Source organism: Manduca sexta, chromosome 28 (genome assembly GCF_014839805.1).
Source record: "Manduca sexta isolate Smith_Timp_Sample1 chromosome 28, JHU_Msex_v1.0, whole genome shotgun sequence".
NCBI classification, from domain to species: domain Eukaryota; kingdom Metazoa; phylum Arthropoda; class Insecta; order Lepidoptera; family Sphingidae; genus Manduca; species Manduca sexta.
In genome coordinates, this window is record NC_051142.1 from 1,930,030 (window position 1) to 1,995,479 (window position 65,450).

At 39.6% G+C, this 65,450-nt stretch overlaps 2 protein-coding genes across 2 annotated transcripts; one reads left to right on the plus strand and one right to left on the minus strand.

The window, feature by feature from the left end:
* Window positions 1-11,171: 11,171 nt before the first annotated feature.
* LOC115453450 (FMRFamide receptor) lies at window positions 11,172-60,336 on the plus strand. Its single transcript, XM_037444757.1, is given in 5 exon segments — window positions 11,172-11,432; window positions 36,844-36,925; window positions 56,605-56,659; window positions 58,555-59,793; window positions 59,796-60,336. Coding segments are annotated over 2 exon segments (1,272 nt in total). The 5' UTR covers window positions 11,172-11,432; window positions 36,844-36,925; window positions 56,605-56,659; window positions 58,555-58,619; the 3' UTR covers window positions 59,894-60,336.
* On the minus strand, window positions 56,880-58,554 carry LOC115453447 (chymotrypsin-1-like). The gene is made up of 3 exons (XM_030182139.2): window positions 57,679-58,554; window positions 57,432-57,606; window positions 56,880-57,357 (listed from the first exon to the last, which is right to left on the minus strand). Exons 1-3 carry the CDS (start codon window positions 58,038-58,040, stop codon window positions 56,899-56,901), a joined length of 996 nt encoding a protein of 331 aa, XP_030037999.2. The 5' UTR covers window positions 58,041-58,554; the 3' UTR covers window positions 56,880-56,898.
* Window positions 60,337-65,450: the final 5,114 nt, after the last annotated feature.

The following is a 65,450-nucleotide window of genomic DNA, read 5'->3' on the forward strand; positions in this document are numbered from 1 at the left end:
TAATAAGTACACGCAATACTCATGCGTACATTAATTGACTTCACATTTAGGCACAAAGTTTAGAAAATGTTAAAAAAGAACAACACTCGAATTTACTGCCTCTAGCTCTAGTTATACTGCATACGCGGTACGGCAGCGCTCTGAGGTCCTGGGTTCGAATCCCGGGTCAGACAAAGTAATATTTGCGTTTTTCTAATCAGTATTAGTTCGGAATCTGGAATTTTTGTCTGATATCGCGACAGGCTCACCACCCTATCACATGATGGGTAGGAATGCACTCGACGCAAAGTGGGTGCCCTGGTTGCGCCTCTGCATACCCCTTTGGGTATAAATGCGTCATGTGTATTTGGTTTGTTAAGAAATTCGAAGTTTGGATCAAAACCAAGACCTTCGTTTCACAACTCAAACCTCATCAATGCGTCACTCTACTTAAATATTAGCATAATATTTTGTTATAATGATAATAATTTGGCACGTACGGTTATTGGAGCCATTATGGGCGGCTAGTGGCGCGGAACGACGCGCCGTCATTGTTCTGCATGGCTCTATACCCCGTGCACTGCGGGTAATGAGTGTATCCGACACCAGCGATCCTTTTGTTGTGCTCCCAATTGTCACACTGTGGTCAACCGATTGACCTCACCGCGAACACTTATAATTAAAGATAGATCAGCAGGATAGGGACCGATTGCCAAAAATTAAGTTTTGTGTTCAACCATGGCTCCCCGCGCTCCTACTTCACAAATTAACTTTTATAGAATGTAATCATCGCTAAATTGAATAATTTAACAGTGAAGGAAAACGTCTAATAAAGGTCCATAAATAATAAAAACTTGCTGCGTGTAAATTTACTCTTAGACCAATGTAGGGAAAGCTCTAACCGTATCCTGAAGTGCGAAATTTTAATACATTATTATTATTATAAATGTTCCAATGCAGAACAACGATAGCCTTAAAAGTCCTATCTAGTTGTAAGCTACATTATAAATAATCCACGTATTGAGTTATTAAATCAAATCGTAATATGTATAACGAACGACCTTGCACCGCTGCGTACTACTACTCTGATAACACAAAATAAATTGATACATTAACTAGTTTTAAAAATACTTCAGCGTGTTGCGCCTCTCCAGCATATAATCTTGAACGCGCTGTAATATTGACCTTTCTATATATATCTGGGCGTGCAGGCCGCGTCACTCGGCTTTTAAACGGTGCAATCTGGCTTAATTGCGAATCACCTGGCACGCTCCCAACGCAGACGCTGCAATGAACGTGACGAAAAACTATTACACATTGTTAATGACACTGACAGGTATGTGGTCGCGACACTGGCGCGATCTCAGCTGTCAGTGTAGCACTCTACTGGAGCAGTCAGCTGTGTGCTTGCGGGAGCAACACACGCACACTTCTGCTCTGTTCAAATAATAATCCACAGTCAGACGCTGTGACGTTACACTATTTAAATCTGTCGTCGCGAGAGTCCACTAGCAAAGATAATATACCGATACCCGGTCCCGAAACAAATGCGTATCAAATCACTTGTTTAGTGACGCAGTCTAGTTTCACACCTCGGCAAACTCGTCCAATAGCGCGCACGCCACGCCTGCGTCTTGTATGTATTCTGGCGAGAGACACAGCGCAGGAGTGCGGAGCACCAGCGATGTGTCTATTTTCAAGTGTGAGTTAACCGTTCTAATAACTGTCACCTCTGTGGCATTACCTCGCTAATGTATTTGGAACTAATGCGCCAAAAAGAGCTACTACGTAATTTTAATTATAATTTTAGAGAGCAGACTTCTTACACTATTATAAATAGTATGGAAAATCATTGCGGTGATACTGTATGACAAACCACGCATTTTCGATATAGAATATCGATAATAAATAGTAAGTCACTACCGATAGGTTGCTACGCCATTATATAGCTATTTAATTTCTCAAATTAACATTATTACACAGTAAAATGATATAGTACTTAGAAGTTAGGTACTATAGTGTTTTAAACCCATTTTTGTATGATAAACCATACCGTTTCTCATTTGACTGATCGCTTGTTCTTATGAACATCGTCCGCAGGTTTCGCTAGTGGAAAAAAAACATTCTATTAAGACAGTAAAATTCTTAGGTATTTGATAACATTTGGGATATCTGCTTATGTAGATGAAAATAAACGAGATTTTGATTATCTTTTTATAATATAAATAATAAGAATTTTTATTTAATTTAATTTTATTTTATAAAGAAACCTTACATCGTTGCACATTTCAAATACTCCGCGTATAATCTCAATAGTGGTAGAGAATACAAGCGCCAAATGGACCGAGGTGCACGGCAGCGAAACTGCGGTTTTCCTGCTGACCTTTACCCGTGCGAGGGTCATCGTTCGTTACCGCGACTATTTCGAGAGCCGCGTCTGATAGCAGAGGACTTAGCCCCAACACCACTGAGAAATGGTTTACTCCGCACAGAAACATTACATACCTCGGAAGAACTGGTTTACTTTAATGGCACATGATTAAGGTCGTCGGTTTGATCCCCAGCACCAATAACTATTATAGTTTGTGTACAATGTACATATAATTTTCTGCAAAATGAACATAAATGTGGGTTGTTCAAGAAGTATTGGACAAAAAAATCATAGTACCAAGTGCATGAGACTGGCTATAGAGCTTCGTAATTTAGACTTTTGATTCATGTTCCATGTTACTGCAGTCTTTGGACAACACGAAGAGCTCATAATAAAAGTGTCATCATTTAATTTATTTAATTTAATAAAGTAATAAAATTATAATTAAATCTCAATGATAAATTACTGCCTTGGTGGCATAGATGTATTACGGTACGACTGCAATGCTGCGGTCTCCGTTTTGATCCCCGGATCGAAAAAATTGGTATTGGGTTTTTCTACGCGGTATCGTCACGGAGCCTGGAATTTGTGCCCGATATGGCGACAGGATATCTCGTCATGGGACGAAAACGCACAGCGAAAAGTAGATACACGAGTTACGCCTCTGCCTACCCCTTCGAAGATAAAAGGAGTGGGTGTGTGTGTAATGATAAATGTAAATAAACTGTGCTTTATATAATACTAGCTTCCGCCCGCAGCTTCGCCCGCGTGGATTTCGGGTTTCAAAAATGGAGAAGGTGCTCAATTTGTCGGGAATTTTTTTTAATTTATGGTGGTATGCAGGTGGTCCGATTGTCCGGTCAGGGTCTGATGATGGGATCCTGGTGAAATCGAAGGAACTTTTAACCATTAAGGTTGCACACGAAATGACGGAAGCTTAAAAAATGGAGTAACTTCTCCCGTTTTCCCAACATTTTCCATCACTGCTATGCTCCTATTAATTGTAGCGTGATGAAAAGTATACTATAACCAGCTCAGGAGTATGAAAAATAATTGTATCAAGTTAAGTTAAAATCCGTCGAGTAGTTTTTGTTTCTATAACGGTTATACAGACAGACAGACAAAAATTTTACTAATTGCATTTTTGGCATCAGTATCGATCCCTAATCACCCCCAGTTATTTTGGAAATATATTTCATGTACAGAATTGACCTCTCTACAGATTTATTATAAGTGTAGATAGATTAACTAAGAGAAGGAGATTTTCAATTTCAATTCTAATGTCTGTTTCTCCATTTATTATGTCTTTGCACTTTGCACTCGCACTATCATTCCAAATCTCCATCCAAAAAAAACAAAAGAAATAATATCGTGAAGCCAACCAAATAACTAATGATATATTAAATTTTGTGACTGTTCAATTTAGTCGGGTCCGCGATATCACTTTTGTTGAGTTTCAGAACGCGACATTACATTATTATATTCTGTGCTCCAACGCACACTGCTTTGATGTTAGGAACACACCTACATTGCTTAGACAACAGTGAACTTTATACAATAGCAATAAAGCTCAAATTGACTCTACGTATTAGTTAGAAAACGTTTGTATGGGAAATAGAAAAATGCTGTTTTGAGGATTTTCCCGGCAATTATTCGAATTTTTCTCACCTTTTAAACCTTCCCTAGACCTCCACGAATAATTCAAGACCAAGATAAGATAAATCCGTTCAGCCGTTCTCGAGTTTTAGCGAGACTAACGAACAGCAATTGATTTTTATATATATAGATTATGATGACATAGTACTCTGGTTTCCCTTCAAAACGCTAATTTAAAAGTCCCTTCATTGTCATAATTTTTGCTTTGACTTGATTTTTTTTATTGTACTCACAATGTACAATTGTCGGTTTGTGCGAAGTTGACGCAAACCACTTACACATATTAATAGGATTATAAATGGATTCTGCGGACCCTCTATCATATAGATATGGAGCTACAAACATAGACATGTTTCTCGTTCACTGGTCAACAGACGAAGCAATGAAACATTTCCTGCGACTTACACCTCCACATAATAATAACTACACAAATAAAAGGAAGACAATATGTTTTAATATAAAGCGCACGCAGGCATGAACCATTGTAATGTAGATATTGACGAGTTTAGGCAGCTCCCACAGTACCGAACAAGTGGAAGGTGAATCAAAGCAGATGCGAGGGATGTGGGGGTTTCTATTACCATAGATAATAAAAAAAAATATATATTATATATGTGTTTTAAACAAAAGTTGGGCTTAACTTAAAGTTGAGGCATCTGATCGAAAATAATCATCATTGGCCCATACACTCTTACATCGTCGTAGAAATTGTGAATGCTTGCTGATAGTCATTTTTTCAAAACTAGTTATAACGTGACAAATGTTAATATCTACCGTAAAAAGATCTCGAAACGATTAACATTCTCCATATGTATTAGCGAGCGGCCTAATGTCGCGGTGGATGCGGGGCGGAGTGGGACAGATCGGGCCGGGCGGTGCGGAACCCCAATTGTTTAATGGTGCGTGTGATGCGTCGCGTGTGTCGCAACATGTCGCCGTTGTCCGCAACACGCGTCACATCACACGCATCACTCAGTACATCGGCTTCTATTAGCCTGACCGGTACGATATTATTTTTGTAACGTATTATGTTCTTCAGTCTGAGGCCGATTGCAATAGTCGAATAATTTCGGTTAATTATGATTTGTGTAATATTAAAAGCCCCAGGATACATTTTCAAGTATTATTCTGGTGATTGGTAATATAAATTACGATAACAGAAGTTAAAGCTATTTGCATCCAGTATGTAGAGCGATCGTAGATAGTCTATCAAACGGACGAGTAGAATGTAAACTTTACGATGTTTTTATAGTTTAGTTAATAGTGCCGTCCAATGCAAGCGCTGTATAGTGGTCTGAACTTTCATTGCGCAGTAAAAACATCGGTCGATACCGCATTTTATAGGCAAATATGCGTAGTGACATCATTGCACATGCCGTAAGTGGCAGGAGTTAGTTGCGTATACAGTACCGATAAGCTTCCTAACTATCCTTCTTGACCACGGTGCACGGTGCTGGATGATGCAATAAACTCTCAAACATTCCTTGCCTATATTTTAATGGTTAGCAACGCACAGTTTATCTACTATTTTCAATGTTCATCAACTGCAGTAATGACCGGAGTCAGTCAGCTAGTGGTCCAATTTTACGCGATGTTTATTGAGCCTAGCGTCATAACGATCATCAGCATCAGCAGGTATGCTAATGCATGCAGTGGTATTGGGTTTCTGCTTAATTGCAGAAACCCAATACCACTATATCCGACGTTGAGATCGAAAAAATGTGCAGTCAGAAGTTTGTTTATATGCAAATAACAAGGCTATGATAAGTTAAAATTTTCAGATGATGTCACATTGACGTTCATTAATAAATAATGAATGTCCGTAAGAGGTGATTATTTCTTTCTAAAATTTGCTAAGTAAAAACTCTCAAGTTGTATGAATTGAATAATTGACACTATAAAACCAAGATTAGGAATTATTGTAATATTTTACCAATATATTCATTTTTATTTTCGTCTCAAATATTTGGTAAGGGCAGGTAACTTGGTTTTCCCCACGCCATTGTCAAAATACTTGATCAATTATAATTATTAGTTTCGTGCAAATCTTTTTTGATATTATAGTTTTTTTGAATTGATCACTATTGCCCCGAATAGTAACTTTCTCAGAAACTATATATTTTAGAGATAGTGGCGGGCAACCTAGTAACGTGATGTGAACATCAGATATTAATTTTGTCAATTATTAGCCACGTGAAATGTATGAGCCGCGGCTTTCACACCGTAGCGATGTCACTTCATTTACTGCTCGTAAACACGGCGTCCGCTCCATAAACACATTTATTTTAGAATAAAACGAGTTCGTAACACGATTTTTATTTTAAAATTATTTCACCAATTAATACAGTTCTCTTGAGTTTTATTTACCGAATTATAAGTTCCTCACACTCGTACATTTACTGTACATCCCAGGTGACAGGTCGAGGTGCAACTGTTGTGCCCTCAGTTCGTAGTGCTCGCTATCTTCTCTTGGTACACAGATCTAGCTGAGGTCAGTTAAAGTATTTTTCGATAAGTTTATTTCTACGATGTGCACACCCCAAACATATTATCTAAATTAAGCAAGATCACCAAAGAGATACTCGCAGAAACAAACGTCAAATTATATCCTTGTGCCGCTTCTCGAGAGTAGAGACTCGTACGCAATATACAAAAAAATGTTCTACACTGGCTACAATGTCCTTCAAACTGGATCACCACAGTGACTACACACTGCTGCTTGGCGGCCGAAATAGACATTGCTTCACAGACCGAAGCTGTTGGTCATTAATATGTCGTATATGTCATTTGGTTTGTGAAACATTAGTGAAAGTATTTCCGTAGTCAATGGTAGTTCATTTTCATTTATTTTAATCAAAATCCATTCAGTTCTTAACAATATATTATTAAAACAATTAAATTTTTACATTTACAAGTAATTATTACGTATACATTTCCGCCAGACCTTGAAAAAATCTTATGTAATTGTGAAAAATTAGAATTGTTTTCTTTTATAAAAATGGGTGTAGTTATCAGTTGAATATATCAAGCAGGTGCAATTGCTTTGTTTGTGTTGAACTGTCCAAGTAGGTATAACGTCTGGTTTTGTTCTTACAATAATTAAATAATCTTTCTTGCATTTCATTCTAAATAGAGTTAAATCTTTTGCATGCTGTTTACAATTCTATTTCAATATCATAAGATTGTTTCTTGTACCAATAGCATTTCCGCAAGTCTACGCTGACCTTACCGTTCCACGTGCGGTAATCAGTAAGAAGTTTTAATAAGTACAAACAAGTTAATAGTTATAGTGGTATAAAGTGAGCGCGAGATCTCACAAACCGCTCGTAAATTATAATATTGTGTCGAACAGTTATCGCGAGCGTACGCTGCGAGTGCGCGGGACAAATCATGATGGTACTTCATAAATTGTAAGTGGTTATTTGTGCCGTCCGCTTCAAATCGACGAATAAGCTTCACACTCACAATAAACAACACAAATATTACGTATTCAATGTGATACTGTCCCCGATATTACGCATTAAAGATGCTTTTGTAGCGTGTAGGTATCCTCAGCGATTAATACATATTATTATTATTAGAGTATGATTGTTGGTACACAACAAGTCTGATGGATTTGATCGTCTACCGGCCACCGGCGCGGAGCCTGTCGGAATACCTTCGACAATTCTAGAATCATTAGACTTTTTTTTTCTTTGTTTAGGTACAGTAAAGTGATTCCACTGATGGGATGATGAGAATTGGAATAGTGTTCAGATAGAGCAACACCTGCTGAGATATAATTATAATCCACGCCAGCCTGTCCGGAGCTAAATAAACATGGAAAATATTATACATTATACATTCTGATGAAAGTCTTCATACTTATGTGGGCGATTATGATAATTTTTGCATATTATGTGCGGTGGACGGTGTCGCGGCGAATACGAATATTTAGCTATGTTATGTTTTAAGCGCAAGTCCGCGACTTTGTTTACTCGGTGATGGATCGCATGAAAAACTGTATAAAAGAACCCTTCATCTTATTTGTGGAGAAAGCACAAACATTTTTATAAATCCGGACTATGGACCCTGGTAACATATTCCTCGCGTAACAATTATGGACGTTACAGAGAGAAAACAAAAATATTATGGATACTAGGTTTAGATCACGACTTCGTGAATTCGACCATTAAAATGAATAAAAGTCCCTCAGTAAAAGTTTCCAAGATAAATAACAGCTTGTTAGGCCAGGATATGTGTGTCACATTTAACACAAATAAAAAGTTATAAGAAGAACTTTTTACGTTTACTTTTAAGAAACACCATAAATACTTCATAAACTTTTGTATTTAATATATACTTGTCTGTATAACAATGCTTTGGTACTATAACTCATAGGGTGTTGTATTTATGTATAAATAATAAATAAAAATTAACCGTAAGGTTAGTAGGAAGCGTGCAAAAATTGTTACTGATGATTAGTCGATGCGATATTATTGTACGGTTATGTAAGTAATTAAAGAAGCTCTATCTTTAATGACTTACATCACTTGTTTTTGATGCTATGACTTGTATTTATATATATAAGAATTAATTTTATATTTTTTATCGAAGAAAGGAAATTTAAATAATGTAATTCTATTTATACGCTTAAGTGTCAAATAAAAACTATTACACGTATTTAGGGTAAAAACGAAGGCGGCGATAGCCTAATTGGTCGTAAAACGAACCGCCGACCCGAAACGGGAAGGTCGCAGGTTAAAAACCCAATGCACTCACTTTGAAGTATTAAAAGTTACATTAATATTATTTGTAAATATTGTCGCTCGCTCTAACGGTAAAGAAAAGCTATACTAAACCTCTTTGTAATAGAGAAGACTATTAATATTAGAAATATATCAGTGGCGTAGTTGTAAAACGTGCGCGGTGCGACGACCAACGATCTGAGATTTGAATCTCAGTTTGGACAAAATAATGTTTCTGCTCAGTATCAGTCCGGGGTCTGGAATTTGTTACCAAAATGACGACAGGCTCGCCTCCTATTATATCATGCGGCGGAACACGCGTGACGAAAATTTAATACTCTACCCTGCCTTTTCTACCCCGTCGTGGAAAGCGTAATGTATGTAATCTGTGTAAACTATTTTTTAAAATGTAAATTATAAACATAAAAAACAGAATCAATAAATTCACTTTGTTTTATATCTTTATACATATTGTTAGAATAGTATTAAAAGATAATGAACAATATCGAATAAATAATACCGGAAAGCTCTTTGTCTAATAGTAATGTAAAATTAGATAAAATATTTGTTAATCCATATCGGTATCGCTATTAGATACATATATTATGTGCCTACATAGAATAATAACATTAATATAAAATAATGTATAATATCAGCCCTGCATTATATCCTGTCCCACTGCCGGGCAAAGGCCTCCTCTACTGCTAAGAGGCTTTAGTCGCGCTGACCTAATGTTGATTTGCAGGCTCTACATACCCTTAAAATTCTTATAAAAAACTTCTCAGGTATGCAGGTTTCTTGACGATGTCTTGCTTCGCCGTTAAAATAAGCGTAAATTAACAAAGAATAAACACATAACTTTAAAAAAGTCAGAGGTGTGTACTCCTGGGTTTCGAACCTGCGGACATTCGTCACGGCAGTGCATTCCACTCCCAACTAGGCTATCGCTGTTATAACATGAATAATATCCATTAATTCAACATAACTCATAGGAATACAAGTGTTATAAAAATAAGTTATAAATATAACCGTCAATAGTAATTCACGGAAAAAGTGTATAATGGTAGCACGAATTATAGTTTTTTGTAGCAATAAAATATTTTTTTATGTTGTCCAATTATAATGTTAATGTGATGGCGAGGTATCCGCGCGGACAGCAGCCGCGGTACAGCGTGCGCACTACACACGCACGCCGCGCCGCCACACCTATTATTTGTACCGGTTTGTCGAGATCTAACCATTAAAACAAAAAACATAAATGTTAAAACAAGTATTTTAATAATTTTCATTTTTTACTTGATTTTTTATCTGCGGTGATTGATGGTGGTTCATTTAGTTTGTACGCATCTACAAAATGGTGCGGAAATTATATAAAATTGTTGTACCGTCTGTTTAGTAATTTTGAATAAATTATATGTTACGACGAGTACTACTTCATGCGCATATTACAAAATACAGGCACTTATAGGAAAATAAAAATTCATTTTCATACATACCAACTCCATTATTGCTTGATATCATGGTATAAAGATTTAACTACGAAATCACTTTTCAAAAATAGCTCTGACTTCGTCGTATCCGTGAGTAACTCAAAGCACAAAAACATACGAAAATCGACCTGTCGAAGGTTTACGTGTTTTTTTAATATTTTAATTTATTCGAGGCCCTGTATTACGCTTGTCATTCTGAGACGTTAGACGTAAACCTATCACGATGCCCAGTAATTCGACTGACTACAATATGTTTGTACCCGGAACAGAACTCTACGCTGCGTTTTTTTCAAAACATGCGAATTAAACCTAGGTACATGTTAAAAAAATATCAATTGTTGAAAAATGTTTTATCTTTTTAGCAAAACAATAATGTTCACTAAAACGGGTCTCCAGTAAAATAATAATTTGTGATTTTTTATCTAATGCGTGGGAACTATCAATGTTTCCCAAAATAATGGTCAGTTTCTTAAGATTTTTTTATTGTATCACAGCGATTAAATTAGCTGCCCTTACTGCCCCGTCTTAAAAATCTACCCGGTATAACCAATCTGATTCCGACGATGGATTAGAGAAAGACGAACATTGAAAGTAAGGGCTACAGTAAAATCTAAAGTAACTAAATATGACTGTTACTGACAATGAAGAAACTGGCCGTAAAAGAACACTAATAAAATATACCTCCCCCTTTTCTCAACTTATAGAGCCGTTGTATGTTATGGCTAATGTCTTGTTATGCACAACTCTGTTAGACGTATGGCTCCATTATACTAAACTGCATGTTCAAATATTAGTGTTATTAGAGCACGACAAAGGCTATTAATTTCATGAGGGAAGTGATTTTTCCGAGTTAACGTGTGCGAGAGGCGCGGGCGCGGCGGCGGGGGCGGGCGGGAGCGCTCTGCTCGGCTCGGCGGCGCGGCGCGGCGAGTGAGCGAGCGACGGCGCGGCGCTCACTGTCGCCGCGACACCGCCGCGACACCGCCGCCGCACCGCCGCCGGCGCGCACTCCGCTCGTCACAACTAACTCGCGAAACTATAACTCCGCGACTTCTTGCAATTACTGTAGGTGATCCGCCCAGTGCTGGTATCCGTGTGGAAACTTCATAAAAGCTTTAAAAAATAATATAGTGGCGCAGTGTTGTGTTGTGTTGTGGATGCGGTGGATTTATTGAAGATTATTAACAACTTTTGGAATTAAAATCTCAGGTAGGAACTTTTATTATAAACCGTATTTACTCTTGTATTAATCAAAGCTTTTTACAAACTAAGTATAAAGTCATCTTCTGTAGTTTTCCTATATTATTTGAAATAGCCGGCTTTAAACCGTTTAAAAAATTTCATAAACGACATGTACATAGCACATATATATCGATTAACGAAATAATATTTGCTATATTATTTATCACAAAAAAAATAATAAATATAAATACAATGAATATGATTGTTATAACTTGCTCTAAAAGTGCGTTTAAATAACATACATAATATAGTGACAAGAAAAAAAAACTAAACATTAAAAATAAAAATGTGGTTGTACGAAGACACCGTTGGAACAGTAGAGGGAGAAATCAGTGTCGAAGAATTGAGCAGTTAACTCGCTGAAAGTGCACATGTATTAAAAAGTCTACCACATTACACACCACACATTAAACTATACACGTACCGATACGTTAGTATACAAAGACTTGTTCGATCAATTATAATAATATATACATTATGAGCCCTTTTATACACTACCTGGTATTTTTTTGACGAAGATTTGTAATTAGCATAGGACTATGGTGTGTGTTTAATCTCTACTGATGTTATTTCTCTGTAAATCCTCCTATAATAAATAAATAATATAATTCACAGACATAGAATATCCATAAAAAATAAATACTTTAAGTAATATTAAATATATTATTAAATTTATACTATGTTTCAACAAAATAAATTAATTTGATTTGGTATTGTGCAAATAAATAGATATCTTACTTAATTTTTAATAGTTATGCTCGCTCTCCCGTGCTAATCAAATCATATAAATTATCTAGTAAAGTGAAGTCACTGAAAGGATTTGTATATTTTTCATTTACAATTATTATGTATATATTGAATTAACCTTAGCGGAGAAAGTGTTTATTGATTTCAGAAGAAGTATCTTAAAGTCTTAGATCTATTTTATGTTGTGAACGAGTCTGCATCATAATACTACCACGCTGGTCGTATGCGAGTTAGCTTTATTTTGATTTCCATTCAGACGTTTTTCAAGGTTTTAAATATTAATTCATTAATTGCCATCAAATAATAACGATAAGACAAGTTATATTTTACAACGCTCTTCATTCTACTGAACAAGTTTAGCCCTGTACGTCGACCCATATCGAAGGGATCTAAAATTTTGTAGTTGGCCACACTTTAATGTTTTGTAGACTTTAATAGTTACCGCTATATAAAATATTTTTAAATTATTGGTCTCTATCTCTATTTTTCCCATATGGTTAGAATGGAGGAAAATAAGATAACTAAATTTATATGTTAAAAGAATATTAAAATAGTACCATTAGTCTTGCATTAAAGTATACCACCACTCGGCACCAAACTTTCTCTACGGGTAAAAGACGCTAAACTTTTCCGCTAGAATTTAAACACTCCGGAAATTCTTTTGATGTGGTCTCGGGAATGCAGGTATCTTTCCAACGCCTCTAGCAGTTAAAGCGATCGATGATTATCACTAAAGCTTGACAGAACAGATCCGTACGTTAGAAACAATTCCTAGATCCATGATTCCGCAGTCTGAGTCACTTACTCTAGGAATAAATCATATACACAAGATTTGGACCAATGATAATGATTTGTTTCTGTTATATGAAATCATACTCGTATGTCCCCTAAGATCGTCGCCGTCCGCGCGTCGCCAGGTTCAAACACTACATACTGCAAATATTTGCTCCAAGCTTAGAATTCCCGCACATGTTTCACATTGCTCGCTTTTGTGTTTCATACTCTGTATAATATAGCGATCATTAGCTTATTGTTGTATTATAACCCGGGAATGGGTATACAGTACTTGTTGGTAAAAATACAAGGAACCTTATAGACTAAATTAAGTCTATCGATATGTTATGTAAATAAAGGCGCCGCATCTATTAGTATATTTTGGCAAAATGATTATTCCGGTAAGCGTTAGTTTATGTATATCGCCTGGGAGATAGAACCGGAAGGTTTCTCGTGCGAATGAACCTCTATAGTATGGGAACGAGCACTATCTAATCCAGTACAAAATGCATCCGACGCTCTCCCAAAAGTTAAGTATGACGACACTTAAGTAACGAGGTGATAGTTGATACGGTTTGTATCATACATATTCCAATTTTGGGTGCGATTAGACCTCTCCCGATCCATCTGCATGTATTGTTAAACAAGTGTAACGCGGGGGCGACGATAATGAACCTCATGTACAAGCGACCCCGCTAAACATTTTTATAGAATATCAACCCTTAATTGTGAAAAAGTGCTTTTTAACTACACTTAATCTGATGAATTTAGATCGTAACCAGAGAACTTTAATATTATTTCTTGTCCTCTATATTCCTTTCACACATTATATTGTATTAATTTACTTAAACTTTCATAAATTGATAGAGGTCTAAATAATAATAATGTCCGATTTTTGTTGATGTGCAAATTAATTTGCATGTTGTGGTCTCCCATAATTGAAGTAACACTGCACAATGTGGGCTTTAAAAATGTTATATAATTGTTTTATAATGTTTTTGTGTACGTCGTTAGAGGTCCTCAACTCAATCAAATGAGTATACATAGTAAGAACGCATCTATCAGCTCACAGCGAGCACAACGTACAGATGACGCCGGATTCATACCAGAACACAATATACACAATGGATCTAGAATTATTAAACAACACAAACTTAAAATATTACGTATATGTGGGATGTTTACTTGTCCGATATAAAGTCGTCGTTGTGATGTATAAAGAAAGCAAATCCAAGAGAGTTACAAAGCGACACATTCGTGTAAAAAATGTTCGTCTCGGCGTCGGCAGTTTTTCTTCGCGTCGTGACTCGTGGGTGATTCGCGATTCGCGAGCCTATTATTTTCTCATGTATAAACAGATGGAAACAAAACGTACGTAGATTTTTACGCTCGCGGTTACGCCTGCGTTGAAAGCCTTTTTCATTTATAAAACCCTAAATCACTTTGAAGGCGTCCTTACCAATAATTGTATTGATAATTATAATCGGTTTGAGATTTTTCAAAACTTGTGTAGGTCCTTCATATGGCATGGTGCCAGACATGAACCTGGTTCTCTGCCATATTAATGTACAATTTCAATGTCATTTTTTTTTACATCGATGGTCTTTAATTCAACTTTGGAGAAGGGTTGCGAATCTACTATTTCTGTGAATAGAGAAATAGTAGATCCAGCTCAGTCTACTGCGCTAAAAACGCAACAAAATATATGTAATTTGTATCAATAAGGTCCACATTTTTATGAGGGTATCGTGTGACCTCAGTTGAGGTAATCTTCTAACCGTCGCCGTGAGTCAAACTAAACTAAAGAACAGTCGTAAAGTAGCCCACTGTTCAATGTAATTGGTATTCACGCAGTCAATAATATTTCATAAGTATAATACGCAGCGTGGCGGATACAGTGAATATTCTTATAGACACACACAGCCGAACAGGCCCCGGGCCGGCCGGCTCCGGGCAGTGCTGTCAGAACACGATTGAAGCGAGCTGTTCACCAATCGGCACCTTAGTATTATCTCATCAGAAGCTTTCGATTACTGATGGCTTAAAATTGTTTATAATGTTTTTGGATATAGTACACTATATGTACATTACTGATGGTCCCTGAGAAGCTGAGTTCCCCCCATGATGTTGCTTTTCTTACCCCTACAACGTTCGGGCCTCGTCCCTACCACAGCGCCAACACTGCACGCTGCGTATAGCCGAACATTTTATTAGGTTTAATCTGTTAGCGCGGCTCGCTAGAGTTTGACAGGTCCAATAAAAGTTTGATTTATTTACTATTTGTACGCCTTTGTGGTCAGTTACCCATTGACAACATAAGCCTCGACGCATTTCGATTTAATTACATCAACCTCCTCTGTGTAACTCGATTTTAGACACAGGTGCTACTTATACTTTCATGTTATAATGCACTAAGAATGTTCGTTACATTTTCATGATTGACCACTAAGTTGTTTGCAACTTGCGCAATGAAAATAATACATTTCTTTTATAAGAAACAACAGACTTTAAATCGTGTAATGGCTTTCAAACCGGCGAAGATGCGATGGAGATTCGTACTCAGGTATAATTTCGCGACGAATCATCGACGCAACATCATGCGCTGTGATATTTATAATCATGTATCCGAGTTTCTAGAAAAAAACAACTAGTTAATTGCGTTGTTTATGGTCTCGATGATAAGAAAAATATAATATTAAAATATAATTTTCAGATAAAAAGATGTTTGAGGAAAAATCTTGATTATTACAGGAATCATTCGGTTTATCGCCGGATGTAGATAAAAATAATGTAATATATCATTTTATAGTCCATTAGTGCGCGAGAGGCCGCGGGTGGTCTTCACATATCTTCAACGGCAAATGGAATAGATTAATCACAACTCATATTAATAAACACATACACAGCACTCACAGTCTCAACCCTAATCTTTACAAGTCTTGTGGGTATTATCTACAAGTTTAACTACCTCTACCTAAAGAAATGAACGAATCACATAAACATTTTCTCTCGGTGCGCACTTGCTATGCGGAGTGGACAGCAGCTGCGCCCCAGGAGCTCTCGCATTAAACAATTTATAAGATAAAGGGCTTTACAACATATACGATGGTGGTGATCTGTATCGCTCAGTCTCTGTTTCACGAGAGACAAAGGCGTCACTCTAGTTGAGCAGCCCATTCACGCTGTTGACGAAACTAACAACTCGGTCCTGCGAAAAAATATAACACCCACTGATCGAAAATGCGGTCTCCATTGTATGAGTCGTGACGTAGCGAGTTCCCCGTGCGTGTGAACCGACTTGCTAGTGGGCGGGTGCCGTGTCGGAAAACGACGCTAAGTACCACATAACTTAGTATCAGATACCCACCATGAGCCTCGTTTCCATGCCAAAGCAAACTCTACACGATGTTATTTTATTATTAAATTTATTTTATACTAATTTTACATATAATTAAATCTTTGTGCTTTAAAAACTTGCAGGGGCCTGCCCTAGATTTGCATAGGCCTAATTTATATATAATGTAATTTATTTTAAAAAAAATTAAGTGCTCTTCGATCGATTTAGAGATCTTTGCTTTGGTATATGAAAACTTTTTCCTATGAAGAGAGAATAATATGTAAGTACTTGAATTAATAAAATTATAAGTATCTTATTAATAATGTGCGTCACAAGAATCTCTCAATAGAATAAACTATAAAATAAAGTTACAATTAGCGTAGGTAAGTCTGTTTCTTTGCTCAGGGCTCCTAAACTATTTACTACTACTAATAATGATTATTGTGAGTGAAACGTAGCAGATAACAAATGTCAGTGTGAACTTTTCTTTGGCCTTTTGAAGGATGATACTTCTGAAGTATATTATTTTTTGTATCTCAAGGCGCTCGAAAATTTTTATGTTTGACGAATGTATCATAAAAAATATAATCTAATATAAAAAAAGGTTATTTAGAATTAATTATGTAAATGACAGTGAAACCCGCAACAAAATCTGTTGCGTAGTTTAGAAGGAGTTTTTTTTATTGCTTTGAATGACGAGACGAGTTCGCCGTTCGCCTGATGATAAGCGATACGACCGCCCATAAAAAATAGAAACGCCATTCAAAATCTAGAGTTACAAAGTATTATTCGGTATTCCACTGCGCTCGCCATCCTGAGACGTGAGATGTTAAGTCTCATTATGTCCAGTAATTACACTGGCTACAATCTCCTTCAAATCGGAACACAACAGTGACTACATACTGCTGCTTGGCGGCAGAAATAGACATCGCGGCGGTGCCTACCCAGGCGGACTCTCACATATGAGAGACCTACCACCAGTAAAGTTAAAAGAGTTCGCGGTAACCCAGACAGACATACGCAATACGCATGCGCAACTATATATGTTGTCGTGCTTACACAGCAACATTAATTGTCAGCGAACACCATTGACGTAGTCAAACACCGAATGGCATCGTTGTCCTGAGTTGACGTAAGTCTGAACTTGTGTCAGTAGTTACAAGTAGCGACGAAAGCGTTCTATATAATTGAAACATTTAAAAGTAAGTGTTATCTACGCGTACTGCGAGTGGCGCTAGTATTCGAGTGATAACGCGGCATGCGGACCCGTCGAGCGGTTATCAGCTGCACACGAGCGATATCTCACAGCGTAGTACAAGGGACAGACCACGCGATACTCCGTAAGTTCGACTCGAGGTGTCATATCGCGGTATCACTCATTTTATCGCTTGCAATAAGAGATGGTAATTTGCTTGAACGCGACATAGGTATAGAATCCATGAAAAGCGACTAATGTCTGAATTTTCATGTAAAAAATATTTCAATAATAATGCGCTGAACTAATCTCAAACAGTGCATAATACATATTGTATATATCACCATTTGTATATATAATTATCAAGAAGTCAAAACGCAAGTAATAAGAAAAAGAAATTGTATCTAAGTAAAATTATAAAACAAACAAAAAGATATCAGAGAATTGACTGGAAGTAGGCCAGCTATTTCCTTCTAATTAATAGGGTTTTATAAACAAAAAAAAAAAAAAACTGGATACTGCTCAGAAACGCAATCTACGAAGTTTTCGACGAAATAACGGAATCTGATAATATACTATGTGAAAACTCTAAAACTATGGACTAAGCCGACTGCTGATGTTAGCCGAGAAATGTTTTTATACCTAATGGATAGATTTTCGAGATAATATTATTAAAAATATTTGAAATAATTATTTTGTAATTAGATATCGGAAATAAAATGTAAGTCGCTGTGTATCCGTGCGACTTAGCAATAATTTAATGAACCATACAATCGCGGAACTTAATGTAAATTGGCGGCGTGTCTAATGTAATCGCAGCCTTGGACTCCACTTATTGTAATTGACTTGGTCATACACTCATTGTCAATCAGGGGGCAGTTTATGCCCGGGGTGTAAGCCTTTGGGATGCACCCGGAGGTTTCTTCGATGTGATACCATATCGGACCTCCCTCCTGAATACGCGGTTAGATTTGCACTTTTATTGAGAATCCTTAATACAAGCGAAGGGAATAAGAATAACATTTGTAATTACGGTGGATATTTGATCGCGCGCGTTATAACTGCTTTTAATCTACTCAGTAGACTTTTTATTAAATCTTGTCCATTAATTGCGCACTATTACGACAGGTTTATGTCTCAGATTATAATCATGCAAACGTCACAAATTTTATATTTTAAACGTTTTATGAATTTATAATGAGATCTAAAATAACTCTGCGCCAGCTTTATTGTAATTAGCTACGTCAGACCGAAGAATAAGCAGGAAAAAAACCATAAAAACAGCAAAAACTAGGCGACAAACATATTATCGCAAAACATTGGTCTATAAACAACCCAATATTAATTTCGCGGAACCCGTCAGGTCGCGGATGTGATTCTCAGGTGGCCAATGTGCATTTTTCTGATATGTCTATAAATTATGTTCGCCTTCTGTCATACAAAAAATATATGCAAAGTAAGCATTGCCGTATATTCTATGGTATGGCGACCTATACTGATTAGTCAACATCCACTCTCACCATCATTAGAATCAGGTAGCGTGTTTATTGTTTATCAGTTACTAAATGTTGCGCGCGGCCTCGGGTGCGTGAGGAGCCTTTCCTGCTACAAAAGTCCCTTAAATACGGCAGCGATTCATAGCACTGCCTGTAAGATGCCAGCGCCACATATTTAAAAAAAAACAATTATTGCTCATGGGATGAAATTATCGGATATAAAGTTGCCTATGTGCTAGTCTTGGACATGACTATTGACCAACCCATTATTACCCATTAGCACATGCTAAGTTTCTTCCAAATCCGTTCAGCCGTTTCTGCGTTTACTTCTAACAAACATCCAAACGAACAAACATTTTACAAACTCGCATATTATATAATATTAGTGAAATAAGAAGTAAGATAATTATTATTTATCGCTCGCATTAAGGAAATAATCGTGAGGCTAGATCAAAATTATAAAATTCTTCGCAAGTATTTCGAAGTTATAAGAAGTATGCCAAGTGCCAACCCACACGAGGCCAGCGCGGTGGACTAAGGTCAAAGCTTTGTCAGTAGAGGAGACCTGTACTCAGCAGTAGGATAATATAAAATGTAGGGCTGGTATTTTAATATTATTACACAATTACCTAAATAACAACAGTTTTTACGACATTTACTATTCAGGATTAGGGGTGTGGGACAAACCATAGCATTCCCATACCAGTCGCTAGACTGGCTCTATTTATCATTCAAATGTATAACAAGACCGTGTTTTGAGGTAAGTCCGATCCGAGTGAGTGAATCGACCTTTTGCCCGTCGTCGTCGCGATGATTCATACACGTTGTGCTGATTGACATGTCAGATTCACATAATAAGGCCGTTTATATTAAGATGAACACAACGTTTTTATAAAACTTAATATCAGTAACAATATTGTCAGTGACGGAGAATATTGACAATTCGTGCTGGAAATAAAAGACGAAGAGGCGGTATTTAAATCGAGTGCGATGTCAGTCCGCGCGGGCGACGCGGCCCGCACCTGTCCTCGATACTGTGCCCCGAAATACAATGTGCACGAACGGGACAATCGAATGGTTCAATAATATCTGAGGCCGGATGTGAATCAACAAGGCACAGGTTCGAGTCCTGCAATAACACAGGAATGTGGTGCGATTAAAAATTTATATTCATTTTTATTTAATGTTTTGTAAGTTCGCTTAAAGGTTGGCAACATATTAATGATTCTTCAACTATTACAGACGTCTTTAAACAGTGCTTTTATGAGGGGAGCCACACACAGTCGTGCCTACTGTTCAGTACATTCCGTTCCCTGCCAGACTCGCTGTTCCTAGTCCTAGACACATATATATCTTGATTATTCAAAGCTTTAATCATAAAAGTTTATTGTTCCTTCGGATTCATTTGTATCCATGAAATAGCTGTATTTACTGCGGTCTAGATACTAACGACAACACAACACTTTTTGACATTTATATATTTTCTATTCGTCCTTGCATGGACGGCGTGGCGAGTGAATATAAAGCCATTTTTTTATGAGATTGCTTGGAAATTCAGTAGCACTCTTAGCGAGATAATTCGCCATCATTTATCATTAATGTTCTTAGTCTCCTGGGTGGAGCAAGGGCCTCCACAATGGCTCTATTTTGAGCGGTCGTGAGGTTTTTCGCTCCAAGTCTAACTAATACTCTCAAAATACCCAATACTTCTTGGTTCATCGATTACAGTGCTTCGCCAGGTCTGTCTGAAACGGCGACCCTTTCGCTTTCCTTGGAGATTCCAATTCATTGTCTATTCAGGTATATAGGCGGAACCTCTTCGGATAGCGTGCCTAAACCATTTTCACTTGTGGCGTCTGGTCTGCTGGCTGATTAAAATTTATTTCCTTGGTAGGACAATTACTGGCCTTTAAGGTGAGATCAGTCGGGTGCCCAACTAGTGTGTAAGTAAGCCTCCACTCATAATATAGAGTATTGACTTTTCGTTTGATGTGCTCATGAAGCTTTAAGCGCGGGGCATGTTCACTTCTAAATAGGGTCAGTTGAATGATGCTTGTGATGGGCACAATTCGACACTCGTTAGTCATGAATTACTCAGTAAATCTTTCGCTTCATTCTGAATTTTAGTAATACTTCGCATTTCTCTAACATTTTGTTGAATGGTATCTGCCTTTCAGTCCACTTGTCAATTATGTCCGTCGGCTTTTTAACCTTAACTCGTGCAGCTCGTTAAGACTGCGCCGCGCGGTCTCACACCACAACGTTCACTTTCCCGACACTACCGCCGAGGCGCCGTAGTTCAGGATTATCGCTTTAACGTTTAAATATTTCAATAGTGAAAATATTTTATTTATTTTTATTACAAATGTTGTAGGTGGACATATGTATCTTGAGGCAGTAAAACAGCTCTTGTGCAAATATACAGTTTACAAGCATGCGTCGTGAATAAATAAATACCACCAAAAAAAAAATAAGATCAAATTGTGTCGCGGCATCCAAATAGAGCATCGATTGAGGAGAGATGATCATCAGCTCTCATCAGGCAACAAAATTATGCCGGCATACACCGTGATACACAGACTGATCCCAGAACGCGACACACTAAATTTACTTGGGCCACAATGGCGAGTACACTGAATGTACGGTGCTGTAGATCCAGGCATATACGAATACCCTTCCATACCTCCATCGACGTTACGGCTGGTGGCTGCTTACTGTTAAATAATAAACATAATATTACGTTCCAACGGACGTACCAGCGCGTCTCATCGGGAAATTTCTGTAAACGTTTTTATGTAGAATTTTTGAAAATGTTCCCGCTGGCGGCGTGCCGACCTTATCCCCCCTCCCCCTCCCCTCTGCCCGGGCCGGTAACGCAGCGCATCTTGTCGCACGGCATGTTGGACTCGCACGTGCTCTTTTTTTTCTTCTACGCGTGGGTGTGAGTACACATGTATGTTTCGGAATTGTAAATTATAATAGTTTTTATTCATCTTCGCGCCTCGTTACTATCATTTTGTTAATGTGGCACTAATAAAAACAACACGTCATAAGGACACAATGTTATCCTCGAAGGGGTAAGCAAAAAATATGCAACTAGTTCGTCTCTGGCCGTGCAGGTCCCTTCCTATTCTACGATAAAGGGTACACTGCTTATCATTCGGGCACAGTTCCCGCTTCCGTCAAATGTCGGGTGTTTCTAACATTATTAGGTTCATTTAGAATTCGTTATCTAGACCTAAGATTCTAATTCAGGACCCTAACGGTTTCACCCTAAGCAGTAGGTAAATCAGTTTTGGTGTCGTACTGGCACTGTGAATCCAGAGGCCGTGGCTCCATTTACCAGGGTTTCTAACAAATATTAGTAAAAGTTTTTTAATTAAAAAACACGTCCGAATTACCCGATATTACAATTTAAAAAAGTTTAGTTTAGTTACCATTATTTATTACTATATTACAAAAGCTATTAACGGAATTGGTAACTTAAAAAAATGTATTAAAAGACTCAGTTTTTTAAGAAGATGGGGTCAGACATAAATGAATATTGGATATTGTAACCCCTTTGTCGCTGTAAATCAATTTTCAATACACTCTAACTTCGACGGTAGAGTTGGTACACGCCGCGGTCGCAAATACAAATTGTACTTTTCATGGAAAACAAATCCCAATGTATGTTAATACGGAAATAGTCCGAGAGAGGTGCGCTCCGCGGCGCCGCCCGTCGAGGTCCCTGGCCCATCAATATGCATTAATAGCGCACCCCTATGTAAATTTGACAGACCTCGCCTTCTTCACCTACTTACCCCTCCCGTCATCCCAACTCGATAAACAATCGCCGTGACGATGCACTTTCATCGACGGCAATATTTCGCCAATATGGCAGTAAAGAACACTCCTGATGCCGATGAGAAATCCAATAATGCAGGCATTATTTTTTATTTTCCGAGCACAGCAGTGACTAACATTGAGTTTAATGCGAAGAACTCTGTGGCACAAATATAAAGTCACTGAATGCGAATCGTCACGTCGAAAACCTTAGTTTACATCACGTGTATAACGCGGTGTTGACAATCTCATCATCATCTCAGCCACAGGAAGTCCACTGCTGAACACAGGCCTCCCCCAAGGATCTCCCCAATAATCTAGTGGGGCTCAAACTATCTCCGATACTCTCTCGACGAAGATCTTAACATAACGAACAATTTAATCACAACTTGGAGAAGCCATTAACATACGTAAGAGTTTTTTTTATTTATAAATGCCGATTTCTTGCTTTGGGGATTACAGGTCTGAAGGTTCTGTTACGATTGAATATTCTATTTAATATATATGAGACTTAAGATGGAAGAAAGATCAAGGTAAAGGGTCCATAGTGCACGCGCGGGGTATCACTTCAGAGGAGCGTCCGCAATGTGTCGCGTCACCGTTGTAATATTTCCCGCGCCGCATCATTCATCACTGGTTATGTGGCGCGTATCAATTGCTCATATATATATTATAGATAACGCAGCGATGGCCTCACAGTGAACGAACGGACTCGAAAGTGGCGAGTTCATATCGAGGGCACATTCCGACCTATTTTTTTGTCAATAGCAACTTCAACCATAAACTTGCCTGTTGTTTTTGATTAAGGATAAGACCATCAAACTTAAATAGTAGGAATATATTTTACCCGCGAGAATTGCTTACATGATTAGGGTACCTGGCCAGCGTGCCACTACTGTTTTGCTAACGTCCCATTGTTTCATTATATTCCAGAGCAAGCCGGTAAAGGCGACGCTATTCCGATCACTTGCGTCACACACCCCGCCCAGCGCCCGGAGCCCTGAGTCCGCCCCCGCGAGTCACGGCGCGTAATTTGTATCGCAACGTGTAAGGTTACTGTCAATCAGAGCGACACCACGCACGCGACCCACGCTGGGTTCGCTTTGCGTGTGTACCTCGCCTCTATTGCTAGTCTGTAGCGCCGACCCACCACGGGTTAATACTATGAGCACACACCGCCATGCTGGAATCGAGACCGTCTTGCAAAAGTCATAAACAACGAACTACTCGCTGACAGCTCCATTTCCAATAATTACTAGTGGCTAGTCATACAATCTTTGGCCTACTAAATTACCGTGGTGTCAACAGGCGCGGTGCGTCGCGTGACCCCACGGTACTACACTTAAACGGATAACAGTATCTATTCTAAACCAATTAAAAACTACGAACGTGGGCTAGAGTAGAACGCACTCCCGCCGCCGCGCCGTGCCGTGTCTCTCGTCGGCCAGTAAGAGGATCAGCTAATGTGTCTGGGCGAGTGCTTGTGGCTTCCTCGTTTCACGCACTGCCGAATGTACACTGTACAGTACGGGGGAATACTCGCGGCAACTTTATGTTATCACTTCAGGACGAACTAACTCTACCGCTACTGCATTGTCATCGGTGTTGCCATAGTGTGCCGAACTGTTACGTATCCCGTCCTATTATGTATTGTGATTGTATCACCTTTCGGACGCAAATGGGAAAACCGTATAACAAATTTCAGGATATACGACGGGACGTTGACATTTAACCTAAATTAATTCTAAAATAATAATCTAATCAATTGGTTATCAAAAATACATAAGAATAGTTTTATTTCAATGTTTAACATCATAAGAAATCATTATAGGCTTAAAGTTTAAACCAACCAGATTTAGATTGAGACGAAGGCGGCATCAGACAATACTTATCCGTATGCTCCAAATACAGCTAGACCGAGTTAATTATAACAAATAAATTTTCTTAGCGTCGACGGATATTGCCTATTGTACCCTGTTGTCTGCGGCAAGCGTTCAAGCGAGCTAACGCACCGGCGCGATGTAGGCACAGCAAATTAATAATGATCAGTAATACTTTGTCACTCCTTTGATTAGTAAAGAAAGATGTTGCAGCTCAAGTATTGTCGTGCTGCGGTTTGGAACGCTTTGAGATATTGTGTGCAAATTGTTGTGGCGAAGCGACAGGTGCGCCGTGCCGAGCCAACCGTCGGGTCGGCAACGAGCGACCTGTGCGCTAAATTATTTAATATGTAGCTTTATTGTAATGCAGCTATAATGGATAATATTTATGTGTGTGTGTGCTGAAGGAAGGTGGGATAACATTGAAAATTGTTATCAACATCTTACAGTTCCTGTATAGGCGCGGGTGATGAGCTGTGTGTGAAGCGAGATAATGCAGTTACGGCATATTAACATTATGTATGTGCGATCCATAATAAATATTTATCTATGTTGTGGTGTCCCTTGTAGTTGATAGTAACCACACATGTCATGCACCTGTCTTAAATCGTGGGAGTATGGCGGTTATGTGATTTACTATTTATGTGCAACTGATGTACCTACATACTACACGAGCAATACGGTATTTGACTGTTATTGACTTTGTGATTTTTTTAATATGTAACAGCAATGAGTACAAAAAAATAAATTCTTCTGTGAAAACAGCATTAAAATTCGATACAAATAAGGAAGTAATTCAAATTCCAATATAACTACGGGCAGGAGTGGGCGTGGACTGGGGATATCACTCAATCTCTTTTTTTGTACGCATCCTAATGCCTGCTGACGTCACATGCAAATTTTGTCTCTTTTCTATTATTTGACATTCACCCTTATTACCAAATTTGAATGGCTTATAACTTATGGATTTTTTATCAAATTTCAATGATTTCTTCTTTTTCAGAATTTATACGAAGTATCAAATACTCTATCGCAAGTTATTCACGTATTAAAAAAAAACTTACCCCGGAAAAACATTCGAAAAGTTGTAGTGCGGGGGTTGGTTCCTTTCGGTGGGAGGAATTTGTAGTGAAGTCGCGCCGCGCCGCCGCACCGATTACGGACTCGCCGCGGGACGATATGGTTTCCTTTACTATTTGCCCAGGGAACCACAACAAATTCATTTACAATATCTCTCCAAATATTGTATGGGAGATTGGTACTACCATACTACTCGTAGAATTAATTTGCAGTTAATCGTTTAACGCATCTTAAATAAATCATGATGTTATAATTGTACTTCAGTACAACCTACAGCGTTGGTGCAAACAATTAAGAGATTGATTTGCAATTTCTTTTACTGGATCAGCTTTAATCACATCCTTATTAACTACATGTAAAATAATGTTAAAAATCAGTCATTAAGAAGATCCCTGAAGTATATAGAGCTTATATAAATTTCGGATATGCCTTTGTGATAGAGAACTGAAATCATTGTCAGGCGATGGCTATTCATTTATTTACATACTAGCTTTTGCCCGCGGCTCCGCCCGCGTTATAAAGTTTTTCAGGCTAAAGTTTTCCGTTATAAAAGTAGTAGTTTCCCGGGAGCCTATGTTCTTCCCAAGGTCTCAAACTGTCTCCATACCAAATTTCATCTTAATACGTTGGGTAGTTTTTGAGTTTAACACGTTCAGGCAGACAGATGCAGCGGGGGACTTTGTTTTATAATATATTTTTTAGAACTTTTTAAGAGGAACAATCCCGTCATACATCATTGTTGCATAACTTTAACCGTTTACGCAGCGCACGCAACGGAAGCTCTCAAAACTAATATTTTTCCTCGATTTGCAACATGTTTCATTACTGTTCCGCTCCTATTGGTCATAGCGTGATGATATATAGCCTATAGCACTCCAGGAACAAAGGGCTATCCAACACAAAAAGATTTTTTCAGTTCAAACCGGTAGTTCCTGAGATTAGACATTATTGCTCCGCTCCTATTGGTCATAGCGTGATGATATATAACTTTGAGCACTCCACAAACAAAGGACTATTCAACACAAAAATAATTTTTCAGTTTGAATCGGTAGTTTCTGAGATTAGCCATTACTGCTCCGCTCCTATTGGGTATAGCGTGATGATATATAGCCTATAGCACTCCACGAACAAAAGACTATCCAACGCAAAAATATTTTTTCTGTTGGGACCGGTAGTTCCTGAGTTTAGCCATTACTGCTCCGCTTCTATTGGGTATAGCGTGATGATATATAGCCTATAGCACTCCACAAACAAAGGGCTATCCAACACAAAAAGAATTTTTCAGTTCGAACCGGTAGTTCCTGAGATAAGACAATACTGCTCCGCTCCTATTGGGTATAGCGTGATGATATATAGCCTATAGCACTCCACGAACAAAGGGCTATCCAACACAAAAAGAATTTTTCAGTTCGAACCGGTAGTTCCTGAGATAAGACATTACTGCTCCGCTCCTATTGGGTATAGCGTGATGATATATAGCCTATAGCACTCCACGAACAAAGGGCTATCCAACACAAAAAGAATTTTTCAGTTCGAACCGGTAGTTCCTGAGATAAGACATTACTGCTCCGCTCCTATTGGGTATAGCGTGATGATATATAGCCTATAGCACTCCACGAACAAAGGGCTATCCAACGCAAAAAGAATTTTTCAGTTTGGACCGGTAGTTCCTGAGATTAGCGCGTTCAAACAAACAAACAAACTCTTCAGCTTTATATAATAGTATAGATTAAACGCAAAATACGTATGTAAGTTAAAGTTATAATTGCAACGAGTCTCATGGTGACACGAACAACTATCCATCTGTTTGCAAATATGGTTGGTTTTATTCGAAAAACTCATTTGGAGTTTAAATAGCGCTGCACCGCAGGGCGACGTCTCCGACGGCGTTTCGCGCTGTCCTGTGATGGCGTGTCTGTTTTGCAGATCGGATTACATTCATAAAGAAGATACTAAATAAATTATTGTTTACTCAGCGGTATGACTTGTCCTTGTTTTTTTTTTATATTTTTTTTATTTTATTTATGAAAGTGACATAATATAGATCATTCGGTTATGGCACGATATGTTTAATTTTAGTTATAAGTCAGAAATAAGCGTCGAGAAAGTAAGCCAACACTTACAACTTTCTCGTGAATGATAAAGTGACATCGCAAGGCGGCGGACGAGCGTCGCGAGAGGTCCCGCGTGTCGAGCGCTCGCTGACAGATCGCCACTTTAGCGATACACTGCACCGGTGACGGTGACTTATCGTTCCGGAGGCCATGCCAAAATCCAATACATTTTTAATAGCTGTCACAACTACGAAATTTTACAATAATTTTGATTGCTGATATGAAGCTAAATTAAAAAGATTATAAAAAAAAATATTATATTATAGCAAGATTTGGTAACTCGAAGTTAGTGTATAAAAATAAAATAGAAATGTAGTTAGTTAATTAGTAGTTTTTAGTCATATATATATAAATTGCATAGAAATTATTATAGTTTCGATAACTAAGTATAATTACATTACTTGCTGGACGTGGGTACTCATGCGCTATAGAAATATCACCCGCAGGTGTGATATTAAAGCGATTGAGTATTGGCGCGACGCATTAACATACGTTTTATATAATATGAGTGATCTGTTATTTATTGCTTTAGGATATTACGTAGGAGCTCGGCGCGCGCCGGTGCGGGATCGGCGTCGGTCGCTGAATCATGGCGAAGAATATAATTCCACAAATGACAAATAACTGTAACATAACTAATTATAAACGAGATTACCCGTATAATGTGCTTTCTATTTACTTTACTAAGTCGTAAACGTGTTCAAACACGTCGGAAGTTCAACATGATGTACACGACTAAATCGATGCAAGTTCACTTGAACAACTGACGAAATGTGGAGTATTTCAACACAATTTATTAAGACAGCACAAACTTATCCATAATCATTGCCCATGGAGATGCACACTAGGCGACATATTACAGACCTTTACTCGAGAGTAAATAAACTTGGATATGGTAAGAATTTTTATTCGGGCGTCAAATTGAAACTTGGTGTAAGTTTCCGGGAGATATTGGCCTGTACTGTGCGGTTGGTCATCTGTACATACTTTGCATTATATTTCGATATATCCTGCCTTTAAGTTCCAAATTACCTACTTTTTGGCGACAATTTAAACGAAGTAACTGGGAGGTAAATCAGTGATGTTTGTGCAATACCTACAATTACGATAAATGTTCCGTTCAGCTTAAATGGCATTGAAATCCACACGGTTAATGTACTGGGAAACCTCGCCACAGGGATGGGTAAAATATTTGTTTGTACGTCCACTGATGAATAGTGTGTTCGCGTGTGGTGTCGCGTTTTGTTAATGAGAGGTACATCGTGCAATATAATGTAAGTAGCGCTAGCGCTAATTATAACTTATCGCAGCTCGGTGACAATTTGATGTATGCACACCACAGACCTAATAGACAATGGAGAAATGTTTAGTCCGAATATTATGACTCGTGGTAGGTCTCTCATATGTGAGGGTCCATCTGGGCAGGTACCGCCGGAAAGTGTATCTCTTCTAGCAAGCGGCAGCACCAGTGGTATTGCTATTGTCTATGGGCGGTCATATCACTCACCATCAGGCGAGCAGCATGCTCATCTCGACATTACAACTCAACAGTCGCCTGAATATTGTTCTTAACTTTACACCAAATAATCCATGAAGACGACGCGGCCGTAAGAGTCGTTATAACTCGTCACTCGCAATGTTTATAGAGGCTATCCGGTGTTTTTTATCCCGTGCTCGGTAGGTAAATTATTATGATCAAAGTTTTCTTAGATGTATTTACTAGAAGTTTTATTAGTGCTCATTATAAATTCCAAATGTTAGCTCAATAAAAATGCAGCGAGAACTGACAGCTCCACTGACTCGCGTGTACCTGTCACCGCTCATCCACCGACTTAGGTACACACAAACTGTGTACCGTATTTACAATGAATTGAACTACAAGAATAGTTACCTATGTACTATCAACAATATCTTCATCATCATCATCATCTCGGCCACAGGAAGTCCACTGCTGAACATAGGCCTCCCCCAAGGATCTCCACGTCGACCTGTTGGAAGCGGCCTGCATCCAGCGACTTCCTGCGACCTTAGCCAGGTCGTCCGTCCACCTTGTAGGCGGGCGTCCGACATTTCGCTTGCCTGTACGTGGCCTCCACTCTAGAACCTTTCGACCCCAACGGTCATCGGTTCTTCGAGCTATGTGTCCGGCCCACTGCCACTTCAACTTGCTAATCCTATGGGCTATGTCGGCAACCTTTGTTCTCCTACGGATCTCCTCATTTCTGATTCGATCTCGTAGGGAAATACCGAGCATAGCCCTCTCCATAGCTCGTTGAGTGACCTTGAGCCTCGTAATGAGGCCCACAGTGAGTGGCCACGTCTCGGTGCCGTATGTTACAAGCCTGAATATCTTACAATGGTAAATGCCGTCCAACATCAATGTGCAAGCCAACAATGCTTGCACATTGATGTTGGACGGCATTTACCATTTTCCTTACCGCGTCATTAGAGAAAGAGCGAAAAAATATTTAAAACAATTACTATTTTTGCTCCCCTTTGTGGAGAGGCATCTCAGTACCGGCAGTGAGCGCGGCGCGGCGCGGAGTCACGTCGCCGTCGGCCGCGTGTTGTTCACATGACTCGTGTTTAATGAATACCGTCTATTGAAGCACTGCGCAACTTATCACTTTATTATTTAACTATATTACGCTAGGGTAATTTGTTTTCAGATTACAATATTATTTTAATGAAAAAATACGATGCCAAGAGTCTAGAATTGTTTCGTAACCTAAGAAACCTCACCTGACTTCTTTTTATTACAACTGAGTGTCCGGGCGAGAATGTCGCTCGCCGTGTAGTAAGCGATACGACTGCCTTACACAATAACAACACCAACCAAAACTTTGAATCATAAAATACTTCGTAGCACTCTACTGCGTTCCTTACGCTGCGGATGAGACTCAAGTCTCATGATGCCTAATAATTATGCCAGCTACTCCTAATCCCTTTGAAATCGGAACACAACACTGTATGTACACTGCCGTTTAGCAGTAGAAATAGACCATGCGGTGGCACCTACTAAACCCTCGCATACGAGAGTATTACTAACAGTACTCTGATATATGAACGAGGACCAGCAACGATTATACGCAAACCAATAAATAAAATCCAAAATTTTATTTCCATTTAAAATTTATAACAAATTGGAAGGGAATATTAAAATTAAATTAGAAATGAAACTTCAATATGTACCTGTTACCGCATAGTAAAGTTTTATAAATTTGTCATCGATGTCGTCTCACAGAAGCAGAGGAAATAAAGGGCGCGTAGCGTGGGCGAATGTGCCGTTCGTATACATTACATGCCCGAGTCTTCTCGCAGGGACACAATGAAACAGTACCGTCAACTAAAGTCGCTGTGCACTGTATCGGCTTCTACCTTATCAAATAATGGAGCACATCATACGAGTCAATATACGGTACACTGTGCAATATCTATGTATAGAAGTTGCATCGAGTCGCTTCACGCCTGTACGCGGACGCCGCAGAATACTGAGAACCCATGGCATCTGACCGAGTGGACCAATTAATTTAATAATTAACCTTGAACATTGTCAATACTATAATTGCAATAAGTAAAACAGGAGTATCTAACCCGTACAATCAATGTGTTTTGGAACAACTTACGGAAACTGATAAAACAAGATGTGCAGCTATTAACCCGGGACACGTCGGTTGCGTCACAACTTACAACATAACTTACGTTACATTAGATAATTTCTGAACCCAATTATTGATGTTTTTGTTATTTTCTTGTTACATCGTATCGCTATCTCATTACAATTAATTTATTTAATTAATTTCGTTTAAAATGTGGTTTGCGGTGATATCTCATAATTAATAAACATTGCAGTTGACAGCCTGGTTAAGGCCGGTGATAGTGAGTGATCGGTGATCACCGCCCCGCGTGCACAACTCAACACCAGAAACGGCTTACTTGATTTGAAAAAAATATATACTATTATGGATTGCGCGGAGTTGGCTTCGTTGGGGATACGATTTTTTTTTATAAAAACAAACCCAACTCAACTTATTACTGCGTAGTTAAACTGCTCCATTTATGAACCAGCACTAATGTGGTTGATTGATGACAGATTAGCGAGGCATCGTGGTCGCAGTAATACTTGTATTATGTGCGCGGCCCTCGCTCGGTTCCCTCTCAGATAAACGAATATATTAGCATTTGTCCTATTTCCATAAGAGGGCAATTCAGATAGATTAGGGGTGACGTGCGACACTAATACGCGCCGGCGGTAAACAGTGCGCTAATCAGGCTCCGGCTCACTCGGTGCCGCGAAACCGCTAAATGTTTAATAATTATTAACGCCGTGGCGACACGATGCAGACACGACGCCGATACGACACGACACGAACACATCACTTTTTGCAAGTGAATGCCTTTCATAGCCGTGTTGATTGTTAGTGATAGGGTGTATCGTCCGGCTCCGTTGCAGTTGTAACGCTGTCAAACATGTCGAACGTCACATATTGGTTGATTATTGTACGTCATCAATATAAAGTAATATACCACAAATTGATCGCTCGAGGTTACACCGTCGCGGCGTCGCGTGCGAGCGTCGCACTGATTGTGTTCATTGTCGCCGTCATATTAATATTTGATCGGAGGGACGACAGCGTTATTAGACTGGACAATAAGCATGTTCAACGTTATATGTGACTAGGAGATGCTGCTAGAAAATATATGCTATTGCTATTTGCAGAAAGAGATCATTGTAATATTAATATGTCGTAAACAACAAACGCGACATACAAGCAATTACTGACTATGTAAATAAACGGCTAAGAGTAATTATTGTTTAGTTTACGGCACGGTTACTTACATTTTACGAGTATTAAATCTTGGAACCGACATCGGCCAGTTGTACACTCAATACTGATCTCTCATGTCGACTGTTTCATAACGAACAGGTGCTGCGTTCGCAGCTGTGTGAGCGACCTTCTGGTGCGAAAATTCAACGCTCTTATATTTTTGATACTAAATAGCGTATAAACACTGTCATGTGATGGTGTTTAATGTTTATGGTTGTGGCGATCGCTGGCCGCCCGCCTCGACCTCGCCCGCGCCCCGCCTCGTCTCCGTCTATTAATGTTAAAGAAAGTTAAACGAGGATATTTAACAGTGGCGCGGATGTGTGGAATACAAATAGCGCAATTAGAATGTTTATGAACACGCTCTGCTCAGTTTATGTACGCAGTCGAAGTTTTTCTTTGTATCTCGGTGCAGTAATCACTATGCTGCACCTGACTGTAGCTCTAGTGTAGATCGAGTATAATGTTGTTTGTTAACAGACACGTAGTTACGTATTTTACTTTTTCGTTTCTTGTGGTGTATAAAAGTCCAGTATTTAGCGAAGACGGAGCGCGACAAGTCACTCTTACAAGTAGTTTTTATCATAAGCAGGGTCGGAGGTCGTGCGATATGAATACCAGGTTCTCTCCCACACCACGGGAGTAGATGCCGCCCTAGTTTATACCTATGACATACCTCTTAGATCGGTGTCGCGATTGATACTAATGTTAAACTTCGTAAAATCCTGATGAGCCTACTCCTATGAGCTCCGGCTGTTATAAGCTGTATAAGCTAGACCAGCATGTTTGTTGCACGTAAAGTATTAATTATTTAATGTAGTTTTTTGTTTACTTAGCTAACATGAACTCTTCTTTTATTATATTTGCACATATATAGATACGTGTTAATTCATAAAGTGATTAATACTTAAGGGCCGTCGCTAAGACACCAGTACGGGGCACGCGATATGTTATGGTCTGTAGACTAGGTTGTAACCTTACGGATGGTTTGCGACAAATGGTAACTCTCTGAACGAATCTGTGGACCCGCAAACACTAAACATATTAATAGTCGCGAGGGACACTGAGCACGATGGGGAAGGGGTGTGAGGAGGGGGGGGGGGGGGGTCGGCAGGGAACGTAGTTGAGGCCAGCTTGTCGCGGAATCTCCTCGACAGATCCAAATTAACTCCCAAGTGGATTTCATTCATTACAACACAATCTCAAGGAGGATCATTGTAGACAATAAATAGATACGGTTTATTTATACAAGACTATCTAAATAGATTAGTCGACATTTATTAAAATAAATTGGCGCTTGTATCTGAAGGATGGTCAGATGTTCAACTATTCACTTACAGTTCAACAGTTTATACCTCTAAGTGATAAAGATCTTTTTTTTATTTTGGCCATCTATACGGGCAAGTTATAAATTTTTCAGATATATATGTATGGATATTATATTTAAAAAATATTTTCATTGCTAAAGGGACAATATGTGGTACTGAGTACAACATGAAATAGTGCAATAGAAAGATTTGATGCGTTGCAGTGGAATGGTTCCGGCAGCTATTAATCGCTCAGCCGCCGAAGATATATTAATGAAGTGATGTCGGTCGGGGACGGTGGCTGATGGCTGCCAACACTTTTAAATCATGGCGGATAATCCCTTTTGTTTTTATTATGAATTGCCCGGATTTGGAATTTGTCTCCAGTATGGTAATATGCTCACTCTGTACAGACTCGTTAATTGACAGAAGTGAGAGATGTGTATGTACCAGTAGTTGCTCTTTAGCGTATATTATTCGAAAAACCTAATTGTTTTATGGTAGGCTTTTTTAAATATTGCAACGACTAACTCAGGCAAGATCTTTGAAATGAAGGAGTAAGAACAATATAATAACAGCATCCTAAAACCGAGTAAGAAGTCTGATTTCCTACATATTGTGAGAATAAAAGGTTTTAGCGATTTCTGATCTTAAAAATACTCAAATCTCATATGGTCTCATGAAGACTTTGGATTCTTGTAAGTAACCGTATCAACAAGGATAAAAAATGAGTTTATTTTGCATTTTCTTGCTAACTGTACTTTTGTCTTGAAAGTCTTGAAATGCAGATCCGTAAGTTTGTGAACCTTCACAAACGATATACAGTCTCTTAAGACAATTTTCTCGTAGCTGCAACGATAAAGATATCTGCCCTCATACCCGTCTCAATAATCCATCCTGTATAACTGAACAACCATGCAATATCCGCTAAGAAATCTTCCGCGCGGCAGTCAAGGGATCCGTTGCTCACATGACGTGTAAATGATAAATATCTGTAATAAGCATCGCTACATGATCACTCGCCGGCCGTCCCGTCCCGTCACTCGCCATCACCCGCTGTCACCCGACGTCAACCGCCGCGCCGCAGAGTGTCTGACACGTCTGTCTACGTATTCATCACAAAAAAGATGTCTTGTAAAAGCCGATTTTTGAATTGCCGTCTATTTAAAGCATATGAATATTTTAAGCTTGGCGCAACTATACTGTTTCTTTATATAGAATACTAGCTTTTGCCCGCGGCTCCGCCCGCGTTATAAAGTTTTTCAGGCTAAAGTTTTCCGTTATAAAAGTAGTAGTTTCCCGGGAGCCTATGTTCTTCCCAGGGTCTCAAACTGTCTCCATACCAAATTTCATCTTAATACGTTGGGTAGTTTTTGAGTTTAACACGTTCAGGCAGACAGATGCAGCGGGGGACTTTGTTTTTATAATATATTTTTTAGAACTTTTTAAGAGGAACAATCCCGTCATACATCATTGTTGCATAACTTTAACCGTTTACGCAGCGCACGCAACGGAAGCTCTCAAAACTAATAATTTTTCCCCATTTTTGCAACATGTTTCATTACTGCTCCGCTCTTATTGGTCATAGCGTGATGATATATAGCCTATAGCACTCCGGGATCAAGGGGCTATTCAACACAATAATATTTTTTCAGTTCAAACCAGTAGTTCCTGAGATTAGCCATTACTGCTCCGCTCCTATTGGCCATAGCGTGATGATATATAGCCTATAGCGCTCCACAAATAAAGGGCTATCCAACACAAAACGATTTTTTCAGTTCAAACCGGTATTTCCTGAGATTAGCCATTACTGCTCCGCTCCTATTGGTCATAGCGTGATGATATATAACTTTGAGCACTCCACAAACAAAGGACTATTCAACACAAAAATATTTTTTCAGTTTGGACCGGTAGTTCCTGAGATTAGCCATTACTGCTCCGCTCCTATTGGGTATAGCGTGATGATATATAGCCTATAGCAATCCACGAATAAAGGGCTATCCAACGCAAAATGAAATTTTTAGTTTGGACTGGTAGTTCCTGGATTAGCCATTACTGCTCCGCTCCTATTGGGTATAGCGTAATGATATATAGCCTAGAGTACTCCACGAACAAAGGGCTATCCAACGCAAAAATAATTTTTCAGTTTGGACCGGTAGTTCCTGAGATTAGCCATTACTGCTCCGCTCCTATTGTGTATAGCGTGATGATATATAGCCTATAGCACTCCACGAACAAAGGGCTATCCAACGCAAAAGGAATTTTTCAGTTTGGACCGGTAGTTCCTGAGATTAGCGCGTTCAAACAAACAAACAAACAAACTCTTCAGCTTTATATAATAGTATAGATAAATAACAAATTCACAAAGTAGTTGTTAGAATTGTTTTGAGAATGGCAAATTCACCGCTGCCAAGACGGAGCCATAAACTTAAAGGCGGTAGAAGACATTACATCAATTATATACAAGACATTATTAGTACAAATTCCTTTGCGTAATTGACTTCAGATAATTTGCATCTGGACTGCTAATTAGCCTCGTGTTGACAATACTGTGAACACAAGACTAGGTGAGACAATGAGCGCGCGTTTCATGCTATACACTCTCCGCGGCACGTCACACGCGCCGTGCAACTGCTCGCTCGACCAGAACAATCACTTATAATATAATAATTACTTATATTAACAACCTCTGTATCTGTATCTTTAAATATAAGCTTTTTTAGGGGTTATGTACCTTAAAAGGAACTCCCATCTCTTTGTTGTGCATCTGACTGACGAGACTCTTTTTTTTCAGGAACGCGTAGAGGTGTCATGTGTATATCAACTACTCGGCTTTATGGTCTCTTTCGGCTGTAAAAAAAAATTCAACTTCTAAGGTAACGAGGTCAAAAAATATGACCGTAAATGTCGCATATTTTCACATAATTTGCAATTTCACAACAGAATTGTTGATCAAGAATCATAAATATAGCAAAAAGTAATATCTTAAAGCCCGTGTTAAGGCAAGAATCTGCAAACTGTAAATATGTACTTATATATATTATCTTACCTACAAGGTTGTATGGAACTCTCGGTGTGCGAGTTCAACTTGCACTTGTCCGGATTTTTTTTTTAATTACGGAAAAGAATTATCGCTGACCAGAACCGCCAGTGAAAGCTAGTTAAAAATAATTTTAATTAAATCTCCTCTTAACCCTCCGAGCGGCGCAGCGGCCAGTAAATAGCAGTAGCCCCGCAATTAAATCGCTCGCCCGCTCCGCGTCCAGAGTCTCGGCGTCCGGACACGTCGTAAGTAGTGACACACACCAGCACCGGTTCATTATCGCGCCGCCACCATAATTGAATCTATGCGCTTCATGGCATTCATCAACCGTTGTGATCTGCACAGCCATTCAACTGTGTGCGTCACTACACTGTTAATAAGCATTGCACACACATTATACAAGTTATTAATACATACAAGTCTTATGTCGTTAGTAGCAATTTCAAATGACTTTAGCGTCCACTCCAATATGAATCCTCTTGTTGCGGGTCGAACTGGCGCTGTATCCGACTCGCCGCTCGCCGCGGCCTGACTGTCATGTAGCCGCTGCTGCTAATAGTAGATGGCCGCGCCACGCACCGGACAAGCAGATACACTTGGCCGGCGGTATGGTAATGGCGCGCAGGGTGGCGGGTCACCGGATCTGTCTTCATTATGCCGCTTCGTTATCGATAATTGCACGTCGAGCTATATTTACAACTGCTCCCGCCGCCCCCTTCTCCCCCGCCGCACACACTGCGTGTACAATTACCGGGCTTTACATCAATAATAATGAAGGGATAGCGCTGCGAACTCTTTCGACAAGGGTTGTCCCTAGAACTTGTGTAGTGGCATGTGACGTCACGCATTCTAGCCACTCGTCGCAACCGCACTATATAGTTCCAGAAACATTATTGTATGTGTTGTATTCATATTAATTTCATAAATGTACACACGAGTGAAGCTCCTGGTGACATTTAGATCGCTATCACTGCTGTTTCTTTTCATTAAACAAAAACTTTGCTGAAATAGATACGTCATTGTTGTATGAAAATAGCCGCTGCATTTAGTACAACATTTTGATGGCGCAATTATAAAATGATCACGTAATTTAGGCATGACACCTGAAATAAAATTGTACCTTGAATTTATTTTTTCATGCTTGCTATTTTGTTTCGCATGATGTGTATTATTTTCAACTTTACGCCGCATTGTTTACAATCTAGCCGCCTCGTTGGTCTCACGGAAGATATATGATAGACAAATGAAAAGGTCGTACCAAGCAAAGAAGACTGATTTAAGAATAAAGCAGCCGGAAAAGTATATCACTTCATGCTAAATAAATATTATACACACAAAATATACGGGAAAGGGAAGCTGAAGGGACCGGGGAATGGCAGTCTGAAATGCGACATCGTAACCTTTCTGCAATATACTTTCATCACAGTACATAAATTACAATAAATAACGAAAAATATGATCTATCACTCCAATTGCAAAATGTTGTAAAGATATAACAGAGATTTTATTTTGCATCCCTTCTCCTGAGATTGGAGTACCGGCCGATGAAGCTCATTCATGGTGTTAACAGGACTGATCATAGCTTGGTAATAAGATAGAGACCTCTACTCCCTTTATATCCAGCTAATAAAAAATAACTCGGCTTGAGTTTGCAATAAATATTTAGTGTACAAATAACAGAGCCGACCTAAGGCCCCAAGCATTACTCTAAATTACTTTCCAATGTAAACGTATGTGCGCCACGGGTCACTTTTATCACAAGGGCTTACTGAGTTACGGGTTCGACTCCGGTACTCCTCAGGCTTACAGCGCGCTCCGGCGGATTACTACTTTACCTCACTATTTAAGCTTTGAAGTCACTATTACTTTTTATTATCTCTTTATTTAACATCATTATGGATATTTCTTTACTGCAGTTTGAATAGGTACATATTTTGTTTTGTAGAACATTTTATGCTTATAATTAGTTTTAATCACATAGGACATGGTCTTCTTATTTAAATTATTATAGCTTTTCCGGGATAAAAGTTCTGCCATATATTTTTCCGAGATATAAAGTAGCCTATCCCCCTTATTCATAGACGTTTCTTATCTAAGGACGGAGCATTGCTGTGATAACAAGTCTGTTTCTATGTATGCTGACGGCATAGCAGCCTTTGCAGTGCGTAGACATATGGCTGTTCTGATTGGCTAATATTGAGATACAACTTGAATCTAGTTGGCTGTCCGATAAACTAAGCTGAACAAACAGCAAGCTGTCAGATAAACAAAGCTGAGAAACAGACTTGTTATCACAGCCATGCTCCCGTCCTTAGATTAATAACGTCTATGAATAAGGGGGTAGGTCTTTACCAGTTTCAAATTATACCAAAAAATTCATCGATGTGCGTTGTGTAGTTTTTGAGATTATCGCGTTCAGTTAGGCAGTCAGATGCGGCGGGGACTTTGTTTTATTATATACCTTATTAAATCTTTTGAAAGAATATGCAGCTCACGCAACGGAAGAAATAATTTTTCCCCGTTTTTGCAACATTTTCATTAATGCTCCGCTCATATTAAAAAAAGCGTGATGGTATATAGCCACTGGCTTTCCGTGATAAACGGCCTATCGAACACTAAAAGAATTTCTCAATTGTACCAAAAAGTTTCTGAGATTAGCGCGTTCAAACAAACAAACGAAGTCTTTTCAGTTTTATATTATATTAATAGTATAGACAAATTAACAAGTGGGTAACTGTAGAATATAAAAAAATGGATTTATCCTAAAAAGCAGATTAATATGTTAGAATTTTAATGAAAAGCATTAGATTTTTATTTTATTTGATAAAGAAATACGACTTCAGCTCAAACAGTTTTAAACAAAAATGATGGTCGGTGCGTGAGTTGTGTTCAACATACGTTAACTAACACAGTGTCTCCAATATGAAAAATGAAATATGCATTAAAATAAATATAAAAGGTTGCTAATAACTCAAGGAATCATTAATCATTCCGTTAATATAACACGGCATTTAGCATTACATAGTCGGCGAACGAATGTCTCTGGAGCGATATCTACTTAGTCTGGCCATAAATACTGTTACACTTAATTATAAAAAAATATTACATTTGAATTTCGAATCTGTCATTTTTATACGATTGTTCATTGTGTTTTCTCATTTTGGCGCCAATACATTGTAAAATATTTTGCGATATTAAAATGGTGTGGGGTGATAAAGAGAACCGAATCGCTGTGATAGCATTACACAAAGTAGGTATGGAGCCAAATGCAATTTTTAAAACTCTCCATACACTTGGTATTAGTAAAATGTTTGTGTACCGGGCTATTAATAGGTACAATGAGACCTCCTCTGTTTGTGACAGAAAAAGATCTGGCCGTCCACGTAGTGTTCGTACGAAAAAGGTGGTCAAAGCAGTAAGGGAAAGAATTCGAAGAAATCCTGTCCGAAAGCAAAAGATTTTATCTCGGGAAATGAAGATAGCACCTAGAACCATGTCGCGTATTTTAAAAGATGACTTAGGACTTGCAGCCTATAAGAGACGCACTGGCCATTTCTTAACTGATAATTTAAAGAAGAATAGGGTGGTAAAATCGAAACAACTACTGAAGCGGTACGCAAAGGGAGGTCACAGAAAAATTTTGTTTACGGATGAGAAAATTTTTACAATTGAGCAACATTTTAACAAACAAAATGACCGTATTTATGCTCAAAGCTCTAAGGAAGCTTCCCAATTAGTCGACAGAGTGCAACGTGGACATTATCCGACTTCAGTGATGGTTTGGTGGGGTGTTAGCTATGAAGGAGTGACTGAGCCATATTTTTGTGAAAAAGGTATCAAAACATCGGCACAAGTGTATCAAGATACCATTCTTGAGAAGGTAGTTAAGCCCCTTAACATCACCATGTTCAATAACCAAGTATGGTCCTTCCAGCAAGACTCGGCGCCGGGTCATAAAGCTCGGTCCACGCAGTCTTGGTTGGAATCGAACGTTTCGGACTTCATCAGAGCTGAAGACTGGCCGTCGTCTAGTCCCGATCTTAATCCGCTGGATTATGATTTGTGGTCAGTTTTAGAGAGTACAGCTTGCTCTAAACGCCATGATAATTTGGAGTCCCTAAAACAATCTATACGATTGGCAGTGAAGAATTTTCCCATGGAAAGAGTGCGTGCTTCTATTGATAACTGGCCTCATCGTTTAAAGGACTGTATTGCAGCCAATGGAGACCACTTCGAATAAGCTTTTTATATTTTTAATTGTTTTATATTTATGTATTAAACTGACACACTGTAAAAGTAATAAATGTTATTTGCAGTTAACAATTTTCTTTTTTCTTTATTACAATATTTATGGCAAGACTAGGTATATATATAAAACAAAGACGAGTTTGTTACAACACTTATAACTCGAGATCTGCTGAACCAATTTTCATGGTTATTGATTCGTTGGATTTGTCTCCGCCCCGAATAGCAGAATACATCTTAAAACAATGAAAACTCGATATGTGTAATAATACTTAATCATTTCAATAAATGCTCATTTTTGATTATTACATGTCAAACATTTGTTGTCCAATCCTGTCAAATACTGTATCAACTATTTATGTGTGCGTTCAGAAATTTATTTTGTGTAAAATGTCTCGAAAGTTTAGGTACTGTTATATTTGTTTGTTTTAGACATTAATTTTTGTAAATTATTTATTAATTATTCAATTTTGTAGAAAAAAAACCATACGCATATTAGCTGTAAATGCTAAGAGAGAGAAAGGAATAGGGTAGAGGAGAGAGGGACCATCTCGAATAGAAGTGTATAGACAAATCAAGAAAAATCCAAAATAGCTCGGAATAATACCTAAGATTTATTCTACAGGTTAAGAAAAGTGTAAATGTCTTTTTATAGGTTGTCTATGATTTTTCTTGATAAGCTATTGTCTATGTCTCGAAAGTTCAGGCACTGTTATTATATTTGGTGATTTTATGTGATTTTGTGCGAGTGCATATTCAGTATTACTATTAATAACAATGCCGCGTCCTAGAAGATCTAATCTTTCCCAGCGGAGCCGTAATGCCATTAGGCAACGGAATATCGCGAGTCAATTATCTGATGAAGAACAAGAAATTGCACGAGAAGAGAGCCGCGTTAGTATGGAGCAAAGAAGGACCTTAATTCGTGCTTCTCAAACACAAGAGCAAAGAGAGGCAGCCCGTGAAACGGCTAGGTTAGAAACGAGAAATCGTCGAGCTTATCGGTCAGATGAACAGAGGAATAATCTTCGAAGTGCAAGAAGAAATGGTTCAAGTATTGATTTGAATCGAGCAGCGTTTCTATATGATTGCACCATCGACTACAGCTTGCATCGTTTAGTTTGCATTGATCCAATGGACGTTGTTTGCCAGCATTGTGGCGCATTGAAGTTTGCTGGTGAAACGCCTGGTTTGTGCTGCCTTAGTGGTAAAGTGAAATTGCCATTATTGGTCCCGCCACCAGAGCCATTGTGTTCCCTGCTTTATGGCGAAACACTAGAATCACGACATTTTCTAGCGAACACTCAAAATACAATGTCTGTTTCCAAATGACTTGATTTAGGGCGGAAATTATCGAAGAACACGGATATAATCCGACATTTAAGGTAATTTACGTTAAAAACTTTATTTTCTATGATGGTAAAAAAAATCTGGAATGTAGTTTGTTAGATTTCTGTATTTGTCTCTAAAATAAAAATGGCATGTTATTATTTCATATTTCAAATAAAAGTGTTTGTAAATCTAACTATAACTATGGCTTTGACTTCACAGATTCAAGGCCAGATTTGCCATCGCATTGGATCATTGCAACCTATTGAAGATGCACAGCATAAATTCTTGCAAATATACTTCATGGGCAATATGGAAGAACAACTTGACCGGCATCAAGGGATTAACACAGCTACGAAAAGAGCAATTCTCCAAGATCTGCAGCAAATGCTTCATGAACATCATGCATTGGTCAGGCTGTTCAAGACTGCTTTGGAGCGTATTTTCAATCATTTTTTTCTGACATGTGTTAAAAGTACTTAATTATTATTATTTTTTAAATTTTTATTCTCATTCTGTATGTATTCATCATCGTTCTTCATTCATCATAATAAAATACTTTTATATTTCTATTATTTTGTATCATTGTATTACGTTCATCAAAGCCTAAATTAGTTCAGCTAAAAGGTAACACGACACTCATTGACTGTTAGGCGATACGAAGTTCGCCGGGTCAGCTAGTCTTAAATAAATCACGCGGTGGAAACAAACGACGCGACGTGCGGTTTTTACAAATCTCAAATGAGTTCAATCTGAATGTGTAATTCATACTTGTTAAGTAATTATTTACATGGCATATTGCCGCGCCTCACGCGCCTGTCGTGTTCATGTCCTTTACGGTACCCGACTCGCTGGTCTCAACTTGACCACACCACGCGTCCGCGACGGGGAGGTGCGCGCGCGTTGTCTGGCGGCTATTATAATAGACGCTGGTGCATCTATCGATAGCCGGGAACGACGGCACATGGTGGTTGATGGCACAAATTTAATGCGCTCTCGGACCCGTGCAGTTTTACAAAGACTGCAGCGCGGCTCGTGACTTATTATTGTAACAGTAGGTACGTATCTACTCGAAGAATAATACCGCCAACGTACGTACTTTGCGTTATACGGAAAATTAACTCTTTTCTTACTGCTTTTATATTGTTATCTTGGTTTAGAATATAATAACAAAAAAGTGAAATAATAATGAGAAAATCCATTTTCATAATATTTCCTTTTGCAAAATATTGGGAGGAATCTAACACAAATAAATTGTATTATGTGTGCATTATATTGTAAATTTGTTTATAAATACCCCTAACATTGTCTTTATTGGATTTTCTTTTTAGTTATTTACTTGTAATTTTTTCGCCTGCAATGATATAGTTTAGTTTTATTTTTTCCCGAAAGTAATTTACGTTAACAGGAACCTCGCATCGCAATGTCCATTTCTGCCGCGTTAAGTAACATATTCGAATGCTTCCGCATTGTATGTTGGAAGGACTTTGCAGCCAGCTTAATTGCTGGACATTGCATCTCATATCTCACGCGATGAGCGCAGTGCAATATCTCGCAGTACGTTGTGATTCATAGTTCAAGTGGGGTTTGTACTGTTAACGAGAGTCGTGTCGATTCGTATTTAAAGTGAACGGGTTATTCTTTTCTATACGTCATAAAAATAAAATCCTTAATTCCTTCGATGATTTTAATTATTATACATTCGCCTAAGTAATACACGGCGCTGATGGCGCTGACGCGGCCGGCGGAGTCACTTTGTCATGTATGAAAGAATTTTGATAGGACCTGGTCAAACAATTGTTGCCTTAAAAATATTCTTGTATTTATTGTGATTCATGGATGTATTACGGAAAAATTTATAATTGGGATAACATATAAAATAGTACATATATTATCTACGTCAATGTATCATTATATTATAAGAATATATATACTGGACGAGTGCGCGGCAGCTCAGGGGCTCACTGCTCGTCGGTGATTGATTACAGCACGGGGTCACGGCATTCGTTATTATAACATTATTGCGCTGTGATGGCGCGGCTCAGCGACCACACCTCGCTTTATGAACTGCACACTGCCAATATGAAGCGACCCTGCTTTATTGCACCCACTGACTTCGGAACTCAATTCGCTATACAATTTTTTACTGTGTGTAGTGTAACATTGCAAATGATGCCACTCTGCGCCGCGACAGGCCGCAACGTTCTGTGCGGGCTCTCCGTTGTCGATTATACGTCTACCTGTCAGCAGCTGAGTCTAAAGTCGCGTTGAGTCGGGGCGCATTCTCGCCAATTTTTTATCATTTTAATACTATCTGTAACGGGATAAATATATGGATATAAATATTATAAAGAATTAAACAAAATGTAGCAAGCAAATACAAATAAAATTATCTTTTGGCAACTGTACTAACACATTTTTGATACTTTGATTTCATGTTTTGCTTCCGCAGTACAAGCAAATTCAATGGAGTGCAAATATGTGAGTGTGTTCCGCACCGCAGCAGCGTGACGGCGGCGCGTGCGGCGCGGCGCGGCTACCACATTTGACTCAATAGTACTAAGTGCGCGCCCCCCACCATGTGTCGATAGCCAATGCCGGGAGCCACGCGCGTCATGTGTTTAATATAATAGGCGTATGCTCTCAACGTAATTGCCACCTGTAAGCAATAATTCTTCTCCATAAATAATTCAGAAAGATGTTACAGTATATCTGCTTGCATCAGGTCTACATGTAGCCAAAAACCTAAATTCTTGTAATCGAGGAGCAGGCCCTTGCAGTAGTCCGACAATAAAATGAAATTCTAGCATTATTGTAACATGTGAGAAGAAATTAGGACATCAACATAAAGTGCGGACTCGTCACGAGGTCAGTAACACGGTGCGATGTGTGGCGGACCGGGTAAACCTCGTGGTCACCTGGTTACGCGTTACGCAAATTGTGCTCTATAGACTGTTCTCATAAACAGTTCTATGTCACAATACTCTTATCACCCACTATGCTTGCTTGAAAAGGGCCCTAATTCAATTATAATAAAAAAAAAAATCCTTTTCCAAAATTATTCAATTGTTAATACTTAATATAAAATAACAATAATAGCAGGCCTGTATTCTGTCCGCGTGTAATATACCCAAGTATGTTGTTAAAACACAGGTAAGAGATTTGTTTATATACAATTTGATCTATCGGTCTCTCGGTCTATTGGTCTACTTTGGGCTTTCGGTATTTTTGAATAGCTTGCACATAATGCCTTAGTCGCGTGAGTCACGTTACAACTTCCACGGTTAGCCACTGTAATGTTAATATTATTTCAAAGTCATATTATAACAAGTTCAAAGATTAAAAGTTTTTTGTGTGTTTCTTTGTATTAGATAAACTAAAAATCCACTTCATGATGATAATTCACTAATAGGCCATTTTTCCGGGAATGACAGTAAACGCGAGTGGAGACGCGAGCATATGCCAGTATTAAAATGAATAAATTCAGCATCTTGATAAGTACGGCCTCTGTATGAGCATTTAGGATGATGTTTAGGACGCACTGCTCCGTTGAATGGTATTTAGTAAATGGTTTAAACATGAGGTGAGAGTGAGTGACGGGAAGGTGTCCAAGGCGCGCCACGCGGGGCCCGCATCGCGCGCGCTGTTTATAAGGCAGGCGTAATATCCGGACTCCTCCACTTTATCAATTACTGACGGGTTGCGTCTGACCGCCTTAATTGTGAGTGACGTCCAATTTGATGTCGCCAGAGACGCGGCGGGACTCCGAGGCGGAGGGATGGGAGGCCGGGGGAGGCGGACCCACTGACTTCGCTCGTTGGGTTAATCAGCTACAGATCACGGCGAGGAGGCGCTGTTGGCAAGTGGGAAGAATAATCGCACCCAATATTTGTTATTGCTTGAGGTCATTCCCAGATTTTCTTCTATATAATTTATAATGCAAATTTAATCCACAATAATAATAATATTGGTACGTCCATATAAAGGTACCTACATAATATTGAAACCGATGTATGAATACTAAATTGTTGGATGTTCAATTAATAATTTTAAACACCCAAACGGAATAACAAAACACAAAGACGAAAGACATCCGATGGGAGATGTGGCGCAACAGCAGTGAAGTGTCGCCGAAGACTGATACTAAACGGACATCATCGTGTGTGGGGAATGCGCGCGACCTAATTGGCGCGAGAGCCGGAATCGAGCCGGCCACTATTGGACGCGCTGCTATCGCCAGACATGCGACACACGTGACGCGACACTCGTATCTCCCATGCATTGTTTGCTGTGCATTGCAGCCTAAAACTTTGACTACTAACCTGACCAGCTTACGAACGGTGACGGGCCCTCGTGATTAAAAAACCTGATCACATAATATCATTATTTTCAGCATAAATGGGCCTACTCCACCGGGGTAGCCGCACTGTCCCAGGCTCGCTAGTGTGTGACAATATTATCTATTATAACTAAAGATCCATAAAATCGCCTCCCCGTTCCTATTATTATCCGTAATGGTTGGTGACGCAATTACATTTCTTCTAGCTGTGCGGGTATTCGTTCACTGCTGTGTTACTGCTTAACTACAAGTCGGCGAGTTCTCGCCTCCGTCCGGCGCGTGCAGGACGCGGCGTACGGCGGTAGTGCGACCAAATCTATAGAATGTCGTCAGCTATCGAGTACCCTTCTCGTCCCACGCTCAGCTTTAATGTCGAGACCGTTTTGTGGACCGTTAACGACGACGTCTCGGATTAATGATTTTACTTCCGCACCTTTAAGTGATTATGTCATTTCGGTGGAAATATTTATGGTAATGAAGTCCTTCAGGTATTTTATGTGCGCAAGGCAGTGGTGATAAAATTATTTAATAAGTACTAGTATAAACTCATGGTTGCATCTGCAAATAGCAAAGCACCACAGCTCGCTGAGATCGTTGCTCTCTGATTAAACAATGTGGCCGTACAAAATTGTATTTTTACGTCTCAACTTTTTATTTTTATTTCGAAACTTACAACAGATTTTTTTATCTAAAATATACAGATATAAGTGTCAGCAATAAATAATTTAAACAGGTCGTATGTTGTGATCGGACGTCCACCCGCATGCGATCACACACACAACATATTATCTTTAATAAAATATACTCTCATAGCGCTCACGGTGTTACAGATTTTTATCTTCGCATTTGGCGCTAACACAATTCTCGTAAAGAAAGCTTTCTGAAATTCCCGGAATCTCTTAAGACGCGATATGCACAGCGTGATCCTGTAACGTATCACTCCAGATGATTGCTCCGCCCTCCCGCCTCACACGCAGAGTTGAGTTTCCATTTTACTTGAATATATTTCGGCGGCAGTTGAACATGTTTTCCTTGTTCTTATTCAGGCTGCTGCGTTGAGTTAGTAGTTGACGTGTCTATATCTGTATACAATCGAGTGCACGAACTGATCCAAACTTGAAGCCACTAGTAATCCTACCATATTTATTATTAACACCATTGCAAAGCCATACGGTGCATACACACCGTTTCCGAATACTGTAAGGTCATTTAATAGAAAGGCAACACTTGTGGGTCGGCGACAGATGCGGCATCGCGATGGGTGACGTGGGTGATGGGTTTTACACAGCACGAGCTGGCCACCTGCGCCACCTGCCAGGGCGTCGCGCAGTTATTAGTATTCAGTCGCTGCAACAGGCACCGCGCCCAGACTCGACGCGGACGTGTTTGTGTTTACTTCACCAGTTACAGTTTTAACACAGTTAACCGAACGAGCCCAGCGCCGACTAAATTGTTAATAACAATATAAACATAGCCTCACGCAACTAAATAACAACTAACTACCATTTTATGTGAGTCGGCAACGGGTTCTTAACAAATGAGCAATTTTACTTGATGATAAAATATAACTAACTAACTACCACGAGTCGTATGCACCCAGAAAAGCACAGATATCTTGAATTAATTGCCGACCTTTACCACTAGAAATCCTTGTTCCGAGATTCTAAACCATTTATGCAATAACTTTTAGAATTGTACAAAATTTTTTCAAAAGTTTACCCGAGGCAAAAAATACATCCTAACTTAACATATCGTGGCCAATTTAACAGAAAACAAAAGCTAAGACAAACGTAAATAAAACTAAAAGAGAAACCGGTGGGAATCGGGTTGTATGGTCGCTTCGCCACTGGTATCTATTTAAAAGTAAAAGCAATCAAATAAATGAAAGCGTAAAAATTCATTTATTTATTTTTATTGACGATGATTTCTCAAGCGATAGAGTCAAAGAAGTAGAGACAGATTTTGAGAATGTAAAAAGTTAAACATCGTTCAGTGAATCAGTACTTGCATACGAAAAGTTTAACATCATATTAGATGTTACTAAGGAAAATTTTATGGGGGTTTGACTGATTAGGAAATAACTGGCATAATTTGCATCTCCATTGAATGAACGCCCCACATTATTACCAAACACTTACGCAAACTTTTCCCAGGTGTTGGCGCGGTACAACCGCGACTGCTTTCAACGCAATCGACTAACGAATTTTCGTGACTATTTAGTTCTGTTTGACGGCACTAGCATATCCTAGATCTATGATCAATAGTCGGAATACAATCTCGTATTATTGCTAATAGAAATACATAGTTCTATTTAATCGGTCCCAACCGGGCCTGATTTATTAGCTGCAGCCGCTACCCGCCATTGCTACAGTTTTTATTTCATTTATGACATGGCCATAAAGTTTTTATTGCCGCGATGAAATGATCGCTAGTGGATTGTAAAAATGGAACGCATAAAGGCATATTTATAACAATTGTTGCCAAATCGTCCCACGAGGCGTGACGTGACACGTGCGATCACTTTATGCACTTAGTATTGGCAGCAATAAAAATAAGGAATTAAAGTTTTACTTAAATACTACCACGTTATCTCGCTGTCGGTAATCAGCAAAGCTAGCTTAACCCATTTGTAAGTCGTGACACGAGCCGGTGCCAATCCGGCCCAATATTTCAAGCAAGTGTACAGCCTAACAGCACGCAGGCTCCCGCGCAGTCGCGACTCCGTGGTGGTAGCACCCACGCGCCGGCGCGGCGCCCCTCATGGTTATTGAACACAACTAACTAGTCCATTTAATTACATCGACGGATAGTATTAAATTGCGTCGGTAGTCCGATATGATTAGCGCGTCGTCCACTGCACCTCTCACTGTGTCTGACATCAGAACAAAGAGATTAGTAGGTGGATGTTAGTCATATTAGTAAGTAGATTAGAACATCGCTAGTTAATGTCGCATCATTTGAGCAACATAGAGGGTAGACCTATGTAGACTGCCTAGACTAGTGTTCAATCTAGTCACAGGCTAATAATTGCGGTAACGCCTGGTATGATGTTTGTGGCACTGAGCCGTAAACCATGTTAATATATACCGAAATAACGTTAAAGTGGCGGCGCGGCTGAGAGCGCCACATCTCGGAAACATTTTCACGACGGCTGTAAAACATGTACTACTTTATTGCGAATTGCGATTGCGGACGAGGTTTCATCGATGGCGTTTTGTGTTATGTGCACACCCGGTGATGCTCGTAACTTGAGTGGAAGGTGTTTAGTGTGGGCACACAAAAGGAGGGCGTGTTTTGTTGCCGGAAAGTGACACATGTCTATTTCGCCACGCGTTCACTTCGGCCCCGGCATTGACCGGCACTTGTGAACGGGCGTGTCACTGTCTGTAAACATAGTTGCAGGCGTTACGTTTAAAAGAACTTCACGTATTTTTTATTTTTATATAACCCGATTCCTGCCGGTTTTCCTTTCGTAATTTATGTACCGAAATTCTAATTATCCTTAGAACGAAGTGCAGACCGCATTTATTATTATTAGTATCTATATGTTGTATCGGGGTCCCTTTCGGAAAATGTCACACTTCACCACAGCTGCACGTGGTTTGTCGCGGCGCTCTCCCGAGTGCACGTCAGCGCGGAGCTGTTGCACTGCGGCTGTTGTACAACAGCGGAGGTAGTTCCGGTGTTAATTGGTGATACCGCGTTTATTTCCACAAAGCCGAATCACTGGTGCGCCTGGCGTTGTTAAAACTTCCGTAACTTGTCCCAACTAGATGCTTCGCATTTACTTAATAGATAATAACGTCGTAATATATTTATTTTATGAATTGTAATCAAATGTATGATAAATATTAAAACAAATTTTATATCGCAAACATGAATTTCTAAGATGGCAGTGCATACCCGGGGTTAAAAAATTCTTTACAAATATAAACAAGATGATAATGACTCCGTTGTTTTATCTCCAAATGTCTGTCTCTCTAACAAACTTACGAGTTTCTATAAACTTACTAATTTGAGTTTCAGTTAACAACTTTACACCCTTAATGAACTGAGGAGGTTGGCTAGTTTAGGGTTTTGGTGTATCGTCCTCGGTGGTGAAATCAATTTGGTCCTCTCGTTGTTTTATGAATTTGTTTTACTTTACATAAGCGTTGGCTTACCCAATCAGTAAATATATTATTCAATGGCTCTCAGACACTATCAGGTTCAATTGCCTTCAAAAGTGTTCTCGTACATTATTATTTACTGAGCTGGTATCGTGAGTCATAGTAGAGTTGTGGCGGCGCACGGATACAACTGTAGACAAAGTGCTACGTGGGGCTACGCCGTAGCACGAGCGCTACAAGGGCCGTGACTGCCTTGCCTAGACTCTAGAGCATGGTTGCACAGACTTATTAAGACTAGGGGCCACTCGGGCAAATCATGAACTGATGGCGGGCCGGCCGGCTGAAGTATAGGTAATTAAAGACAATAAAGAATTGATAATAATTTATTAAAATTGAAAAAGAATTTATTAATTTGAAGCGTGGCACTGCATAGTGCTTACAATCTTTTATATTTGGCTCAAATTTACTTGTAGCAACACGTAAAACTGCTTCCAAACTTTCATTTGCAAGGCGGTTTCGATTTTTTGTTTTATTATTATTTAGTATTGAAAAAGTTTGTTCACATATATAGGTAGAACCAAATAAGCTGGCTGGCTGGAATAGAATTCAATATTTTTCGGATGTACGAGAGTATTATTTTTACTGTCGGCGGGCCACCAGTATTCGACTGGCGGGCCGCATGCGGCCCGCGGGCCGCTGTCTGTGCATCCATGCTCTAGAGGCTATAGTGCCTTGTACGTACTCATTATCATTATTGTTACTTACAATGTTATTATTACTATTATGTAATAATAATTATCATTAACCCCTGCACTTGAAACGATAATCTATTTACATTTTATGTTACAAATTACATCATTGCTATGTGATTTATGTTTAAATCTCAGCCATAACACAAGTCGACAAAAAAAAATTTTTTTTTGTGTTTCTATTCTAATGCTTGAATTCTGATTCCAAACATCGAAAAACACTCGGATATCCATTTTTAACCCTTAAAGTTTGCTTTTGTCTGATTTATGTTGATAAGTACGTTTTGAAGATTTTAAATGATTCTTATGAGGAATAGGCGGTAGCATTTTGATCATTTTAATTGCAAATTGTGAATTATGTCTGAACGGCAGTAGTGAGTGTTTACTAGTCTATTACTATTTAAAAAAAAGTATATTTGAATTGTAACAACCGACTTTTATGTGGTACTTGGTTAGAAAATGGCACCAAGAAAGTGTAAACAGAATGTTGATTAAATCTGTTTTATTTGCGGTGAATTTATTAAAGTAGGAAGTAAGAAATTTGCTTCGGCAACGATTTTGAAGCATTGCGAAGCCTATGACGCTTATTATAATCTTAAAATACGGAATCAAGATAAGAAATGGGTGCCTCACGGTGCTTGTGTTAATTTCAAATTGGAAAATATAATGTGAAAGTGAAACCAATAGTAGAGCCTAAATAAATATTGATGCTCCCGTTACATATCAAGTTAGGGCTAATGAAGCAATTTTTGTAAGCTCTAGATCATAATTCTGAAGCTATTGAATATTTAAAGAGATTATTTCCCAAATTATCTGAAGCTAAAGTTAAAACTGGTATTTTCGTTGGACCACAAATAAAATAAATAGTGAGCAGCGATGATTTCACAAAATTCCTTATTGCTCACGAAAAATAATCCTGGAAGCGTCTGAAAGCAGTAGTCAATTGTTTTTGGAAATCACAGAGTCGACAATTATGAAAAGTTCATTGAAACTATGCTTGAAAGTTTTAAATTGATGGGATGCAGAATGTCCCATAAACTCCATATGCTACATGCTCACCTGGACAAATTTAAAGATAATATGGGTGCCTATTCAGAGGAGCAGGGAGAACGTTTTACTGTAATGGACTTTGAACGATATTACCAAGAGCAGTACAACGAGAGTATGATGGGAGATTACATTTGGGGATTAATACGCACACGAACATAAAAGATCAAAAAAAATTTTTGAACATGATTTTTGGTTATTTTCTATTTGTTTGCTATTATTAGTCATAATTCTTGTATAAAAAGACTTTGATGTTCAATAAAAACTTTTTATCGTAATTTTAAATAAAATTACAGAGGAAGTATAAAAATTTGTATGTATTTTTGAAACTTAGTAAAATTGCTCTAGTTTCTACAAAAGCAAACTTTGATCGGAACAGTTATTTTTTTATTTATTTGTAACATAGGAGAAACCAAAATTTCACATTCAGGAGCCAGACTCAAAAATCGTGTTGACCGGTGTAATGTTTATTGTTAAATCGTGTGGAAAGCCTAAATAAATACTTCATTTTGGCTCTGTAATTTGTACCTATAACGTTATATGTTCATGTGACGTTATTTAACTCTAGCGTATTATATGTAATTCAAATACCTACTTTCCGAGTTAGCTCATATAGTGTACAAGGTGCGTGTGTGCAGTGATAATAGACTAATTGTAATATTCTCTTGTATGTTTAAAAGCAGTCACGTCTACTGATTAAATAATCATATGATTCCAAATAAGAATAGGCTATCATTTCTCGTGGATTGACATTGTTCAATGCTGTATTAATTTAAATTATAAATAAATATTGTCATAGATATGCCAATAGATGGTGTTGTATAAAAACTATAAATAATTGAATGGCGATGTCAAGATTCGCTTACCAATATACATAAGATTTCAAATTCAAAGAAATAAATGTCTTTCTCACCGATATGTAAGTTTTATTTTAATACATTGCTGGATATTTTGGGGACGTTGAACAAAATGGTCCTTCGAGCCGGATCGGGATACGTCCAGAGCCTGAAAAGCGGAAGCCACGGACTGCACACAAGGGAAGAATGAAGTCTTCAACTAAGGGTGCAGTCTGCAGCCGGGTGAATAAGAACATCTTCAGCGAGAAGACAGGACGCGGCAGCGCTCATACGTAATGCGTGGAGTACGAGCCGAAGTCCTCCATCACCTGTGCCGAACATCTATCTAGTCCTCACTAACGTGGTCTAGTAAGAGAAAGTGAAGTTTTTCAGGATTAATTAAAAAAAAAAAAAAGATACTGAAAAGCGGAAGCCACGGATTGCACACAAGGGAAGAATAAAGTCTTCAACTAAGGGTGCAGTCTGCAGCCGGGTGAATAAGAACATCTTCAGCGAGAAGACAGGACGCGGCAGCTCATACGTAACGTGGAGTACAAGCCGCAGTCCTCCATCACCTGTGCCGAACATCTATCTAGTCCTCACTGACGTGGTCTAGAAAGAGAAAGTGAAGTTTTTCAGGTTCAATAAGGAAGCATCACACACTTCTTCATTTTAAGAATGTTCCCAATTCAGCAAAGGTAGTCATGATGATAAAAATATTCTAGAAAATGTAACACCGGTTCCTACAACATCATCAGTGAGAAAGTCCACAAATGTTGTAAGTTGTTTCTCAAACAATCACAATCAAGTGTTATTACCTACTACTTTAGTTTCAGTGGATTCAAGAAATAGGACTGCCATGGTTTTAAAACCTTTATTAGATCAAGGTTCTCAAGCGTCGTTTATAACCGAGTCCGCAGTCCAATTATTAAGTTTGAGGAAGGAGCAAAGTGAAAATTGAATTTCAGGTCTAGGCGGTGATCCCAGTGCCTCGATCACTTGCAGATCGATGGTTTTTGTTATAATATTCAATCACGTGTAGACCCTAGTTTTGTCTTAACTGTCAAAGCTTATGTACTTAAGAAACTAAGCTCACTTTTACCAGATTGCAAGGTAAAGGCTCAAGTTTTATTGAATAATTCGTCTATGGTTTTAGGAGATTCGTCATTTGATATTCCAAATAAGATAGATCTTCCTTTGGGAGCAGAAGTATATAGCCAGATATTGTTGGAAGAAATTGTCAAGACCAATCAAGCTCTCTTATCGCGCAAAATATCAAGCTTGATTGTGTCTTATCTGGTCAGCTCATTAATGTCAACCATAGCGAATCAAATCAAGCATGTCATAATGTAATAGTCAACTTACATACAACACAAGTAAGTGATAACGAACTAATTAAAAAAATCTATGAGATTGAAACTGAACCTAACTTTAATTGTGAATTCAAGCAGCTCACTCCCGAAGAACAAAAATGTAAAGATTTGTTCATATCATCAACTAAACGTGATGAGTTTGGTCGCTATATTGTTCGCTTGCCTTTTAGATCTGATAAACGTAAATACACAAATTGTTATTCATATAAAGAGGCTTATAAGCGACTTGTATCATTAGAAAAACGTTTTAAGATGTAACAATAATAAAATTAAAAGACCTGTAGCTAAATTAATTATATTGTCGGTGTCGTCATTATAGACCTGTATAATTACTTTATAGTAGTAAGTTATTAAGTAAATATTATTTGATGTTATAATATCCTGTTAACTTTCAGAGAAATTTGTTATTGCTATGTTTTTGTTCTTTCTCTTTTTTTGGAATCAGATAAAATATTTTAGTCACTGCATTGTGATGGTGGGCGGTTATAATTAATGTAACATCTTGTTATTTATGGACATATTATGATATGTCCATGGTGGGCGGTATGTTCAATGCTGTATTAATTTAAATTATAAATAAATATTGTCATAGATATGCCAATAGATGGTGTTGTATAAAAACTATAAATAATTGAATGGCGATGTCAAGATTCGCTTACCAATATACATAAGATTTCAAATTCAAAGAAATAAATGTCTTTCTCACCGATATGTAAGTTTTATTTTAATACATTGCTGGATATTTTGGGGACGTTGAACAGACATTGACGCGTGGAAGACGTGCTGCGGAGTTACCAACAGCACGTGGCGCCCGGTGACACCGTATTGACAAAAATAATATATATTGAAGCAGAGAGACGTGAAACAGCGCTCTCTCTTTCTTCTCATACAAAGCTATTTTACTCATCATAAATATCGAGCTCTAAGCACAGTTAAATAACTAAAATAACTGCGTTGTATGTATATCGTGTCGTGCGTGTACTGCTCATTTGGTTAATGAAGGTATAACAGATCCGCCTCGCCAGCACCCCGCCCCGTCGCCGGCTGCGCTCACCCTGCATCTACTGCGCGCTCTACATCGCGCCGCAGCTCTCTGTGTACGACAACAAAGCGTTGGCCTTTAGTGTTTTGTCATTACTTTGCCATTAGTACGAGCTCCTCATTAGCTAAGTAGTCGCAAAGAATGGCTGCCGCGGTGGCTCTCGGCAGGAGCGCGCTGCGCGGCCTCCGGGAGGGAACGCTACGCCGCCTGCCGATGCCAATTATTGCGTTACGTAGTCTATACAAACTTACAAAAAAAAATACTAAGAATATAAAAATATACTGATAAAATTGACATAAAATTTTACTGGCAAATAAAAATAATATATCACATTATTTCTTTCTATGCGTAAACTAGCTATTTTGCAGGTTGCTATTTTTTTATTTGCACCCGTCGATTATATCTTTATTCGTCACTTAATAGAGACTGTTCGTTTGTTGCAGGAGCCGGCGCGGCGAGGTGCGGCAACCCTGACTCCGCAGTAACTACCCTACTTCAGTAAGCACTCACGCTATTTGATTATAACCAAATAAGTATTGAACATAAGACCTTATAACAGTTGGACTACGCTGTAATAGAATGGCACTCATAATGAAATGGAAATAATATTTCATAACTGGGCTACGACTGTGTGTGGCGTGTGGTAAACCACACTAGTATGATGGCACGTTGGAGATGAACAAGATATGAAGATGATGAAAAAATTATTAACTATCGCTTGGACAACAAGCAGTTTATTATAATATAAGACACACGCCTGACGGGAGATCGTAGCTGCGAAGGCCCACCGCGACTACTAGTTGCAGCAGCAGGAACGCTTTGTGTGGACAGAGGGCGCGCGCAAGTGAAATCATGCGCATTTGCAGCTCCGCATCGGTGTCGTGTATGGTGGCGTTGACGAGCGCCGCGTAGCTGTAGAGCGCGGTGAAGACGCTGGCCGCGGAGGGCGCGGGCGCGGCACGGACGGCGCATTCCAGCGGGCCCATCGACGTCACGCCCACCTGCGCGCCGCGCCACACCACCGGCCCGCCCGAGTCGCCGGAGCACACGCCCGCCGCCGCCCCCGACCCCGCGCTCCGCGACACGCCGCACACGCAGTGGAACCAAGAGCCACGCTCGCACGGTACCAACCGCAGCTTCACCGCGAACAGTTCCTCGCCCAGCGCCGAGCCCTCCGTGCGCCCGAACCCGAACACCTGCACCGCAACACTACACTCACCATCATGTGAGCCACGCACCGTTATGCCGCTCAACGGTATAAATTACTCACTTGCACTTCCTTGTCGTGTAGATCCACCGGATTGTACTCCCTCATGACGACAAGTGGGTCACGCGGAGGCGCAGCGTTAAGTTTCATGTCGTGGCGCGTGCGCACGAGCCCTACATCGTGATGCAGTACCGTCACATCCATACCGCGCCCCTCGTCCTCCTGCACCACTCTGTAACTACACGTGTGGCCGGTCAATGTCTAGTCGAGTCAAGTGTTCAGTGTTATCGATAGCTGATCCAGCACTCACCCGGGATGTCTATACAAATAGAGGACTGGCGCGACGTCTCCGTCGGGCGCAGCGGGACGACGCGCGTTGTACTTGACGTAGGCGACGCGCGGCGACACGCAGTGCGCGGCGGTGAGCGCCCAACGCGGCGACACCACCGCGCCCGAGCAGCGCGCCGCCCAGTACCGGTCCAACAGCACGCACGCGGCGGGGAACTCGCCGAGATCGGCCGCGGCGCCGCCGAACACGCGCCGTGTGCCTCCCGCGCCGGCCACCCCGCCCGTGCCGCCACCCATCTGCCGGTAAAACCCGTACCGGCTGCCGGAGCGCTCGTGCCCGTTCCCCCCCGACAGCAGCAACGCTAGTATCACCGCGCACAGCATCACAGACGATTCCCAAACACCATGATTCGATCACTAACTAACTCCCCGCGCTATGTCACCTTGACATTGACTTGTTGGCGAATAATGCCAAAGAGAATTATAATAATGGTGCAATATGCATTATTATTTTTTTTACCAATAAGGTCGCTTCGATTGAAAGCTAGTTTGGTCATTAGTAGTTGGGATAATATATTATGTGTAATATGTATAATATTTATATTCAATATCATAGAGTTGCCCCATATGATAATACTGAGAACGGAATACATTATATATTTAGAAATGGGTGCAATAAGTTGCACTTCTGTTTACCCTTTCGGGGATATAGGTATTTGTAGTCGTTTTTAGTTATTTTTTATACCTCTCTAGGCAGACTAGTTAACGAATTATTTGATGGTAAGTAGTCACCGCGGCCCGTGGACGTCAGCAAGACCAGGGACACAGCCAAGCCGCTGTCTATCATGAAATTTTTTAGTTGTTACACATTTATAAGTGTTGGATGTGTTTGTTGCAGACGCAGCGTGGCGCGTGTGTGGCGCGGGCGGTGGTGAGGATGGTGCGGCGGCGCGCGGCGGCATCATGAACGCGAGCGAGGCGCCGGAGCCGGAGCCGGAAGGCTGCGACTCCGACTACGGCGTGGCGCCCGCCGACAAGCTGTTCCGGTTTGTGGTGCACGGCGTGCTGCTGAACGCGATCGGCGCTGGCGGGCTGCTCGGCAACGCACTTTCTGTGGTGGTGCTCTCGCGGCCGCAAATGCGCTCCTCCGTAAACTGCCTGCTGGTTGGGCTGGCGGCGTGCGACACCGTGCTCATCCTTACCTCTGTACTGCTGTTCGGCCTCACCGCCGTGTTTCCCTACACCGGCCGCTTGCGCCACTACTACTATCACGTGTGTCCGCACCTCACGCCCTACGCGTATCCGATTGCAAACGCGGCACAGACCATGTCAGTGTACCTCACACTCATTGTCACCGTAGAGAGGTGGGTGGCGGTGTGCCATCCGTTCCGCGCAAAGGCGCTATGCACATCGTCGCGCGCGCGCTGGTACGTGCTTGGCACGGCCGCGTTCGCGCTCGCTTACAATGCGCCTAAGTTCTTTGAGGCGGAGGTAGTGCGCCGACAAGTGGACGGCGAACCAGTCTATTGCGTGACCGCCAACCTGAATTTCCGTACCGACACCTACATCGTAGTGTATATCCACTCCATGTACATGATAGTGATGTACATAGTTCCGTTCTCTGCGCTGGCCGCGCTCAACGCGTGCATCGTGCGGCAAGTGCGGCGCGCACAGGCGGAGCGCGCGCGGCTCTCGCGCGTGCAGCGCCGGGAGCTCGGCCTCGCCACCATGCTGCTCGTCGTCGTGCTCGTATTTTTCCTCTGCAACCTGCTGCCGCTCGTCACCAATTCTATCGAGGTGTTCGGCGGCGATCGGCTCGAGAGCCTCGACCCGTTGGTCAAGACCACCAATCTATTGGTCACCATTAACAGCAGTGTCAACTTCGTCATCTACGTGATATTCGGCGAGAAGTTCAAGCGCGTGTTTCTGAAGATGTTCTGCGCGGGCCGATGGCGGCGACGGACGCGTGACTCACCGGAGCACACGCGGGACGACTCGTTCGCGTCGTGCGGCGAGCGCGTGTCGCTGCGGTTGGCGCGCAACGGCACGCTGCGCCGCTCGGAGGCGCGCGCGGCGCCGCGCGGCACGTGCGGCCCGGGCCGGTCGCGGCGCGCGCCCTCGCCCGCGCCCACCGTGTACTCCCCGCGCCGCACACGGAGCTCACGAGCAACTCCTCGCTGCAGGACGCGCCGCCCGCCGCCGCGCGCTGGAACGGACACACGCGCTCGCACTTCTAACGTCGTCGGCAGGCCGCACCACTCGCGTCCTCCGCCGCTCGGCTCGCTTTAACACAAACACGCGACATAAACAATACAAACTGTGACCAAGTGGGAACAAGGTGTAGTGTGAGTGAACTCATATATTCTTGTAAATAATTATTATAACGCACGGAGAGCATGGCTCTCGCTGGCGACTAGCTCTGGCGAGTGTCGCGGGACGTTTCAATGTGTTCACGTGTTAACACACAAGCCACGGACCAGACACAAATTAAACTCATTAATTATATACTACGTAGTAGAATTGGTATTGTAAATAGGTAAAGTAATATAATGTTAAGAGACGGTTGTTATTATAAACATCGCATGTAAGGCGAGTCCGTCGCTCGTGGAGCGGTGGAACTGTACATTGTTACCTATTCAAAACGAGAAATATATTAAGTAATAAAAATTTCTGTATGGAATATGTATTTTATTATTGATGAATGTCCTCAACGCAAAACCATCATTCACATAAATTATAGATTTTAACCTTTGTTTTATTTTCCTTTCAAAATATAATAAATCCTATAAGGAACTCACAATAAAATATTAACATAGAAAAACTGCTCATCCGAAAAATAAAAAATATCCCACACTTGGTTAAGTGCGTGCAGGGCGACTACCGTACATGAACTATTGATATGATTTGTAATGTTGTTCTCATTTAAGTGAGTTTTTTTGTCTTTTGTTATATAGTTATTAAACCTTAAATCGTTGTACTCACTCTATTTATTTAAACTAAATAAATCCATTATTTAAATTAGCTTAAAACGAAAAATGATATTTTAATATTATTAGTTACGTATGCGTACTTCGCTCACAGATTGCATTGATCAGGAAGGAACGAAAAGGAACTTTAAATAATTATTATATAAATACTGTTCTTTCAAAAACTTTTTTTATTTGTATTAAAAAAATATTGTAGGTACATATTATACGTAGCAAGTAGCAACTAACGGGTTTACCACGGGATGGTAAGTGATCACCTACCACTACCAACGTTAAAGCTCGCGTGCCAGAGAATGCACGTGCAGTTTGGGAACCTATCGTGGAGACTAATGGAGATAGGAACCTATAAATTGGACCTCTAACACTAACCAATTTTATTAAATCGCTTTGCTCAGCTTTTGCGGCTCCAAAAGGTTAAACTGTCCGATTATCAACCTTATGCCGACATTGTAGTAGTATCTTTATTGTAAACGAGTGGCTAATCCAGCTGGAGCAGCAGCGGCTTTATGGGTAGGTGGAGAGGGAGGTGTTGGTTTCCCGCGGCGTCGGGTTCTTAGGGGAGTGCCACAGACCGCACGAGAACACCACAGGCTCGAGCGCTATGCCTTTACTTTGGCGGCCAAAAAATCAATATAGTGCTGTACAAAAAGAGGCATCGAAGCAAATCCGCCCGCTACGCCCGAGTTAGTTCATTTATTTATTTATTTTACTTACACTGCACACGCCTTGAATATAAGCTTTACCGAAAAGATATTGATTGTCTGTAAAATTATCATAATATTGGATCGCGAACTAGTACATTAACTTTCATTTCAACTACGTATAATTATATAACTCGTACTTCTCATTTACTTTATTATATAATTTATTATATGATATACAGCTTTCTTTACGCGTCCCTCTACTGCACATTTCTTTATAACGAAGAGAAAACGGGAAAACGCTGTGATCAAAAAGGTTCTGCTTTCTGCTTGAGGGTGCTAACTGCTACGACACTAAAGTACGCGCGCGTATCAATAAAAATAAAATAAAATGCTTTATTCATCACGTAGGCGAACATAGATGCACTTATGATAAGGTACAATGACAATATTTAATTATTTCTTAGATAAAGTCGCTTATATAAACTAAAGACAATTTATATTGGACATAAAATAAATGAAAGTCTAAAAAGTAAACAAAGAAGCCAGCTCGAGCTATATGGAAAGAAGAAATAAATCAATCAAAGATCACGATATAATTCCGCTGTGATTCAAATTAATTATTTCAGAACTACCTCGATGTATCGCACAAACAGTGACATTAATATTAAAAATCCAAGTAGATAATGAAAGAAGTAATGTAGATACAAATCACCACAGAACATGGTCGAAACCGCTACCCGCCGCGCCGGACGCCACGCCGCGCCGCAGCAGACTTATTACTCATCTACATTTTTTATACATTACAACATCGTGGATACATTGACTCAATCGCTCCACTAGAAATTAGCTGCGCATAAACTTTATCGTTTATTCAGCCCCAATATAAATGTTAAACATTATGACTACAAATTCATTTACCTAACTAATAATAAAAAAAATTGGGAAGAAGTATGTTTAGTGGAGGATAGAATAATGTTCGTTTGTCAATTTCTGCGGAGAATTCCTGATGTGTTCACCCTATAACGAAGGATAAGGGCGAATTTTGCAAATCGACGAAATCACAACAACCCACGTGCACTGGAACAAAACTCTGCGCTGTCATCGTGTCGTCGACACCACGAAAACGTTGAAGCGCCGCCTATTTTTTTTTTTTTTTTTTTTTTTTTTTTTTTTTTTTTTTTTTTTTTGGGTTCGCGGAGAAAGTGCCTTATTACTATCGCCCAGCCTTCATGGGGGGCGACTGAACGGTTATGCTGGGGTAACCGTGACTTACGCTTGATGCGCCTCCTGCTGACTACGACGAACACTCCGCGGGATTGTTAACCGTGCTATCGTAATTAACATGCTTGGCTCGGTGTGCCGACGCAAGAAGTTGAGCCGAGGTCGTTGACACGGCAGTGCCGCTCCCGCTATCCCAATGATTGATTAGCTAATACCAAAATAACCGAAAATTTTAACAGGACCGATTACAATTTTAAGATTAAAATGAAAAAATACTTACTTATTAATTTATTAAAAACATTACAAACGCCGACCTTTATATAAAGCATGTGTAACAATAATTATAAAATAATTTCTGAAACGAGCGTGCAGAAACCGACAACACTACGCGAACTTTTCAAACACACGATTTAAAGGCAAAGGTGACCAACATACCGCTATAAATCGATTAACATAAAATAAATAGGGTATGCAGTTTCAAAACTTTTATGTTAAACCGTGTAATCTAATCTGAACGCTTATATACAGTATGTAAGGGAAACGCTCTCGATAATGAAATAGTAACAATGAACAGGGGTGTGCCAAGTTTTGGGTGCTGGCGTACATTTCCCGCCACTCGACAGCTAGTATGAAGTTGTTGTTGTCCACCATAACCTGACAAAGGAGTATGTCCTAAGATGTTTTTATTAAAAAATTAAGAAAAATAAAACAAGAAATACGAAATCACATATTGTATATTTTTATATAGATATATATTTTTAATAGAGGTATATTTTCTTGGTATCCCAAGACACGAACAAAAACTGAATGTAGCTGCAGCACGTTTATATACTGCTGAAGTGAGTGAATGACTTCGTGCAGCGCTGGTCGGGTCATGTCATATTGTTGCCTGTGAACCTCTCTATTAGCTGATCTCCAACAGGCAGCACAAACTCATTCCAGCCTTAAAACCTAAAATATAATGTAGAAGTTGAGTAAACATGTTCAGATTATTATTGTTAAACTGTTTTTTTTTTTTTTTTACTAATTGCATTTTTGGCATCAGTATCGATCCCTAATCACCCCCCCTGATAGTTATTTTGGAAATATATTTCATGTACAGAAATGACCTCTCTACAGATTTATTATAAGTATAGAAGAAGATAGATAAAGTGCAAATTAATAAATAAATAATTATGTACACTTTCAGAACATGGTTTCTTACTTGATATTATATGTAGGTTATTTGTTACTTAGCGTATACAGGGTCATTTTGACACCGCGTTACTAAATGCAACCACAAACAAAATAAAAACCACCGAACGTAACCATCATCATTATAGTTTTGTCCTTTGTATTGACTTTATATTAAATATACAGTTCTCTATACTAAAAACTGGTTTGATATCTCAACATACTTATCTACCTGGAAATAATACTTTACAATAAGTTACTACAGCCGTAGATGTAATTTGAAAAAGTGTAAGTTTCGCACACAAGAAATATGAATAAAAAGTTATTTTAATTTCACGCACGCTCAAGCCGCTATTACTACCCAAAGGGAATTCATTGCAGCGGAAAAAACATATTTTAATATCGAAATGAATGCACGTCACATTCAGGTAAAACATAATTTAAACTCAGTGGAAGGAAGGAAGGAAGGAAGGAAGGAAGGAAGGAAGGAAGGAAGGAAGGAAGGAAGGAAGGAAGGAAGGAAGGAAGGAAGGAAGGAAGGAAGGAAGGAAGGAAGGAAGGAAAAGGAAGGAAAGGAAGGAAGGAAGGAAAAGGAAGGAAAAGGAAGGAAGGAAAGGAAGGAAAAGGAAGGAAGGAAAGGAAAGAAGGAAGAAGGAAAGGAAAGGAAGGAAGGAAGGAAGGAAGGAAGGAAAAGGAAGGAAGGAAGGAAGGAAGGAAGGAAGGAAGAAGGAAGAAGGAAGAAGGAAGGAAGGAAGGAAGGAAGGAAAGGAAGGAAAGGAAGGAAGGAAGGAAAGGAAGGAAGGAAGGAAGGAAGGAGAAGGAAGGAAGGAAGAAGAAGGAAGGAAGAAGGAAGAAGGAAGGAAGGAAGGAAAAGGAAGGAAAAGAAGAAGGAAGGAAGGAAGGAAGGAAGGAAGGAAGAAGAAGGAAGGAAGGAAGGAAGGAAGGAAGAAGGAAGGAAGGAAGAAGGAAGAGGAAGGAAGAAGGAAGGAAGAAGGAAGAGGAAAGGAAGGAAGGAAGGAAGAAGGAAGGAAGGAAGAGGAAGGAAGGAAAGGAAGGAAGAAGGAAGGAAGGAAGGAAGGAAGGAAGGAAGGAAGAAAGGAAAGGAAGGAAGAAGGAAGAAGGAAGAAGGAAGAAGGAAGAAGGAAGAAGGAAGAAGGAAGGAGGAAGAAGGAAGAAGGAAGGAAGGAGAGAAGGAAGGAAGGAAGGGAAAGGAAGGAAGAGGAAGGAAGGAAGAAAGGAAAGAAGGAAGGAAAAGGAAAGAAGGAAGGAAGGAAGGAAGGAAGGAAAGGAAGAAGGAAGGAAGGAAGGAAGGAAAGGAAGGAAGGAAGGAAGGAAGGAAGAGGAAAAGGAAGGAAGGAAGGAAGGAAAAGGAAGAGGAAGGAAGGAAGGAAGGAAGGAAGGAAGGAAGAGGAAAGGAAGGAAGGAAAAGGAAGGAAGGAAGGAAGAAGGAAGGAAGAAGAGGAAGGAAAAGGAAGGAAGGAAAGGAAGGAAGGAAGAAAGGGAGAAGGAAAGAGGAAGGAAGGAAAGAGGAAGGAAGGAAAGGAAGGAAAAGGAAAGGAAAAGAAGAGGAGAAGGAAAAGGGAAAGAAGGAAGAGGAAAAGGAGAAAGGTTTAGAGTTTAGGTTTAGGTTTGGGGGTTTAGGTTAGGTTTAGGTTTAGGTTTAGAGTTTAGGTTTAGGTTTAGGTTTAGGTTTAGGTTTAGGTTTAGGTTTAAGGTTTAGGTTTAAGGTTTAGGTTTAGGTTTTAGGTTTAGGTTTGGGTTTAGGTTTA

Excerpts from the sequence above, each read along its gene's own strand:
- LOC115453447 (XM_030182139.2), bottom strand. The coding sequence starts at position 58,040 with ATGCTGTGCGCGGTGATACTAGCGTTGCTGCTGTCGGGGGGGAACGGG. Across the intron at positions 57,607-57,678 it reads TATTTGTATAGACATCCCGG|TTACAGAGTGGTGCAGGAGG; the intron begins GTGAGTGCTGGA and ends CCACACGTGTAG. Across the intron at positions 57,358-57,431 it reads TACACGACAAGGAAGTGCAA|GTGTTCGGGTTCGGGCGCAC; the intron begins GTGAGTAATTTA and ends GTTGCGGTGCAG.